The 72,089-nt window shown below is 32.9% G+C and overlaps 4 protein-coding genes across 12 annotated transcripts in view; 2 read left to right on the plus strand and 2 right to left on the minus strand.

The window, feature by feature from the left end:
- Positions 1 to 12,580: 12,580 nt before the first annotated feature.
- On the minus strand, positions 12,581 to 13,069 carry LOC129291412 (mitochondrial import receptor subunit TOM7-1). Its single transcript, XM_054928738.1, has one exon. The coding sequence runs from the start codon at positions 13,005 to 13,007 to the stop codon at positions 12,789 to 12,791; it is 219 nt and encodes a 72-aa protein (XP_054784713.1). The 5' UTR covers positions 13,008 to 13,069; the 3' UTR covers positions 12,581 to 12,788.
- Positions 13,070 to 16,471: 3,402 nt separating this feature from the next.
- Positions 16,472 to 24,079, minus strand: LOC129313789 (ABC transporter I family member 6, chloroplastic). Of its 4 annotated transcripts, none has more exons than XM_054957190.1 (7): positions 23,614 to 24,078; positions 23,352 to 23,402; positions 22,758 to 22,979; positions 22,003 to 22,125; positions 21,738 to 21,914; positions 18,840 to 18,911; positions 16,472 to 16,879 (listed from the first exon to the last, which is right to left on the minus strand). In XM_054957190.1, exons 1-7 carry the CDS (start codon positions 23,995 to 23,997, stop codon positions 16,826 to 16,828), a joined length of 1,083 nt encoding a protein of 360 aa, XP_054813165.1. In that variant the 5' UTR covers positions 23,998 to 24,078; the 3' UTR covers positions 16,472 to 16,825. The 4 variants fall into 4 exon arrangements, with proteins under 4 accessions (XP_054813165.1, XP_054813172.1, XP_054813180.1 ...); XM_054957197.1 differs by having other exon boundaries at positions 18,810 to 18,911; positions 23,614 to 24,077; XM_054957205.1 differs by lacking the exons at positions 16,472 to 16,879; positions 18,840 to 18,911 and adding exons at positions 18,928 to 20,213; positions 23,116 to 23,209 and having other exon boundaries at positions 23,614 to 23,683.
- Positions 24,080 to 24,977: 898 nt separating this feature from the next.
- Positions 24,978 to 26,352, plus strand: LOC129285812 (F-box protein At5g07610-like). The gene has a single exon (XM_054921728.1). It carries the CDS (start codon positions 25,010 to 25,012, stop codon positions 26,267 to 26,269), a length of 1,260 nt encoding a protein of 419 aa, XP_054777703.1. The 5' UTR covers positions 24,978 to 25,009; the 3' UTR covers positions 26,270 to 26,352.
- A 40,961-nt stretch (positions 26,353 to 67,313) lies between these two features.
- Positions 67,314 to 72,089, plus strand: part of LOC129312003 (ethanolamine-phosphate cytidylyltransferase-like) — a 6,280-nt gene continuing 1,504 nt past the window's right edge. The window contains exons 1-8 of one of the 6 annotated variants that reach the window (XM_054954564.1): positions 67,322 to 67,421; positions 67,667 to 67,705; positions 67,971 to 68,403; positions 69,026 to 69,261; positions 69,608 to 69,759; positions 71,636 to 71,707; positions 71,860 to 71,927; positions 72,020 to 72,089. The exon at positions 72,020 to 72,089 is cut by the window's right edge and continues 51 nt beyond it. In XM_054954564.1, the coding sequence (XP_054810539.1) occupies positions 68,051 to 68,403; positions 69,026 to 69,261; positions 69,608 to 69,759; positions 71,636 to 71,707; positions 71,860 to 71,927; positions 72,020 to 72,089 (951 nt within the window). In that variant the 5' untranslated portion in view covers positions 67,322 to 67,421; positions 67,667 to 67,705; positions 67,971 to 68,050. Of the gene's footprint in view, positions 67,422 to 67,453; positions 67,712 to 67,970; positions 68,404 to 69,025; positions 69,262 to 69,607; positions 69,760 to 70,176; positions 70,835 to 70,881; positions 70,926 to 71,635; positions 71,708 to 71,859; positions 71,928 to 72,019 lie in introns of those variants that run through there. The other 5 variants (XM_054954572.1, XM_054954559.1, XM_054954550.1 and 2 more) reach the window with 5 other exon arrangements.

Raw genomic sequence — 72,089 nt, forward strand, 5'->3', positions numbered from 1 at the left:
TGCTTAATTTGAGTTAATATGATATGAGTCTATTTTAGGTAATGATGCTTCATGTAATAAAATCCTCACAAGCATCTTACTTCTTTAAATTAGCTCATATAGATTCCAATTCCATAAACATCATGAAACTTTAGAAAATGTTTATGGCTACTGTCATAGTAGCTTTTCTTTACATAGAATCATTGACATCCATCTTCTGATTACTAATTGGCATCCAGCAAGGTATTTAATTATGTGGCCATAGCCATTGTGCTTTAAAATTGATAAATTTATTCATTACAAATCTGAACTAATATATCAAGGACCATATGAGTCTAAGCTATTCTCTTAAACCAATGCCAGAGCTTGTTGTTTTCTCATTTCATCATTTAGAGCTTAGGTAAAATTGTCTTGCTAGAAACAATGTCAAGTTTAGTTTCTATGAAATTGAAATGGACTAGTAATGAATATGTTTGATAGAGGCTAGTTTTATCATCGTAGCAAGTTGTCCATGGGGAACACTGTCTCCACCACGATAGATGGAAGAGAAAAAGAACAATAGGGATGTCAAATGTGTGAGAATTGAAGAGATTTTATGTTTGGTTTCTCAACAAGGTGCGCACGATTGTGATCTTCATCATTCCATGAGAATGCTTGTAATAGAGAAAAAGTTCTCTATAAGGTGGTGCTAGTTGGGTCCAAGTAAGTGAACAATCTCCTAGATTTCCTCTGTTAAAGTCATCTGTCATAGTTGTGCTCAACATTCCCTTGTCGACTATAGTCTCCTTGGTTCTCAAATTAGTGATTGTCATGAATGGAGGGGCACAACCAAAGGGTAACACAATGGCAACAAAGTAAGAGGATGCAAACATGATGAACAATGAGAAAGTGGCTAGGCTAAAGGTAGAAGAAAACTTTAATCCATTCATGCAATCCTTTTTTTATTATGTTAATGCACTTAGTTCTTCAATTTTCTTTGGTCCTTGAGAACAATTTCCCTTTCAAGGCGAGATTTTCTAACAATTTTCCCTATAAAGAATTAAATGACATTTTTGCTTTCAAACTATTCTTATAGGAGTTTGGCCAAAAAAAAACTACTATTATAGGAACACTAGGTATTTTAAACTTCTAACTAAGTGGTACTGTGTCTCCCTTACACTTGAAAAAAGTTTCAATTTACACCCTATTGATAACAGAGAGTAAACATTTATTAAATGAGTGGACTAGAGCCCACAATCATCCTAGAGTGTTATCCTACATGAAGGTGCTCCGTGTTACTAGATATATGTATAAATCTAAATTGCCCTTGCAGGGAGAAAATATCCAACCTACCTAAATTTATCTTGTTATTAACCACTAAGCATAGCATCGCTAGCTAAGAATATCAAGATATCCAACAAGAAGTTCATAAGCATTTTCACATATGTCCAACAAGAATTTCAAACCAAATTTAGTCTTACAACAAATAATTTCATAATTTCAAAACAATCATTGATATAAAGCAAGAAGAACATAAGCACTTAGAAGAGAAAACTCATTGACTAGGAGATAACATTTTAGAGCATCAACACCATAACCACCATAAGCCACTAGGACCCCCATTGTAGAAATAAAAATTTATAGAGATTAAAGTTAAAAATAAAGTATCCTAAGACAAAAATTAAAGGTAAAGTACCACCATTAAAAATAATTGTTTAGACTAAAAATATTCTATTAGGCGAGACTGAACATGGTGAATCCTAAAACAAATAGATGTGAGTGCAGATCTAGTGCAATAGGCCTTTAAAGGAATGGATCTCAAAGACTTTAAGTAGAATGCCATGTGAGGTGAAACAAGAAAGAGGAGAGGGAGAAAAGAGAGAAGAGAAAGACAAGGGAGAGAGAAAGGATGGAGAAGGCTAAAACTTTTGAAAACTCTTGTTCAATAATACTTAAAAGCTGAATACAAATGAAAAACCTAACTCTATTTATAGAGCTCTAAAAATAATAAACTTAAATTTAAATTCCAAATCCTAAATCTAGATATAATATTAAAGATGCTAATATCTAAGATAGCAATAAAATAAATAATAAATCATGATCCTATTGGATAAATATCCTTATTTAAATATTTCTAATGAATAATCATTATATCTTAGATAAATTCTAATTATCCTAATTAACCATTATCCCTTATTTCACCATTTCTCCCTCACTTAAATAACTCATCCTAATCTCCTAACAAGTTAAAATTAAGGCATAAATTATTTAGGAAAGGATGGGTAGGATAAAATTTCATCCATGTGCATAGATCTGAAAATCTTTTCCGACAAGTGAGGTAGCGACGAACTGCATCATATAAAGGACAATATTGATTATTTAGAATCTTTGGAAAACCTTTCTAGTGGACATGATAATGTTGAAGGTTCTTGTTAAGTGACAGGACATTCTTAGTAGGTGCAGCTTGTAGATGAGGTGAATCTATAGTAAGACAAGTTGGATTTAGCTAGTCACAACTTGGAAAGGTGCCATTTGTACAAGAAGTAGAGGAGCCTTTAGTGGAGTTTTTAATGTAGCCTATAATGATAAAGGTGCCGAAATAGACAGACCACTCTTATGATTAAGCTCCACAAGGGTTATTATAGATTCCTCTAAATTTAATGTAGGAGTTTCAACCTCTTTCTGCTTGATTGCTTCTTTCTGCTGATTTAGCAATTCTAAAATTTTTTAGAAACTCTTCTTTATTTTTTCAGTTAAATGTGTATCTTCTTGAATTTGATATCTTAATTCAAGATTGGATTCAACATTGTGGCATTTGACCTTAGCCATTCACCTTTCAAATTTAGCATTAAAACTTCATCCTTAACAATTTGTTATGCATGTTCAACCCTACGACGTGCTTCATAATCATACCATTGGTCATATGCATACCAATATTGTCATCGTTCTTCAATTAATTTTCTTTAGTAGCCTTCGTTATATTGTGGATGCCCAACATGTCAAGGTAGGATGCCACAATAATAATGGCACTCCTTATATGGGCATTCATGATAATATCTCATATAAAATCATGAATATATGGAAAGAAAATTACCCTTCAAATATTTTATATGATAATATGTGGCTTTTGTAATGTCCGCCTTGATATTAACAATATTCACTACAATTATCACAATAAATAATGATAATTAGGAGCGATGGATTTACTCTTAATCTCAAAGGAAATACAAAAGGCTAAAACTAATAATCCTTTAAAAATAATTTTAAATATTTGGGATCCCATAAAAACCCTTCAAATAAGTAGTTTGAGTTTAAATTTAATTATTTACAAAGATATAGGAAGCATGGTGTTGTTCACCGCAAGTATACGGGTTGTAGCAAATAATATAAAATGAGTAGAGTATTGTTCCCTCGAGGATTTGTTTAAAAACTATAATCAAGCAAAAAACTAAGCAAATTTAATCAAGTTGAGCTACACATAGTTAGGTGAAATAATTTGCAAATGAAACTAACACTAAAAAATAAAGAAAATTGAGTAACTCACAAACTTCAAACACAATTTAGGATCTAGGATTATTTATCCCCCTTGCTTTTCATAACATCAAAATTACCTCCTCTCATAAATGCTTTTAATGAAAATAAGTTCTAACCTAGGGTTCTAAAAATACTTTAACAAGCTCTCTTAAGTCATGAACAAGTGTTTAGCTAAATTAATTACACAATCTCTTGTTACAATTAATAAAACTTAATTTTAAAAACCAACCCTAGTGTGGCTATGTAAGGCTAGCAAGTATATCTCTATCTTACTAGCAAAACCATCCATTCAACATGCAAATATCAAGTTCTTGCACAATATTACCCAAGTTCTACACTCAACCTTGCCCTCTCAAGCATCAATTAAGTAAATCCAACATCTAAATGGTGGCCAATCACTTAGAAGCATTAAGAAAAGAGTAAAATAAACACATATATATCATTAATTATAAAAAGAGAGAAGGAACATAGTGTTAATCTATACAAGGGTTTCAAATAATCCTAGAACAAAGGTTTAGCTACTCATAATCATCGACAAGTTACAAATATACAAAATAAGTAGACCCATTTTAGATTACAAGATAGGAAAGGGAAGAAGAATAGAAAAACCAAAGAAGAAGAGCTCTAAATGTCTTCAAAGCTTCAATCTCTTGAGCCCAACACTTCCAATGCCCAAACCCTAGCACAACCAAGCTCTAAATGTGTTTAAAAGTCTGAAAAATATGTTCTGGGTCGAGCTCTCAGCTTATATGTGTCTTAGCCAACTAATTTCTAATAAATGAAATGTAACATTTTTCTGACAGCGACAAAAGTTGCGAACGAAAGTCACGACTTTGAGACGATTTTGGCAGTTTTGCACTGTTTTTGCAGCTAACGAAAATCATTCATTTTGTGCTTGTTTTTTTCATCTAACAGCCTTCCAAAAATATTCACAAAACTCTAGAAATGCTTCTAATCAAAATTTCAACCAAAATAACATAAAATTAGGCTAAAAATATCAAATCAAAGCTAAGAATACAAACCCAAAACAAAATGCACATTTTTCTAATTTGGGCAATAAAAACATATTCAATTGAACCAAAATGGATTAGAATTTAAGGAAAATGTGATGAAATAACATGAACTTCTAAATGTTAACACACCTCCAAACTTATATTTTTACTCATCCTCGAGTAAAACAAGCAATAAAACAACTAAATTGACTAATTATTCATCTACTAAGCATGTATGAAAATATCCTCACTAGTTGCTCCAAATATATATGAAAGAGGATAGCAGTGAAATATAAAGAAATGCCCGATTCACAAATTAAAATCATGCTTTCTAACAATTTAGAAATGTGTGTGTGTGAGATCAGAGAATGATTTTCTTGCAACTATCAAGTCAAGATGTAACAACTCAATATGCATGAAACAAGCTCAATATCAAGACTTTATATGCCTAAACTCTTCTTCTCTCTACACTAAAAGATCGCTTCACATAATTCAAAATCAATGGGACTTTGTAAGCTTGTAGCGTGGCCAAAGGTTTTGGGCTAATTGAAATGAAAGGATAAATGGAATTCAAAGAACTTGAGATAAATGACAATGAGAAGCCAACCATTCCATCCTTGCTAGCCAAATACTTTCCCCTAAACTTATGTCAAATACCATTCCTTGTATTTCAAATTTATTGATATTGAAACTCTCTTTTTTTTCATTGTATTTTTTTTCATGTATATTTCTATTTTTTTATACTTTTTTTAGGAGCACAATTAGTAGAATTTCAAACTTCATTTCCATTCCTCACACCCAAATTTACAACAACAACACCTTTAACAACTAAACCAATCTTCAACGCTAGCACATAGTTTTTTTTATTATCACTTATCTCAAGAGTAAGGTAGTTCATGGTTTTTTAAGTTGTAAAGGCTAGGGTCTAATGTAGGTTTCAAAAAGAAAATATATAAGATTTTCAATTCCAAGCTCAAAAATAGGTTCAAGTGGAAATGATGCAATAGGTAGGCTTGAAAGGCTCAAACGCATTTGAAAGAATGCCCAAATCATATTTTAATATCATGCGAAGTGATTAAAATGCCTTAAGAGATTCCAAGATAGGTTCTAGAGCTTCTCAATTGAGAAAGAAAATGCACATAAACTTGCCACAGAATTTCCTAATAGAGGCATTCAAATTATTGTTTGATTCAAAAGTGCAAAACAAAATTTCACAAATTATCAAAAAGCAAGCCTTAACCCTGCAAATCAAGCATGCCAAAATATTGGTCACAACTTCCTATAAAACATACAGTTTAAGCAACATTCTATCATTGGATCACGTATTCTATTCAACAAATAATTTATCAATCTAGTTCAAATTTTAGAAAAGAGGAACAATAAATAGCTAAGTTTTAAAATTGAAGTTCATGTCAAGTCAACCAAAATAATACCCTCACCCCCAAACTTAAATTGAACAGTGTCCACACTGTTAAAAGGGTAAAATGAGGACCCTCTCTCATGCAACTTAACAACCAAAAAGAAGGTGTATGAGAGGCATAAAAAAATTAGAAACCTGTAACAGTATAATTGATATATATCCACAGGCAGTTTAAAAATACAACTAACTACACCATCTTGTGAGTTATCATAGAATAATTAGTTGCAAGGGATTAGTCAAGGTATCACATATTAGCTACAAAAAGATCAAAGTTAGCCCTGCATAAAAGATATCAAAAGATCACGGCTAACCATAGTTACCCAAAAAGAACTAATCAACAGCTAATTAGAATTAAAAACAAAAATAAAAGGTAGTAAAGTAAAGAAGGATGAAGCTAGTCAGCGTGAGTGTCTAAGTCTTGGCAAACATCAGTATTGGCCTCCTCTTCTTCCTCTGACAAGTCCATTTGAAATCTCTGATGCAAGAACAGCTGAATGTGATGGAGCCTAAAGTCAATCCGACCTAGCTAGCTCTGGAGGGTCTCATGCATATTCTAAATGAGTGCTATGAGGTTGCTCAGTGTAGGCTCAATATGAGGTGGATTAATATGCCTCCTACCATCTGTAGCTTGATCTGGCACATCTCTTGGTCCCTCAGCACATCAAATTTCTCTATAATTGAATTTTGGCAAAGGAAGGAGCATAAGATCCTTCGAATAAGTAGGAACCTTATTTTCTAAGCACAATTAAGTAATCAAGTGTAGGAATCCAAATGCCTACTTACGATATCTGCTTCTGGAAAACTTTCGCATGTACTCAAACATAATTTTTGGAAAGTCAACAGGTTGCCTCATTATCAAGGTATATAAAAGGACAGCTTGATCAACAGTCACATCACTTATATGGGTCACTGGGATAACATTAGATGTCAAGAAGTGCCACCATATATAAGTTGTTCTATTCAAATTATAGTGTAGAATGCTCTTAGGATTGCCATGAGTATCATGCTGCCAGATATTTTTGTCGGAAAGGCATAGCACTCGAACTACATCATCAAATGGTGATTGATTTCTATCATTCTTGTAAATGGTATATTGGCACTCTTCTATTGGAAAAAGGTTGTACACCTTTCGAAATGTGTCCTCAGTGATCTCTACCCATTTACCCCGTACCTTACATCGTAATATATCCTTGCAAGCAGCGTAGGCATAGTAAGCTTCAACAAGCGGTTGAGAGGCATGGCTCCGTTCATGAATGAGGCTAGTGGCATGATAGACATCATGCAAATCATTTTCATAGGCAATTAAAAGAGTACAAGGTGCTGGACCAACCCACTATGAGAAAGCTGCATGGTACAAGTCATAAGCTTATCTCATATGTAACTATATCTTAAGCCTTTTAACCTGAGATCATGGATTCCTACATGATGACCACTGAACTTTGACCTAATCAAAAGTCATCTTTGATCGGGTGATCATAAAGGTTATGATTGAGTTTAATGATATCCATGCAGAGGAATATGAGTGGTCAAGATGGAATTTATCCCTCACATTAAGTGAGAGATATTACTGGGTCCCTCGATAAGTAAGACTGAGAAAACGTATGGTCATACTACAATGGAAAGGTTTTTTTTTCATTGCTACTGTCAATCTACTCAAAGATCGAGAAAGTAACGGTCAAGTAAAGAAAAATGACAATTTCATGTCTCGTACTTGACTGAAATATCATATGACAAAAGGGATGTGATATGGTTGCATGATAGGTTACATTGGATCATCAATCCTTATATGAATTGAGTAATTACAATGTCTTGCTAAAGGCTACTTGTGACTTGTGGGCTAATAGTGTAATTACCCTACTGTCAATTTCATATGGGCCTACAGGATCGCACACAACAACAGCCCAACTCGAGCTATAGCGTCCAAGTTCATTGAATTTGAAATATGTCTAGATTCAATGAATGTAATGTAGGGTGAATGAATTACATATATATATATATATATATATTTAAATATTTATTTGATAAACATATATATATATTTATATTTATATTTTATGAAATATAAAATTTAAAATATAATTTTATATATATATATTATATGTATATGATATATAAAATTAAATATAGATAATATATATATATATATATATGTGTGTGTGTGTGTGTGTGTGTGTGTGTGTGTGTGTGTATTTTCAAAATATATATGTATATATATTCGTGTGTGTGTATAATATGTATATATTATATATATTATATTATGTTATATTATGTTAGTTTTAAATTTAATTTTATATGATAGATTAAATTTAATAATTAACATGATAAAAGAGAATATCATGTCAGTTGTATAATTTAAATTTATAAGATAAATTTAAATTAGATATGATATTATGGATTAAATTTATGAGATAAATTTAATTAAATTTTTCGTGAGCTTTTAAGCGGAAGAAGAAAACCCTTATCTATATACTATATATAGATAGGGACGTTCTTATGAAACATGAGAGAGTTAAAAAAGTTCTGACAGCAAAAATATTTGAAAGTCACGAAACATCCTATAGAAAAAAAAAATTAATGTTTAAAGAAGAGCAAACACTGAGAGCCCTAGCACGCTGTTCGAGTTAGAGAGCTGTTTGTGTAGATATCAATAGAGGGAGCAGATCTATGTTATCAACTTCTAAGATCCAAATGTGCGCCAATTTCAAAAAATTAAAAGGTAACTCTTCTATCCACCTTGACTTAAACCACTTCGTTCGGTCCATATCATGATAGGAGTTTTAAAATTTTAATCTTTCGCTACACCTTCCTATCCAACAGGTAGAACTAAGCTGTGATACCAAATTGATCTAAAGCAAGAAAGAAGAGAGGGAGAAAAGAGAGAAGAGAAAGGTGATGGAGAGAGAAAGGAGGAGGGGGAAGGTTGAACCTCTTGAAAACTTTTATTCAATAATCTCAAAAGCTAAATACAAATGAAAAACGTAACTCTATTTGTAAAGCTTTAAAAATAATAAAATAATAAAAATTTAAATTTAAGTCTCAAATCCTAAATCTAATTATAATCTTAAAGATGCTAATATCTATGATAGCGATAAATTAAATAATAAATCATGATTCTAATGATTAAATATCCTGATATAAATATTCTTAATGGATATTCATAATATCTTAAATAAATTCTAATTATTATAATTAACTATTATTCCATATTCTGTCAATTTGGTATAAGAGTCTAATTCCACCTTCTTTAGATTAATTATGGGTACTATTATTTTGGGATTAAATAACATGAAGGCTTTTTTTTTTTTTTTTATCAACGAGGTCTTGCGTGTTTGTATGTCCGTAAATCAAGGAAGTACATTTGTACCCAAAAAGAAACCAAAGAGTTTATTTAAAACAAAATGGGGATTCAAATGCCTTGTGCTTGGCGTATCTGGAAGCCGGGGAGATAAAATTGGGTCGGATTGACAATGGAATTGTGAAGTGAGTTCTAAGTCCTGTTTGTTTTCTATTTTTTTAATTTTTTTATTTTTAAAAATAAAAAAATTAAAAATCTGTTTGCATAAGTGTTTTTCATTTAATTATTTTTAAAATTATTTTTATTTTTAAAAAAAACAAAAAATATAAACAACTTCAAGTTGTTTTTATTTTATTTTTCTTATTTTTAAAATACACTGCATTTGATTATTGAAAATTATAATTTTTCTTGATCAATTTTTATTATTAACCATCACCATTAACTGTTTATAATCATCAATATCAGTTTATTTTTTAATTTTAAAATTATTTTTTAATTAATATAACCAAATAAATTTTCATTTTATTTTATTTTAAAAATAATTGTAAAATTTATATTACAAAATAATTTTTAAAAATAAAAAATGTTAACAGAAACCAAAAAAGATAGTAGCTGCCTTTTCATTGGGAAGAGGTATACCACGGACTTTATCAAGCTAGTTCTCCCTTTTCTTTTTTCCTTTCTTTGTCATAAGAAAAGAAGCGAAGCTATGTCATTAAAATTAATGTCTATTACAGGAAACTTCAAACTCCAAAGAAAAATACAATTATCAGCCTCTCTAATTTTATTAAATTTTACTTTTAGCTTTGTAATTTTTTTTAATATTTTTAATTCTTATAATTTTTATAAAATTGGGTGACGTTTGTTATTTAGATTTTTATAATTTCTATATTTTTTATGCTTTCAATTCCTATAATTTTTTTTTTGACCAAAATCACAGGAAAATAACTTTAAAAACTAAAAGCAAAGTTGGATAAAATTATATAAATCAATTATTATGTTTTCCACACTCTAAAATAGACGAAAGACCCAAAGGGGGGGCGTCCCATGGTGTGAAGTCCCAGCCAAGCATCAAGCGCCTGATGAGCCAAGAAATCCGCAGCTCTGTTTGCCGTACGAGGGATGTGCTTAACAATAACTTTCCACTGGCGCCGGATTATACTTCTGATCTCCATGATTAAACTGACGTCTGGGTGCCTAGAAACATCACCATCCACCACAATATTACAAACAACTGCACAATCGGATTCTAGAACTAGTCTCCTCAATCCCAAGTCCCAACCTGTACGTAATCCAAAGCGGGCAGCCCACAGTTCAGCAGAAAGGTGATCTCCTTCATGCAGGTTGCAAAAGAAACCAGCCTGAAACTTGCCCTCAGAATCACGAAGTGCCCCGCCGCATCCTCGTTTATTATGACTGACAGAATAAGTCCCATCCACATTCATATTTACCCACCCAATCTCTGGTATATTTTGCCAACTTCTCTGTTTTTTTTTGTTTTTTTTGTTTTAACTCCTGTATACTATATGTATAATTGTATATAGTATATACCCTCTATTGTCCGTCTGGCTTTACCATTTCGGTTCTATTTAGTTCTTTTTCGGATTGTGAACTGTTTCTTAAGTTCGGAGGCCGAGGTGATCAGACCAAGCCCAAAGCTATAGGGCTGATAAATATGCCCTCGGGAAGACACGGGACTCGTTCTAAAAGTGCAATGGATAAAATCCAGATGCGTTCATATCCCTCAAGCACTTCATTTCCCTAGCTAAGCACATAAAATCTTGGTTCGCCGTTCACAAAGACTAACGATTGGTGATCCATCATTTTCAGTACTTGATGGTACAGAAACAGAGAAAGCTGAGTGCTGAGGACAAACCATAAACTAGCAAGGCCGCACCCAGTGAAATTTTGTCAAAATTCACTATTTTTTGAAATCTCTTCTAAGTATTTTCTTCACACTTTTTTCTCATCATCGAAACCAAGCCTAAGAATTTTGAAGAGATGGGGAGAGAAGGTAAGAGATTTTGTTCCCTTTCCCTCAGTTAATTTACCAAAATGAAAGGAATGGGAAGGAAAATTTTAACAAATCTTCCCTCTCTTAAATTGGGGAGTTTTGGAGGGAAATGGAACCATATTTTATTATGAACCCTGTGAAATTTTAATATTCCTATATTATCCTTTGTCTTAAAGAGGACAAAGACTCGACACCTCTGGCTCTCATAATTCCTTAACTTCTCGTCTCTACCAAGTCTAGTCTGCACCCAGCACGCTTCCCTCCCCTCACCACCTTTCTATTGAAATCCTTTCCCCATACTTCCCTGTGTTGAACTAAACACATCGCAAGACTTGAATTTATTTGTCATAGGAAAAAAAAAAAAAAAAACACCTCAAGTACATCACAGCACCATTGACAAGTCATCAGTACTAGTCTATTGATATCTAAAACAACAGATCTAAAAAAACCCCGAAAGCATATCATTCTTAAATTATCCCCCAACGATCATCGTACTCAAGCTGAACTTGACATTGTGGGACAACTTTAAGTCTTGGACTGGGAAAACTCGAAAACGCGGAACTGCCTAAAGCCGAAAGCAATTAATCGTAGTGATTAATTGAGAAGCAAAAGCATTCTACATAATTCTCCTTTTAACAAAACCAGCTTGAAAACTATAACCTTGGGAATCAAATACATCCACGACCCTTTTTTTTTTTTTTTGTTATCTCCAGATCATCAGAGGCTGCAATGAAGCAAGTGGATGAAAATATCCACTTATAAAGCAAGTCAGGCATGATTGAAAAGTTCACTTTTATATTTTCCCAAATCTGCAAAATGCATACCCAACTGAGCATTGAAACAACCAGCAGAATCAATCCGTGTCTAAGCCACAAGAAGCTGATTCAAATGTTGTAGTTATCTTTTATTATGCATATAGTGGGATAATAAAATGTGTTTTGTTTATATTGTTATATTTAGTTGAATTATTTCATATTAAAATATAGAAAATGACAAAAAGAAAAATGAAATCTACCATGGTTTTCCTCAGCTTCACAAGTTAAAAAACAGAAGACAGTTAAAAGATTACAATTTTAAAAACCAAGTAAAATCATGCTCCATCTCCGAAGTGACCATCACAAAGTCGTCAGAAAATGGGAGTTCCAATAATACCCTCAACCTATGCAGGATAGAAAAGGATGGACCCCAGCAATTCTAAACTTCCCTCAGCACCGCACAGAATATGAAAGTAAGTCTAAAACGGCGATTAAACTGGCATAAGAAGAAATCCCAAAACGTACCAGTCTTCTACTTTGATCAAACCAGTACCTCTTCATCCGTCCAGATGAACAATAATGGGAAACATAAAGTGGTATGAATCGCGTCAATAAACTAAGCATGGAGACAATACTATATATATATATATATATATATCTCCATTATTCTTTTACATCTTCATCACATCACATGACCTACTTAAAATATTCAAAAACACACAATGCGGAAAGAAAAGTACATGAAACAAGGTTCGAAATCAATTCGACCACTAGCCAGGAAAAAAGGGCTAACGCCCATAGTTAAGCTGACAAAATCTGATCAGACCGGGCTAAGAAGCTGTGAGAGATGGGGCTTCGGTTCTGAGTTCATACCGATGATGATCACCAAGGGGATGAAGCCATAGTGAGTGATGACCTTGGCTTTCTTCATTGCCCAAGTGCTCCACTCTTTCAGGCACTGAGACGCCGATCGCTCCTCCGATGCCTTGGAGCTCTTGGAATTCTTGCCTTTCGCTTTCAGAGAAACCCTTGACGCCATCGATACGTCCTCACGCTTCAGGCTCTTCGCTCTCCGCGCATAGGCCTAAAACCCAACATCGCGAACCCTAATTATATTTATAGGGAACTGAACCAAGATCGCCTTAGGTCCAAAGTGCAAACATGATTTTCTTTGATTTTCTTTGTTGTTTTTGTTTTGGGTTTTTTTTAAAAAGGGTAATATGAGCAATTTTAATTTTAATGTGAACATTTTTTTTACTTTTATGAAAAATAATAGAAAGTTGGTCAAACTTTAGAATATTTCGTTATTCAATTTTAGTCTTTGTTAAAAAAAAAAGTAGTCATTTTTTAATCTTAACTTGTTACTAATTTTTAGTTAGACTTTGATAATAAATAAAATTATAGAGAGTAATATTTTAAAAATAGAACTAAATGTTAAATTAAAAAATTCAACAAGCTTTGGTTTCTATGATTCAATCAATTAGAACACTGATCAAATTAATGACATATTAATTAAATAAAAATAATATTAAACATATGTGTGTGTGTATAATATGTGTGTATAATAAATTCACAATACATATAGTTGTTATAAAATAAAACAATATGACCATACATAAACTATTACAAATCATAATTTTAAAACTAGTCAAATATATGTGAATTTGATTAAATCAAATATAAGTATACTCAAATATCTATATTGACTCTTATAACTATCAACATCTTTCTAAAAAAATGTTTCCAAAATTATATTATACACATGCAAAGGGTCTAAAAAAAAATAATCTTTTAGTAGTCCTAATTTTTTAATTTTCCTTTTTTATAAAAATAGAATTTTTTATATTATGTTTAAAATCTGATTTTCTAAAAATTATTCCGGTTTTCAACTCAACTTAAAATTTTGATTCATTATCAGTTCAATTACAGTCCAACCCAACTCAATTATGAAAAAAAAATTTTTGTCCAAATCGAGTCATTACTGATTCTGGTCAACGATCGAATCAATTTGACCATCCAATTTAGTCCAATTCTGAAAACAATGATAGAGAGGCACTTGTCATCTGCCATTTTGCTGCAGACATTTTCTTAAACAAAAAAGTCAGTTTACAATCTTAAAAGTTAATTGATTTATGAGAGTTGGGGGGTAAATATGTCATTTTACAAGAATTAAAATGCCAAACAAGTCCCAAGGGACTACACAATTATTATCACAACAATTACAATGGATGAGGGCTTGGTGATCAAAGTAAAATTTATTTGTATTATTTTTCCCACAGGGCACTGATGTATAATGTTTGTGTAACATCTAAAATTTGAAATTTCAAATTTAAGGACTAAACTAAGGTTAATTATGTGAATTTATGTGCTAATTAATTTGAGGATGGTTGGAAAAGATTGATGGGCCTATCGGGTTTGTTTAAAGCCTTGGGATCAGGTCGAAAAGGGAATTGGGTTATTGGGACCCAATTAGAGGACAAAAATTCAGACAAGTCTCTCTATACCATTTATTACATTGGCAAAGACAAAAGAAAAAAAGGGATAAATAGAAGAGCAATGAAGGGCAGCAACAAGGCTGTTAGGGCTTTGATTTTTGAACCCTTAAGAGCTTTATTTTAAGCTTGCAAATACCTAGAGTATGTGTATTCTATAACATCATAGAAAATTAAATCCGATTAATTAAGCTTAATAAAAGTAATTAATTTTATTGATGTAGTGTATGGCTAGAAAGGTTTAATTTATGTAATTAATCATAATTTTAATCCTAAATACGGGTTTAAAGTGAAGTCGGGCCATACAGGCATCAAAAGGTGAGAAAGAATTGAAAAAAAATTCTTTGTGCCACATGCCGTAGCATGAGGAACATTTGCCGTGATGCATAAAGGCAACCAACAAAGGATAGGCCTCTCTAAATCATGTGCCATGGCGTAGGCTATATGCACCATGGCACACGATAAAAATTCTGGTTAAACTAGTTTGTGTCTATTTAAAAAATTAGAAGAAAAAAGAGAGAGAAACAAAGAGCACATCTATTGTTCTGTTAAGGCAAGAACTTCAGGATCATTGAAGATATTTTGGAACTTCCTAGCACACAAAGAAAGTACATTAAGCCTTTCTCTTCCCTTTTTTTTTTTTCCAATTTTCATGAAGGTTAATGTTAGGGTTTAAGTTGGGAGAGTAATTTTCAATTTATATGAGCTATGGGTCCAAACTCACTAACTAAAATAAATATAATGAATTGTTTAAAGTATTTCAACCCCACATTTATAGTTTTATGAGTTGTTGGTTGTTAAGGACCATTTAAGGTTGTTAGAAGTGTTTGATAGCTATTAATGATGGTTTAATAGTTCATTGATGATAATATGAGTTGTTGGGACCTAGTAAACTCATTAAGTATGATTGAGAGTGAGTTTATGATGTTGATAAAATGAGAATGTGGAATTAAATGTGAAAAAATTACTCAAAGAGGGATATTAATCAATTAAAAGTTGAGATTAATTAGCAAGATGTTCAATATATCATTTTCAAATATTAAAAAAAGAAATTACACAACATATAGATTTTGAATACCATATACTCATAAATGAATAATTGAGAGATAAAAATATTTTTTAACCCTTCAATGTTTTTGTAAGTAAGAAATGTAAAAGAAAATGCCAGAAGAAGGCTTGGTGATCAAATCAATATCTAACAACCACCTCCAAGTTTCAAATAAAGGATCAACAATTCTCTGTCATTGGATTGCAAAATGAAGACGTGTCGCTGTTCCATCAATCAATTTTTTTTATTTTATAAAATATCATCTCAATTATTTAATACTATCATTATTTGTGTCATCAATTAAAAAATGTCAATATTACAATTTAAAATACTAAAAAATTATCAAATGTTAATATATTTCATTTAATTTAAAAAATTTAAAATACTTGGATAAAAGATTATCATTTAAGAATTCTGTTAGTATTTGAAATTTCAGTGTCATCATTTTCTGTTAACAAAATTAACTATCTTAAGATTAAAAAAATGGATAAACATTTTATAAATTTAAGAAATCAAAGTAAAATTTTGTTTGAAGTTAGTGAATTGAAAGTACAATTTTACTAAAATTGTGATGTTTTACAAATTTTCTAATAGAGATATTTTTCTTTATTTTTCAGCTTATAATTTATAAATGAATGTATATTATTTCCTAAGAAAATGATGTTTTTAAAAATTAGCAACTACTCCCTCGGCTCATGTTTGTAGAACACCAAGAAATAATGTAATCCAAAATATAAACCACTTTATAATAATTAAATTATTTTTTTAATTTTATTTTTCTCCATTAACGTGAAAATATTTAATATAATTAGATCATAATATAAAAAAGGTAAAAATAAAAGTATATCTTTTTTTCATAATATCCAATAAAAAACTAACTTTCTTTAAAATACATAAAAAAATTGGAGAGCATATGAATTTGAATTGTTCAAATCTCATAAAAGAACAACTAAGATGGGCACATTCTTAAAATGAGCACTGAATATAGAATTAAGGCCCTTTAAATAAACTAATAAAATAATTGTGCAAATACATCCTTTTATATATGCAAAACAAAATTATCATTTTGCATCGACACACACATCTTGATGGTTAAAAGCCACCCAAAAAGCCTTAAGAAATAATACTAAAGGGTAATTTTCCCTCAAACATAAATGGCGCGGCGAAAATTACCATGAAGGACGCCCAGAAAGAAGCTACTCGATAATGCACAGAAAACTTGGATGGTGATCAATTTAACACTGAACATGAAGCTGAGCTTAGAACTCTGCATTGATGTACACTTCCGCTGACTATCTCCAGAGGTAGCATTGAGATTTATGTTGATGAAATGAGATTCAAGTATTCATCCTTCGAAGACATTTCTATCATCTACCAAATAACCAAGAGAAATACGTCTGTAAGCAACTTCATTATTCATTTATCAACTTTGTTGAATATATATATATATATATATATTATATGCTAGCAGGTTGCTAAAGCCTAGATGTCTCTACCAACCAAGATTTTCATTGATGGTAAAAGACACCTTATACAAATTGCTAGGGTCTGTAACAAATGCAAGCCTAGAATGACAATGTCTGTAACAAATGTAAAAGACACCTTTCATGCTTTTTATTATTGGTATAATAAAGAGCGCATGAAAGTAATGGATCAAGCAGTTGTTGTCATGAATGTCTAGAATGACAATGGCAACAAGGAGCGAGATAAGTATAGGATCCTAAACTATAAACTTAGGAGCAATTTAAATCTTGAATTCATATCTAATACATTTAGAATCCTGAACAATTAAACTTCAGACATTCCTGCTCTTACCTTTAATTTGAGCTAAACAATTTTACCTTAAGTGGGCCCCACTCTCTCTCCCTTCATGTCTCCCCCTTCGTCCTCCTTCTCGCGTTTCTCCATCTAAATCACCCCAAGGTATTATATTTACTCGCCCCAAGGTTCTATGACCAGGACACCAAAAAAAAATAAAAAAAAAGGCCCAATAATTGATTTGACGGCACGGGGAAGGGACAGCCGAGGGAATTCCATTACAAATCGACAACTCACCATCTTGCGCCAAAAACACCTCTGCTAAAGAGTTGATTTAGAAGTGACATGATGATGACGGTAGGACGAAGCCTTTGCAAGGAAATCTATAAAATGGATGGGAAGAAATGGAGAAGCTAGACGCAAGCGTACATAGATAAGATCAGGCCACCGTACCTTAGAGTCACCAATAGGTGCAGAGGTAAGAGAAGGTAAAGAAAGTATAGCATTTGTTTGGTATTAAATAATTGAGGTCATTCCACATTCAATACAGAGAGCAGATATAATACTCCCTTGTGGAGCGTTTCTCCGTTACACAATCAAGTCCGTGTTATTCGTTTTATATGCCCCAAGGTTCCGCACAAGTTTCTCAATGATCTTTGGCAGCAGATGACCTAGATCACGAAACCACCAAGCTTTTGTTAGCAGCATTGACCAGATGGTTTCTGGGGTAGTTTTGGTTGAAGAGAATCCCTTGGAAGAACTGCATTCTGGAAAAGATGAGGAGGAAGACAAATAGCGAGACGCGTGGTGGGGAGGGGGAGGAGGGGAAGGGTTCCACACTTAAAGTAATGGCATTTAGCTCAAATTAACAGTGGAGGAGAGAGTGCCCCACGTTTAATTGTTTTGCGTTTGAAATATGTCAAATACAAGTTTAAAGTTCAAATTGCCTCTAGACTTACAATTCAAGGTCCAAATTACTATTTAACCCTAACTATAATATGGATATTAATTGTATAGTAGGGATTTATCACAATGGATTTATGATATGTAAGGCGTAAGTTTGGCCAAAAAAGATCTGTACAGTGTGATGGACAATAATAAAACTATTCATAGGCCTTGTACTTCAAAACTTCAGTTTATGTTTTAAGTGAACCTTGCCTTAATGTAAAAAGCCCCTATAAACAAGTTATCATAAGTTAAACCCCTTTACCCCAAAATTATTCTAATTAAGTGAAATTCTAGTATAAGGTAGGTGAACGTGGATCCTGGAAATTAGCCCAGTGCAATTCTCTGGTGTCTAACATTGGAGCAGGCACATGATATGGAATCATAACATAGCAAGGTTTCAAATCAAAGTAAAAACATAAGACAAATGACACCTCAGATGAGTAAACCCTATAAAGCCTAAGTTTTCAACCATGCAAGATTAGAAAAGAGAAGTCATAGAAAAAGGTCTTGTAAATATTTACAATATGAAGTGGATTCAAGTCAAAACAAGAGACATAACATCATCCCAAGTGCGAGAGAGAGAGAGAGAGGTTACCAAACTAGTTGGATGAAATTAGGTGGATACTGTTTCATATCCCTCTGCCTCAATAACTTCAACCATGGATAAGTCACCTGTCCTTGCAATCTTCCCCTTGTCCTGAAATTTTTAAAAGAAAAATAAAAAAAGAAATGATAGGATCCAAAATAGGTAGAAAGAAAAATCTCTATTAAATTATAAAATTAGAATCTAACTTCATAAATTAATGAATATAAAGGAAAATCTTTAGTATAAGATGAGCAAGACTCTAAACTCACACAAGTAATAAAGCCAAGGAGAATCTCCACAAATATAAACTAATACTGATTTTATTTTCCAGATGATTTTTACACGATATAAAGCTCTAAATTTATAGATAGAAAAATAACTAATAATTCTTAAAAATACTCCTATTAATCCATAACTCAGATAATAGGGGATAACTACCAAAATAATAACAATAAAATTACTTACTTAATCTACAAGCGTATGCCCCACTACTCCTAAACTGGAAGATCACTCAACAAACAGAAAAATAATCTAAATTACATTATTAAATAAAAAATTCTCAAAATGACGTAAAATAATATTCACTCCTAATATTTCTCTAGCTTCCCAATTCACTCATTATCCCACACTAATTGGAGCTCTATCAATAATTCCCCCTTGGAAAGTCACCTCGACCTCAAGACAAGACAGGAGGTTCAGACGGAAGTAATAGGTAAATTGTAGCATCTCCGATTTGGGTTCCAGAAGAGGCTGCACGGAAACTTCAAGTATGACATTGCAATTATACCCACTATTCACCAAGTTCAGAATCTTGCGTTCAAAGAAGCTCCTTTGAAGCTTTATTGCAGATACATTGGTACTACCCAGAATAGCGTTAAGGGAAATGTCAACTCCACCAGGTTCCATCTCTTTGGTTTCGTCACATTCAAGGGAAGGAACAATTTCTTTGCCCTCCTTTGTGATTTCCAGCAGTGAAAACAATCCCTTGCAGCGGTGCCCAAGTCTAAAAGTCTCACTGCAGTGGAAACAAAGCCCCTGCTATTCAGCGTCCATGGAAGTCATTCTGGTATAAGTCACAAATGCTGGCTTGGGAGAAAACAAGGTTGAAGTTGCTGGCTGAAGGGAGGTTGAAGTTGATGCTGATGTTCCTTTGAAGTCATGTGCTGTTTGATAATGGGCAAAAGGAAATAAGGGCGTATTTTGGTTCTGCTGAACAGTTTTGGGCCCACAAGAGTTTTGGGCTTTTAACTCATATTCAAGGGCCAAACTGGTGGTCCTGTAAACTGACATTGGTTTATAAATCCTCACATTAGATTTCAGCTCCTCCTTAAGGCCTTTAATGAAAACTCCCGAGAGGCAATGTTTCAGCCAGTTCTTGACACGAGCAGAGCACCTCGCAAATTCCAAATAGTCCTACACATAACCAGTTTGCTTGATGCTACACAAGAACTCATCTAAGTTTTGATATTCTAAAGGCCCATAATTTTCTTGTAACACCTATACTAATTCTTCCCAATAGAGAATTGTATGCTCCATGTTAATACAAGTGAAGAAATCACAAGCATCTCCCTCTAAATACCTCAATGCAATATCAACTTTGAAGTCTTTGGAAGTGTGATGATAGTGAAAATATTTTTCAGCCTTCAAAATCCATGGCTACAAGTCTCCACCACCATATTTGGGAAAATTTATTCTATAAGATGGATGATAACAAGATGAGATGAAGGGTGGAAATGGGGTTTGTTAAGAAGGTTTGCAAAATGAGTGGGCACCATCTTTGGATCGGACAACACTAATATCAAATGACAGAATCCAAAATAGGTAGAAAGAATTAAGGAAGAAAAATTTCTATTAAATTATGAAATCAGAATCTAACTTCATAGATTAATAAAAATAAGGAAAATCTTTAGGAGATGAGCAAGAATCTTAAACTCATACAACTAATAAAGCCAAGGAGAATCTACACAAATATAAACTCATAGATTTTATTTTCCAAATCATTCATCCCATAAAGTTCTAAATTTATAGATAGAAAAAGGGTTAAAAGTTATTTTTATCCCAGAACTATACATGAAAACAAATGCTCCTAAACTCAATTAAAGATCAATTATATCCCTTAATTTTAAAGATTCCCTTCCTCATCACCCTGCCGTTTTCTCACTGTTAGTTGACTGTTAATAGGCCTCACATTATATTTTTTTAATATTCTTTTATCGTAAAATATTTGAATTGAGGAGCAAAAATGACCCTTCTAATAGAAGTTGAGAGTCAAAAATGACCCTTAACCTAATAAAAAATATTTAAAAAATAATGGGATACACTAATGACTAACCGACATTAAGTGTTTTTAACGTCAGAATGACGAGGAAGGGAATCTTTAAAGTTAAAGAACAAAATTGACCCTTTGTCAAGTTTGGGAATATTTGTGACCTTTTATTTATAGTTTAGGGATAAAAATGATCCTTATCTCATAGAAAAATAACAAATAATTCCTAAAAATACTCCCATTAATTTATAATGGAAAACTACCAAAATAATAAATAAAATAAAATTACTTAATCTACAAGGATAGGCACCACTACACCTATACTTGAGGATCACTCAACAAATAGGAAAATAATCTAAATAATATTATTAAATAAAAAATATCTCAAAATAAATTAAAATAATATTTACTCCTAATATTTCTCTAGCTTCCCAATTCACCCATTAAGAAAGGTTCTTATTCAAGTTATTGTGTGGCATAAATTAAGTGCGGTTGGAATAATCTACATGAATCTTAACTATCGAAGGTTCTTTTGCCCAGTAATTCTTGGAGTACCATATGCAAACAAATGCTATGACATGAAGGAGACAAGCAACATGCTCTCTCTTCATCTTGTGCCATTCCCTTCTAGTCCAAAGCTCTCATTATAACATTCAAGACCAACAACTTACCATTATGTGAACATGTGCAGGATTTAGGAGATCCAAAATTCGTCGATAATGAGTTATCATCAACAGAGAATTTTTTGGGGTCAGAATCTGATTCACTGCATTTGCTACATCTCTCAGTGCATCTACATCCAATCCAGAATCTATTTCATCCATAATAGCCAAGTCTGCTCCCATAACCTGCATCACAGAGGATAGTATCTGTAAATAACTAGTGAAAATCTGAAAGTTAGAACATTAAAAGAAAATGTCAACAAGAATAGGATACCGCAAGCTGCAGGATTTCATTGCGCTTCCGTTCGCCACCACTAAATCCCTCATTAACATTTCTATCCAAAAAGTCTTCCTTCATGTTTACAAGATTGACTTTCTCCATTAGGTAAGGCAGGAACTGCAAGACAAATTTGTTAAAAAGGTCAATAGGGCTTCAATTATTCAACTAAAAAATTAATAGGGGGCAACAATCAACATAGCAATTGGCATTATATGAAAAATACAGATGAAGAAGTGGACAAGAAACTGGTCACTTAAACAGGTACCACTCATGAATGATCAAATGCTAAGGAATCAGCAAATAAAACACTAAAACACCTAAAACTCAGCATCTCCAATATGAGTTCACAGGAAAGTTACAAGAGAACACAATCATATAACTCTATGGTTGGAAAGCATGTCTTCACATGCAATGCTATAATGAACAGTTAAAGTCCAAATGAAGTCATCAGTAAAATTCCTGGCTTATGTAGCATTGTTTTCTTAGCAAAGATGTGCGTGAATGCAAAGGGTGGCAGTTGTCATGACCTACAAATGTACTTTCCAAATCAACTATGCATGACTGCTTACAATGATAAAGAGAAGTTGAAGTATTCAAACTACTTGGCATACAAAGCATGAATCCTTAACCTTAACCATAAATGTCAATTAATAATGAGAAGTAGTCCGAGTCAAAGTACAAAGCAATCAGCTGATTCCATGTGATGGCCACGGGGCTGAGAATTCAGGTGTAATCAGTTCATCATATACCTCAAGTGGACCGAGTTCAGGCTGACCAAGTTTTCTTCGTCGAGCATTATGAGCCATAACCAGAAAATCATAATTAGAAACACCAGGGATCTCAACAGGGGACTGGAAGCTCATAAAAAGGCCAGCAAGTGCCCTTTCCTCAGGTTCCATGTCAAGCAGATTTTTCCCTTTGAACAGAACACTGCCTCCAGTGACTTCATAATCCGGATGGCCAACAAGAACCTACCAAAAAAAAAAAAATCCGCTTATGAAAGGGGTGGCCAAACCTCATCACATTAGCATGTTCATATTTCATCTGTATTCCATGGACAAAAAGAGATTACCAAGTCTTAATTTTCACTTAACTGAAATGACTTACACAAGACCGTTGGTTCATGCAAAACTACATAATGTTGGCAACGGATGTTTCAGGCATTAAATGGCAAGCACCACCGCCAATAACATAACCAAACCTGTACAATATAACTTTCTCACCATTGCCAGTAGAAGTGAAAAACATGACAATACACCGTCCGGTTTCTTTCGTCTGAAAAGCTATCGAAAGACATCTAAGACATAAATTTGAAGTTATGGATTAAGATAGAACGTACTGACCTTTGCAAAAGTGCTCTTTCCAGAACCATTCTTTCCCATGATCGCATGAACCTACAATACAAAACCAAAAGTCAAAATAGATACAAGATAACCACAGAGCTTCACTTGAATAACGTATGTTCAGAGGCATGTTTATCTACAGATTATGAAGACAACAGCGGCTCTGGAACATGGTAGTTGAGAAACAGAGAATCCAATGACAACTACTTACGCGAGCTACAAATGAAAGAAATGAATAGCTACAAACAAAGGGAATAAAAACCTCTCCTTCATTGACGATGAGGTTGACCCCACGAAGAATTTCTACATCGGATTCAACTATCTTGGCTCTCAAATCATTGACTTGAAGCAGCACCTTCTTATCACGTGTAGTAGCAGGGGTGGACAAAGCATCAGAGGTGGAGAAGGTGGCCGTCACGAAGGGGTAAGATCGCCTGATGTCGACGCGGAGGGAGCGGAGAACAGGTCTTGAACATAAGAAACATTTAGGAGGCGAAAATCGAAGTGCAGCGAAGGAAAGAGGTGGGGAGAGTGGAGATAAAAGGGTCGAGCCTGGGCAACGGACTGCTACTGGGAGAGCCATGAAATTGATACACCCGCCGAACTCCAGTCCTCGCTTTTCTTTCCTTCGTTGACGATAAGGCATCCCCCATGAACAGGTGACATGATATCGCCGATCGGGACTTTTTCCCCACTAGAGCCAGTACTTGGTTAGGGCTGAAAAAACGGGCGGGTCCAGCTATAAAGACCCAGCTCTTAGAAGGCTGAATTTAAAGTCCGATTTTTTATTTTTAATTTTATTTTTTAAATCTAATTTTATGTGAAGAGTTCAAAGTAGGACAGATCCGCAAGTTTTATTTTAAAAAATAAAAAATTAAAATTAAATTAAATATTATAAATTAATTAAAATATTTTAAAATTAAGAAAATTAAAATTCTCATAATTTTTAAAAATTAAATAACATATCTAAAATAAAATTTAAATTTTAATTAAAAATAATTTAATTTTTATAAATACTCAAACACAATAATTATATAAAAATAAAAATTTTATACTATACACTAATATTTATTAAGTTATATTAAATTAATTTTAAAATAAATTAAAAATAATAATAATATAATATGTATATAAATAGATGAATAGGTTATTAATTTCAAACACGTATTTTATAAAAAAAAATATAATAGAGTTTAAAGGACAGCTCAAGCTTAAATTCTTTTCTACAGGACTTATTAAAATCAAGCCTTAAAATTTAATTACTTCAAAAAATTATTTTTAAAATTTAAATTTTTATTTAAACAGGATCTTTAAAATCGAACTTTATTTTTGACTCTATAATTGGGCAGCATGGGGCCATTTTATTTATTTATTTTTTTTTTTGAATGAAGAATTAGGGCATCTGGATCCATTAATCTGGCCGGCCCGTTTCTACTTTTTTTATAATAATTTTAGAAAAATAAGAATTAAATTAAAGTTACTACTGAAAATTATTATCACATAAATACAAATTATCGAATTCGAGTTGCTGTCTATATAAAAAATGAAGACGACATTAGTCCTCGTGGGTTTATCTGAATAATAATAATAATATTTATTATTATTGTTGCTGTTGTTATTATTGTTGTTATTGCGGGGGCTATTATGGCCTCAGCCACATGGCTGGCTGGTGCTATTCTGGGAAATGCGAAATGAATCCGGAAGCTAAGATACAGCAAATGAGCGACGCCGACGCCGACAGCTATCGGGTGCTAAGTGCCGAAGTCATCGGAGAGAACGACGATCTGCTCACTGAAATCCTCATTCGTGTTCCTGCAAAACCCCTGATTCGATTCAAGTGCGTCTCCAAGCGCTGGCTCTCCCTTATTTCTCACCCAGCTTTTTGTCGCCGCCACGCCGTCCGTCACCCCTCTTCCAAGGTCTCTGGCATCTTTCTCCGCCGCACTCCGGGTGACTCCCAATCTGACTTCCGATTTGTCTCTCTCACTTCCAACTACCCCGTTTCTCCCCTCACTTCCCTCCATTTCTCCCCCGACCCCAACGGCGTAAGGATTCTGCAATCCTGCAACGGCCTCTTATTGTGCTCGTCTCTGGGGAAATTCGGGACTCCTCGAAGGTATTCTGTTTATAACCCCACTACCAAACAATTCTCTGTTCTTCCTCAATCTTATCCTCTTGCCCAACAATCAATCGCCATCTTTGGGGTTAATCTAGCTTTTGATCCGACCAGATCGCCTCATTACACCGTGATCTGCGTTAGTGCCACTGTCGAGTCCTGCTACTTTTATCAGATAATGATATACTCGTCTGAAAGTGAAACTGGAAATTGGAGGTTATCCGGTTCCCCCTTTAATGCTCCCTACGATATGGCTTTCGGGGACGGAGTGTATTGGAATGGCGCAATTCACTGGACTAGCCCAAAAGGCTCGTCGCTTTATTTTGATATCACTCAAGAGTGCCTCGGAAGAATGCCTAACTTGCCACATTTAGGCGGTAGCTATTATCTGGTTGCAGCTTGCGGCCGTTTAAATCTGATACAAATTTGTGGGCCTCGTTCTTCTCAGATCCAGGTCTCTCAGATGGAGAGGGACTACTCTAAGTGGTCGCTTAAGTACCAAGTGGATCTTGCGGAGCTTAAACCTGCATTTCCAGACATGATCCGTTTTCCGGATGGTCATCTCCCTTGTTGTTTGCGTTCTTCTTCCTCGCATAACTTCATTGTACTTTCTCTTATCCCGGATGAGAATGAGGAGCACCCTTCTCTTTTACTGCATATACCTGGTAAGCTCATTATTTACCGCTTCAAAGATGAAACATTTATGACTATTTGTGACTTAATGCTCTCCCCAACCAACCATTCGTTACAATTCGGATGGCGGGATGCATATCAGTTTATTGAAACCTTGGCTTGTGTGTAATGTGAAATCCGACCTTTATGGTTCTGTGTAATACGTAAGAACTTGTTCCTCATACTTCTGTAATTCATCTTAGTTACTGCTTATTGTGCCGCGTTGCCACTATACCTGCTATGTTTAACAAAGGAATTGGTGTCGTTGCTCGTCAGTGAAGACCCCATAAAAGAGAATACGTCGCCAAACAGACGATTCCGAGCAATACTTTGCGAGAGCCATGTTCTACGTGTTTCCGTAATCTTGATATGAGCTGGTGTTATTAATAGTTAACCTTCCATGGGACGGTTTGTTGATTAACATTCTGGTTTAATTTGACCCTAGCTCCCCACTGTTTCTTTTTGGCAACGGATTAAGGGTCAATTTTCTCATGAATTTTAACATTAAAAGTTATAAATGATCTTTAAACTTAATTATAAATTAATTTTATTCTTTAATTTTAAATATTTCCTTCCTCTTCGCTCTTTGTTGTTTTCTCATTGATTGTGGGTCCTGCATTATATTTTTAATAATTTTTTATTTTAAAATATGTGAGTTAAAGGCAAAAATGACCTAGAAGTTAAGAGATGAGATTGATCTTTAACTTGATAAAAAAATATTAAAAATAGGAAGACTCATTGATAACTAAGTGATAATGGAAGAAATTTTTAAAATTTAAAGACAGAATTAATTCATAATTAAGTTTAGGAGTATTTGTGACTTTTTATATATAATTTAAAGATAAAAATAATTTTTAATCCATTAACAAATAAATCCTAAACTTTCACAAATGACTTGGGGTTCGTTTGGATTTTAATTATGTATAATTATTATAAAAAATTAATTAATATAATTAATTTTAATTATATTATAACGTGATTTGATTAGATATTATTTTTTTGAAATTAATTTTGATAGAATTAAATTAAAAATGTTTGGATGATTCAGTGAACTTTAATTTTAGATGTGGTATTAATAAAAATTTATATGATATTATTAATTTTGCTTTGATTTATTTATTAAATAATATAAATATTTATAAAATAGTCATATATTTAAAACTTATATAATTACTTAACACACAAATATATATTGATTATATATTAAAAATTTAAATTACATTACATTATAATGTAATACTGGTAACTTAATAAGTTATATTATATTATAACATAATATAATTGAGAGTAGAAGATGGAGAACCAAGCAAATGCGAGGAAGAGGCAGGAGAGAGGCGCACAGGTGAGAAGCGCATCTGACACCAAATAAAATCAACTAGCAAGGAGAATTGGAATTCATAAGCAACTCTTCTTTGCTTCCCACAAAACGTGATTAATGGCAAGATAATTGACTAGATCAAAATGAGGGGCATGTTTGGATATTCATTGAGAATCAATTTTGGAATTAAAATTATGATTTTGCAAAAATTTATCCAAACATCCTCATTTTATAAAACTCTATCTAGTTTGGGAAACTTCATTTTAGAGAAATTGAAATTTTTTCTATTTGCAAAACTTCATTTGATTTCTGTTCTCTGTGTTCGTAAAAAAATAATAATTAAAGCATGGTGTCACGAGGCATGCCAGAGACGTAGAGTCTCAAGAGGATGGAAGAACATGACTTATAATCAAACGCAAGAAACTCGAGCTCCCTTACCATAATTCACCCGGATGTGAGAATGTGAAGTGAAGAACACTAATGTAGATGCAGAAAAGTAGAAATGCATTAGTTAAAGAAAAAGGGTGGCGGGCTATGTCGGTCGTACAACGAAAAATAAAGACAAAAGCTACATGATAAAAAGAAAAATGAAGTAACAGATGCAAAGTTTGAGACTAGTAGTTTGTTGATTGCTGATGATGATTGTTGAGAGAGAGCTCCTTTATTTATAGATGATCTTGGCTTGCTGCCCAAGCCTCATGATTGCCACTTTCCTTAAGTTTAGGAAGTACTTCTTCCATCATGTTCACTCATCATAGGTGATGGTCTTGACTTAATGGTTAAGACTTCATAAATATTTTTTTTTCATATAATTATTTTAAAGCCAATTAAGTTGAGTTGGGCTAGGGCCTCTATGTTCACAATTTAGGTGCAAATAATACCCCCCACATACAAATTGGCCAGAGTCTTTGTAGGCCAATTTTGAATGGATACATCTTAAAAGATTGACTCATTCTCGTTCTGATTGATGATTGATTTGGTACTTTTTTTGAAAGTCACCCCTGTGATTGAGGATTAAGGACAATGTGATCCAGCTTAGGATCAAGTTTCTCAAAGTTTAGAACCTCAAGAGCTGGTTTTAGAATTGACCCTTTGAGTTTTTAGACTTTAAGGATTGATTCTGTAAAATCTAGCTGTTGTGAGGCCCTTGTGGAGAGAACCTTTTAGGAGAGAGCTCTCATGAAAAGGGCACTTGCAAAACTTGTCTTTCTGACTTTGGCACCTGCGGTGCCGACCTTTATGGCTGCGGCCCCTATGGTTGTAGCCCCTGTGATTTTAGCCCCCTTAATTTTGGCCCTTGTGGTTGCGGCCCCCATGACTTCAGCCCTTGTGGCTTCGACCCCTCTGATGCTGGCCCTAATGACTTTGACTCCGATGACTTCGGCCCTTGTGGCTCCGGCCTCTCTGGTGGTGGCCCCAATGGCTTCAGCCCCGATGGTGCCGGCCCCAATGACTTCTGTCCTTGTGGCTCCGGCCCCTCTGGTGGTGGCCTTAATGGCTTCGGCCCTTGTGGCTCCAGCCCCTCTGGTGCTAGCCCCAATAACTTCGGCCTCGATGGTACTGGCCCCGATAACTTCAACCCTTGTGGCTTCGGCCCCTTTAGTGTTGGCTCCAATTGCTTCGGCTCCGATGGTACTGGTCCTGATAACTTTGACCCTTGTAGCTAAACAGGCCTGCTATTGAATTAGACCTGCCATTTATCTTCTGAGGGATGTTATAATGGTCATCGTTATTGATCTTTTGGTCGAAGAGCACTTTGGGAGACTACCCCTCGAGTCCATATGTTATCTAAAGGTGCGAGCCAATTGGAGCTTACTCCTATGACGATCTAGACAGCATAGCAGAGATGTTTCCTAGCCTCTCCTTTAGAGTTTGCAACAAAGCTCTTTACCTCTCGTTAGCTTGTACTTCACGTTCTGCGTGTGCAGCCACGTTCTCTGAGTCATAAGACTCAGGTCGATTCTTTTTAACAACATATTGATCCTTATGTGTCTTAGACATTTCTTTAACACGAGTTCTATCGGTTGTGCTAAAAATTGTTCGTAAAAAAACAAACAATTAAGGCGTGGTGTCGCGAGGCAGGCCAGAAACACGAAGTCTCAAGAGGATGGAAGAACCTGACTTCTAATCAAACATAGCTCCCTTACCATAGTTCACTCGGATGTGAGAATGTGAAGTGAAGAACACTAATGTAGATGCAACAAAGTAGAGATGCATTAATTAAAGAAAAAGGATGGCAGGCTATGCCGGCCATACAACAAAAAATAAAGACTAAAGCTACATAATAAAAAGAAAAATGAAGTAACAGACGCAAATTTTGAGACTAATAGTTTGTTGATGCTGATGATGAGTATTGAGAGAAAGCTCTTCTATTTATAGATGATCTTGACTTGATACCCAAGCCCCATAATTGCCACTTTCTTTGAATTTAGGAAGTCTTGACTTAATGGTTAAGATTTCATAAATATTCTTTTTTCATATAATTATTTTAAAGTCAATTAAGTTGAGTTGGGTCAGGACCTGCATGTTTACAATTTGGGTGCAAACACTTTGTACTATCTATTTGCACATTTAAAATTAATTTTCAAGCAATCATTCAAACATATTCAATTTATTAAAATTAATTTTTAGAAATTTATTCAAACATCATCATGTTATAATAATCAATTTTTTTATCATTAATTTTTTTCAATTGAAATTCAAACACGCCTGAGGTGTTTGGGTATTTGTTTCCAAAACATGATTTTTTGTAAGTATGATCGATTCTCATGGCATATTTAAACAGGCATATTTGTTAACTTTATTTTTCCCTCTGGGACCAATTGCTCAATTCCATTATGCTCAACAGCCAAATACAACAATATCAAATCAAAATGGAAGTCCGAAGCTCAAGTCTAAAATCCTACAACAGCACAAATAACAATGAAAGACCATTCATCTGAAACTTTCTAGGGAACCTACCCCGGGAATATCCCCATTTTAACATAATAACTGGATATTCAGGCTTTTGTTTGCTTTCCCTTTCAAGCAAACAACGCCAATTTTAATTGGTAAATTGACCTCAATATTATGGAAATAAAATATTTACTCATATACTACACTTTCAGCAAAAAAAAAAAATCCCTGAAATACTATAAATTTGAAACTGTGTCAGACCAAATCCAATTTTTTGTAGTCTCTATCAAATTGAGTTTGATACATATAATTTTTCTTAAAAAAATTAATCTTTTAATTCTTGAAATATTGACTCACTTTAAATTCAATTGTAACTAAATACTTAAACTATTGACTCATTTCAAATTCAATCATTATTCTTTCTACTTTCTATAAGTTGATTTTTTTTTCTTCATAACTCATTGTTGAGTAATCAATTAATGTCACCAGTGCCATTAAATGAAGATGATTTAGCCGCCATGTAGAATTCTGATTGAAAGAAAAGGTAAAGGGAAAAAAAAAGGACTTTGTGAGAAAATTGTGACTAGGAAGATCACAAAGAAAATTGCGACTCTATGAGAAGGTGGAGAAGAGATAAGACATAGCAAGTTGCGATCGCTCTGTGGGAAGAAGGAGACAGCAAAGAGACATACAAGTTTGGGTTTGTAAAGGCGTGAAAAAGGTCAAAGAGCTAATTTGCTGTGTGTTTTTTTTTTTTAATATTGAATTCTAAATTTTATGTTTAATTAAATTGAGTCAGCCTTTAAGTGAGAGGGGGAGAATGAATGAAGGAGAGAGAGGGAAAGCGGGAAGGAGCGATGGGAGAGAAGGAGACGGGGAGAGGGGGAGGGAGGGAGGGAGGGAGGGAGAGAGAGAGACGACAGGAGTAAGGAGAGAGGAGATAAGGGTATTTTTTAAAATTATAAAAAAATATAAAAATGGTGGGATCTATTACAAAAATATTTAAAAATTTAAATATGGAATTCACATAATGGCAGAATTGGGAGAGTTAAGGTTGGGCGTACGAAAATAATGAATCTTTGAAGTTAAAAGATAAAATTAATTTTAAATTAAATTTAGAATTATCTTTGCATTTTTGTAATCAATTTAGAGATAAAAACAACCCTTAACTCTAAAATTTATGTGCGGCAAACATGGGCACTTGGGCATTTAAATTGGTAGGATTTTTTGCTATACTTTCACCTCTTAGATTTAAATGGGTCAATCTTTTTTTTTTTAAGTATTTTAACTTTCTAAGTTTTCATTTTACAATATCTTTAAATGCCATTCATTCACCCTAGTAGAGCTTAATCGCTAACCGCACATAGAAGTCGTCACCTTGGGTGTCTCTTCTTCCCATGCTAGTGTATAAAGACTTTTGTGTTGTTGAAATTAATTCATAAATTGCTTAAGCAATGTATTATTATCATCTAAGACAAAAATAGGCAAAGTATATCAACACTTTGTTTTCCTCTGCTATTTGTTACTGATAACAAAGACGTATATATGACGATTGGGATATAAATATTAATTTCATTGCAATTTATGATTTGCATTAAATAAGTTAGAAAAATGAAAAGGTTTGATTCAACTGGAGAAATTAAGTTTTGCGGCAATCGCTTCTTAATTGCAGTTTTGGATAATGATCTTTCCATGGGCCACTGATTCTACAACTAAGTTTTGAACTCCTACTATCGGGTTTCACGGAATTGGCATCTTTTTCCTGTGTGCTTACAAATGTGTCAAAGTTTACAAGCCTCACAGGACAACCATGTTTCTTCAAATTCAAAGCCATTTGTTATTCGCAATCTTCCCAATGGAATGACGATAATGAGGTTGTGGAGCCATTCATTGACTTCATTTGCTTGTTTATAGTTATATCTTTTCCTTTCTTTTGTTTTTTTTTTCTATGCTTAGTCATAATCTGATGTGGCAAAAAATATTTAGTTTCTGATGCACAGTCACTGCCAAATGGAATGAGTTAGGGAGAAAAAGGGCTAACTCATAAACGGTGCAAACATTGGGAAGTGAGTTTTAAGTGAGTCAATAATTTAAGAACTGAGTTCACCGAATTATAGTTGAAGGATTGAATTATAAATAAATTAATATTTTAAAAATTAAAAGATTAATTTTTCTTTTTTCAAAACAAAAAAGCCTAGGCATGCAGGCATTGCTGGCCATGGTAGGAAATCCTCTCACCATCCCAATTTCTTCTTTTCTTCTCCTCATGGCATCTTTGTCATTGGATAAAGAATGAATAATTCAGATTTAATTATTTTATGAAATAATTATCATAATATTACATTAAAAATAAATAAATGAATTTAAATTGTTTAAATTTGACATGTATAGTATATGACTGCAATAAAATAAATAAAAAATTTAATTTATAAAAAAATTAATAAAAATATAAATCAGATTTTAACAGTTTAAATTTATTTATTTATTTTATATATAATATTATAATAATTATTTCATAAAATAATTAAATCTATCATTCATTTTATCATTTAAAGATAAAGATGTGATGAGAAGGTGAAAAAGAAAAAAGGAAAAGGATGTGGAATGAATCTAGACCGCTTGCCATCCTTGTCTCATATAATACCCCTCCCCATTTTCCACTTCTCCCTTCCTACTTAGCTCTATTTTGGCCATGGAATGGAAACTTGAATCAAACCAAATCAGCCAAGTTGATCATTAAACCGACAAATCATTCACCTAGCTAGACCAATCAACAAAACAAACCACCTGACATAGGACAATTCAGGTGACTCAATTGTAACTCAAAAAAAGCCGACCAACTTGACAAGTCAATGGGCTGGCTAGGTTAGGCTTTCCAAAACTAAAACGCAGTGTGAAGATCTGGAAAAAAAAAAAGGAGAGGGTGGGAGAAGGTAAGAGGACATGATTGAAGGAGAAAAAGAAGTGAGGAAGGCAAAAAGATGAGAAATTTTCACACCTTTGTTCACACCTTTGTTCACTTTTTCAGGCTTCTTTTCTTCTATTGATATTTTGATGATGGGAAGGACGAAAGGTGACACGCTTTTTCTAGGGACAAGAGGAGCTTGGGCTTGAAAATGAAGACATAAAATGTTGCCAAAAAACCTCTCTTTGGGACAGAGCAAATAGTTAAGAAAAGACAACAAGGATAGAAAGCAAAAGAAATTGAGAAGCATGTGACATCTATTGCTTTGACTTGAGGAGACATAAATACAAGCTATATTTTTAGTTATTTAAATAAAAATAGTAAAAACTTTAAAGAGAAAGTAAGTATAATCCATGGAATAGAAACCTAAATTAAACCAACAGGTTTGATTGGTAAACTAATGAATTGATCACATAGCTAGTTTGGTCAACAAAATAAGCTAGTGTTTTCCTGACCTGAAATAATTTGGGTGATTTAGTTGTAACTTGAAAAAAGTTTGCCAACTCGATGGGTTAATGGGTTGGCTAAGTTAGACTTTACAAAACTAAAATGCAATGTGAAGATTAGGAAAAAAGAATGAAAAGGATAGGATAAGATAAGAGGACAAGATTGAAGAAGGAAAAGAAGTGAAGAAGGCAAAAAGATGGGAAATTTTTTACCTTTGTTCACTTTTTCAAGCTCCTTTTCTTCCATTGATATCTTGATGATGGGAAGGATGGAAGGTGAAATGATTTTTTTAAGGGAAGAGAGGAGCTTGAGTTTGAAAATGAAGACATAAAAAGTCGCCGGAAAACCTACCTCTAGGAGAGAGCAAATAGTTAAGGAAAGATGATAAAGAAAAAAGGCAAAAGAAACCGAGAAGCACGTAATATTTGTTGCTCTAACTCGATGGGACATAAATACAAGCTATAGCTTTAGTTATTTAAATAAAAATAGTAACAAAAAAAGGGAAAGTAAGTATAATTGGATGAGCAACATTATTAATATATATAATTTACATGCATGGACAGATTTTTTATTTTACATATTTCAACTTTTAAAACTTTATTTTGATTTCATTACTATTTTTCACCTTAATATTGTCACTATTCAAATTTATTTTTCACATTATACTATATATCCTTGTTTTTTATTTTAAATAATTAACATACAATTAAAATACAGCAATGTAATTGCCACCAGTTTGACTCTGTTTTAAATCCTAGTAATTCTCAAATTAATCCCCTAGTCATTTCTTGTCCTCTTCTCAATCAAAAGGAGCCACCTGACCTCGAGTTTAACCATAACATTGTCCCTAAAACTCAATTCAATGAATTCTCCAATATGGAAATTCATGACAATTTTTTGAATTCTAGTGTTATCCAAGAAAATTTCATCCAAAAAGATATTGAAAAGGATATTCTCAACGATGACCTGCTTGATGAAGATTATGATATTCAAGCCCAAAATGATGATGTAGAAGATAATAAATTCAGTGATGATCAACTTGAAGATGCTATATAAATCTCAAAAGCATAATCTTCAATCTAGGTTTATCTTCTCCATTTCTTTTTCTATGGATATAATTTGCTAGAACTGTAGAGGTTCTTGTGCAAAAACCTTTCCTAATCGTATCAAAGAAATCACCAAAATGTATAATACTCAAATTTTTATCTTATTGGAAACTAGAGCCAGTGGTGTCAAGGCTGATAAAATTGTGAGAAAACTCAGTTTTTCTAATTGGATTCGTGTCGAGGCTACTAGTTATGCTGGCGGTATTTGGTTATTATGGAATAATAATATTGTTAATATTGAATATATATATATTCTAATGTCCAATTATTACATTACAGGGTCAACCATTTAGCTTCAAATAATGTCTACATGCTCTCTTGTATTTATGGTGATCCTAACTCTTATAATTGTGATCTCCTCTGGAATTCTATTACTTCTATTGCTCATAATATTGATGAACCTTGGCTCATTGTTGGCGATTTCAACTCGTATCTTTCATGTCAAGATAAATCTGGGGGCGATAGTTTTAATTGGAAGTCTATGAAACAATTTAGACATTGCATAAATTCTTCTAAACTAATTGAGTTAAACTTCCATGGTGACAGATATACTTGAAAAAAAGGCAATATTAAAGAACGTCTCGATTGGGCTTTCTATAACATGAAATGGCGACTCTATTTTCATCAGGCCAACTCCTTCCACCTTTTTAAATATGGCTCTGACCATCGTCCAATCAGAATTCAACTACAAAAGGAAGAACAACAAAAGCATCAAAATAAACCTTTTCGTTGTCATGCTGCTTGGATGCTTGAAGAATCCTTCCATACTATTGTTAAAGATTCTTGGACTATTGATAGCTTGAATGAAGGAGTTTCCAAATTTGCTACCTCTGCCACCCTTTGGAATAATGAACACATCGATAGCATCTTTTCTAAAAAGAAAAGAATTATGTAAGGGCTGGAAGGAATTGAAAAAAACAAGAATCTTAGAGATAATCATTTCCTAAGGAAGTTGGAAAAGACTCTCTGGGATGACTACAACAAAATCCTCATGCAAGAAGAATTGATTTGGTTTCAAAAATCAAGATGTAAATGGCTTAAATGAGGCGATCAGAATATAAAGTTTTTCCATGCTACATCCATCATTAGAAAAAAAGGAATCAGATTTTATCCCTCAAAGTTGATGAGGATACTTGGATCCAAGACCAAACTATCCTTAAAAAGATGGCTGCTTGCTATTTTGAAAAGCTCTTCAAGGAAGAAGATAATGCCAAGCCTATACTTTCCACTGAAAGAAGCTTCCCTACTCTCTCCTATATTCAGTTGCAATCCTTCACAGAGACGTCACTGAAGAAGAAATTAAGAATGCCGCTTTTGACATAGGGGCCTTCAAAGCTCCAGGCCCTGACGGTATTAATGCAGGTTTCATACGCTCTTATTGGGAAGATCTCAAACATAGCATTATTAATCTTATCAAAAAGGTTTTCAGAGATCCCAATTCTATTGGAGAGATAAATGATACTTTCATCACCTTGATTCCTAATATCAACCACCCTACTTGCATAAAAGATTTTCATCCTATTTCTCTTTACAATGTGAGCTATAAAATAATCACCAAGACTATTTCTAATCATTTACATGCTTGTATGAATCATCTTATCAGTGATAATCAATGAAACTTCATCTAGGGTAGACAAAGTAGTGACAATATCATTATTGTCCAAGAAGTCATTCATTCTATGAGAAACAGAACAAGAAAAAAAGGTTTCATGTCTTTGAAGGTTGATCTTGAGAAGGCTTTTGATAGGCTATCATGGAACTTCATTGATGATACTCTTATCTTAGTTGGAATAAATATCCATCTTAGAAAATTAATTCATACTGCTATCTCCTCCACTAAGATGAGAGTTCTTTGGAATGGGGAACCTTTTGAAGAATTCAAACCTTCAAGAGGCATCTGTCAGGGGGATCCTCTTTCTCCCTACTTATTTGCTGTTTGTATTGAACATTTAAGTCATTGCATTCTTTGTAGTATTGATAAGAATGAATGGAAGTCAATTAGATTAACTCCTAATGAGCCTCCTATATCTCACTTATTTTTTGTTGACAATTTGTTACTCTTTGCAGAAGCCTCTCTATCCTAAGCAATGACCATACAATAATGTCTCATTGACTTCTGTAGTGCCTCGGGTCAGAAAATTAATATTGGTAAATCTAGATTATTCTGCTCCAAGAATGTTAACATCAATAGAGCTACTCAGATTAGCGACGAGTTAGGAATTCCTATCACTGAAAATCTTGGAAAATATCTTGGAATTTCTCTTATACATGAAAAATCTTCCAAGCTTACCTTTGCTCCTCTTCTTAATAAAACACATTCCTGTCTGGCTAGCTGGAGAAGTCGCCATCTTAATATTGTCAAAAAATCTGTGTTAATCAAGTCCGTCTTATCCGCTTTGCCTAGCTATGCCATACAAACTATGCTTCTACCTGATAACATCTTGACTGAACTAGAAAAAATATCTAAAAATTTTCTTTGGGACTCTTCAAACGAAAATATTAAGCCTCACCTTTTCTCTTGGGACCGCATTACTTCTGATAAAAAGGAAGGTGGACTTGGCATTAAAAAGCTTAAGAGTCAAAATATAGCTTATATCATGAAACTTTAATGGGGTCTCATCTCAAAACCTAATTGCCTCTGGGTACAAGTATTGCGTGACAAGTATAAATGTAATAAACCTATTATTCCTATGGTAATTAAACCTAGCTCTTATTCTTTTACTTAGATCAGTATATACAAAGTTTGGAATAAGTTTATGTCTCAAGTCGGTTGGAAAGTGGGCAATGGAGATTAAATATCATTTTGGTATGATAAATGATCCCTTTTACCTGACCCTCTTATCAAATATGCTTTCCACAATGCCGACCATATTTTCCACACTTGTGTCTTAGACTTCTGTAATACTGTAGGCGGATGGCATTTTGATCTCCTAAAGCACTATCTTCATCTAGACGTGTTGAGATAGATTGCTCTTGTCCGACCTCCTACACAACAAGATGAAGAAGACACTATAATTTGGAGGGCATCTTCTGATGAAAATTTCTCCATTAAATTCGCCTATAAAGCTCTGGAGATCCAAAATAATGAAAATAAATCTGACATTTGGTCCAAGATTTAGAAGTGGCCCACCTATGAGAAAATTAAATATTTCCTTTGGAAGGTTGCTTGGGATCGTCTTCAATCCAATTACACTCAACAATGGTCATGTCCCTTGGGATGTAACGCTTTTGATTCCTTTATCCACATTCTGTGGGATTGCAAAGAAGCGCAAGAGGTTTGGAAAAGATTAGTTAATCCTTTATATTTTAACACCTTCTTTTCTCATAATGTGCAGGATTGGATAACTTGGAACTCAAAGAATGAAGCTGGCAGTCAAATAACTAGAAGAATCCCCTAGCAGAGACTTTTTGCCCAAGCTTGTTGGAATATATGGAAAGCCAGATGTAGAAAAATCTATTCTAAAGATGATTTTTTGACTAATGACATTGCCTTCTCCAACAACAGATTATAAATGACCTAAAGCTTCAATCCAGGATTAACAAATTAAACAACAATAGCACCAGATATGAAGCCAAATGGAGTCCTCCTGAACTTCGTTGGGTTAGACTCGACATAGACGGCTCTGTCAATATTTATGGTGCTGCTTCATGTGGAGGCATTATTAGAGATGACAAGAGTAAATGGATTAAGGGATTCTTCAAGAACCTTGGTTATTACCCCACTACTACAGCCAAGCTATATGTAATTTTAGAAGGCCTCAACCTCTGCTGGAACAAGAAGCTCACTAAAATTAATGTCTACTTCGACTCTCTGGAAGCTCTATCACTCATTAACAATAGATGTTGTGACTCCCACCCCCCTCCGGGATTGTCAAAAATATTAGAGATCTCTCTATAAGAGATTGGACTGTTACATTTGACCGCGTCTATAGGGAAGCAAATAATTGCGCTAACCTCCTGGCTCACAAGACTCCTTATGAAGATTTTGATACCTTTATCTTTATCAACCCACCTCCTGATTGTATAAGCCTCATAGCTTCTGATATAACTAGATTTTAGTTTTTTTGCACGGTTTTTACTGTGGCCTTGTACTAAAAAAAAATCTTGATTGAATTACTAACCCTTAGCCCTATGTCTTGACTGATTCAATAACTAATTTATTTTTTAATACCTTAGATCCATCCTCACCCCTTGCATGCCAACATATGTGAGTTTATAATATAAATATAATATAAGTTTTATAATTATAATTATTTTAATTATAAAATAATTATTTTTATTATATAATACGTACCAAAATATAATTAAATGACTTTTTATTATAATCTATAATTTTAGATTATAAAATACCCCCACTTGGTGCACAGCTCGATATGAAGTTTAGGCCAACTTTATACTCAAGTATTCATGTCGAATTATGACCAATCAACTTGGACAAATTTTATAAATATTTTTTAATGATATATAAATTTTTTTTTGAAAGAAGTAAAATTATTAACATTTAAAAAATATTTTTTATAAAACTAATATTAATATTAAAAGTAACGTTTTAAAAGGCTTAATAAGCATCTTAAACCCCCAAAATATTACGCAAATAGTGTAATTTTATAATTTTTTATATTGATTTTTCACAAATCTATAGCTCATTATCTCAAAACTAAAGTTATTAACTTACCATGATAGAATAGTATAACATTCAAAAATTGAACTTAAGATTAATTAAACTAATTAAAGACATATGAGTAATTTTAGAAAAATATTTAGAGATAAATAATTTTAGCTAGGGGATTATTATTTGAATTTAATTTAGATAAAATCCTATATTATAATTTTTTTATAAAATAAAAATAATATTAATATTAAAAGAAAAGAAAAAAATAGATATAAATTAATAAAAGAAAAAAGGAAAAAAATAAAAAAAGTCAAGAAAGGGGGGACAGATGAAATCTGTTGGGTGTGTGTGTTTGGTGTAAAAAAACAAAAAAAAAACAAAAGAAGGAATAGAATTTGTGAGGTCCACAATCAATTTAAAATACCACACATATCTTTCCTATACATCTTTCCTTTTTATTTTCCCTTCCCTTTTTCATTTATGTGGGCATGAAAAAAAAAAACACAGACACACACACACACACACACACACATAGAGAGAGAGAGAGAGAGAGAGCAATGCTGGTGACAGGAACTGAATTAGAAGGTGGGGCTCCAAAATAGATTATTTTGGATGAAATTTCAAATATTTTAAAACTATATAAGTGTTCTAAACAATTTTTTCAATTATTTTTATTTTTTAGTTTTTAATTTTGAGATTTTGAAAAATCTAATGCTTGAAAGAGAGATGAATGTTTGATAAATAAATATGATTATTGAAGTTCTTGATAGTATAATAAATATTATAGAGAATTATTTTATTAATAAAATTTAAATTTGAGGTTTTTGGGTTAAACTTTAGACCTGTATAGGTAAATTTTTGATTAAATCTAAAAATATAAATTAATTTATTAATTTTTAAATAATTATTTGGCATGAAAAATAGATTATTATGGTTATATAACGATGATTCTAGCCTTAGGACCAAGTTTGCAATTTTTGAATATTTTTAGGTGCGAATTTTGGAATAAAAATAAAAATTTTGATATTAAAAAATTGTTTGAAGAATGATTTTAGCCAAATTTCAATAAACTATTATGAAAAAAGTTATTAAACTAAGTGGATAGGTTCAATATATGAAATTGACTTTTAGAATTCAAGAGACTAAGACTAAGTGTTGGAATATAAGTAGAAATTGTGTTAATAATATTATTGACATATTGGGATATGATTAATTATATATTAATTTTTTATCTGGCACTATTTAAGTTTTGGAAAGCTTTGAAAATATTGATTTGAGGGGTAACATTTGACTTCTCAAAAGTTGAGGTAATCAAGGAAAATCTAGTTTATACATTTACATATTAATTAATTGTTTATGTTTGTGAAACAAATGAAAATATATATATATATATATATATATTCAAATCTTGAAATTGTTGTTTATAATGTATATGTGGCCTTGTCAAGATCCTATGATTTGTGACAAAGCTAATTGTAGCACATGTAAAGAATTTAAATGTGACAGCCGTATGTGAAGAAAAATAACTGAATATGAAAGCTTGATTGTAATGTGGAATATTATTATTAGTTCATGCTTTCATGGGATAATGTGAAATGATTTGAGTAATGAGATTAAGGATTGATGATGATGCATATGCTCTTAATTATAAATTGTGGATTATATATGGTGGTGAATTATACATAAGCATGTTAAGTTTTTATATGATGCTGATGTGATTTATGTAGTAACATAAAAATTGATGCATGAGGCATGATTGAGATATAATGATTCTTGATGCTTGTTGAGCATGAAAATTAATGAATATATGAGATAATTGTGAATTACACAAATATGAAAGTTACTAAAATGCATTTTCTCATGAGCACGATCATATGGTAGGAGTTCGCTTTAGTGAAGGAGCTAGTGGTTGTGCAAAATTCATGGGGTACTTAGCTATTAACTGTTAATCCTAGGAGTTATAGTTGCTATTGTTATAAGGTATTGTGGCATTGTTTCTATTAAAGGACTTAACCCACTAGCTTACTTGAAGTTTTTGGTAAGACACCCCCATAGTGTGTGATTTGAGGGAAACCAAGTTTATAAGTGAGTAAGATAACCCTGATCCAGTAGCCCCTTATGATATGATTAAGGCCTTAGGAAGTCTCACCACATGGACAATCCCTTTTAGTTGTTGATCCATGAATTTCATGTTATAGAAAATAAGGGAGATGTAATGAAGAGATTGATCATGTATTTCATTATTATTATGTCATTTGAGTGATTGATGGCTATGTTTGAGACTATGATTGTAACTGTGAAAATGAGAACATGTGATAAGTATGTGAAAAATATACATGTAGGCACTTGTGCCAATTTTGTACGAACATTTAGTACTTGTGGGCAAATGTGCTATTTTTGTACTTGACTTTATTCTTGAAATTATTCACATGAGTTAGATGTTAATATGATTAACACAATCTTGATATGATTGTTTACATGGTTATCTTGATGAAATTATTAGCCATTTGCATTCATGATTAATTATCATGTATCTGTATAACTTAGATTTACCTTAATTACTAAATATTTGTACTCATCTCTCTCTTTTAATATATCATAGGAGCTAGCTCATCTAAAACAAACAGAAGAAAGAAGCATTATGCTAAGTGATAATAATCACTTATGTAGGCTTTTCTCTTTTATCTTGATATGTGTATTTAGTTTATGATGTTGTCAATTAGGACAATATATTCTTGATCCACTTGTATTATGGGTTTTGTGTTAGGTGGAAATGTATTTTGGGCTCTTGAAAATGTGGTTTGGTGCTTATATTTATATTAGTGAGCCAAAATATTTGTGTAAGTAAAAATAGTTATTATATACATGATTTGAGAACTTGAATATTACTATGGTCTCCCCTTGTATTTTTAATGTCCAAGGGTGAGAAATTGATACTAACTATATATAATGAAAAGAAAAATTCATACATATGATAAGCTATTAATAAATAGATAATATCTATAGTATGATGATAAGGTGGTTACTATTGTGATAAATTTCACTAAAACCTTTGCCACCCCGCTGCCAGTTATGGAAAGGTTTGAGTGGCCTAGTGTTATGTTAGTGAATATATATAATATGTGGAGTAGAGCACATAGAGAAAATAAGGAGGAAGTTTTTCTCCCATTTTGAGATATGTTTCTTAATACTTAATTAATCTCATGCTTTTGCACAAATTTAATTGAATAATATGAGTTCTTGAATTATCTTAAAGACTTAGGATTCCTTTATTTTAAATAGTTTGTAAAAATACATGTAAAAGATTTGTTAAGGTTAATCCCTTAGAGGATAATCCTTTAGATTAATCCTTAATTATTCATAGTTAGTGTGATGATTTAAGTCCTAATTTAGGGCACTCTTACAATTAGTGTCAACCATAGTAATAAAACATACAATATAATTTTTCCTAAACCTTATCATGGTAAATAAAAGTTAGGAAAAACTTGTATATTTAGGCTTACATACTTACGGTGTTTGTATCCAATTAAATTAAAACAAATGAATCTTAGACATATTATTTTTTCTAGGGTTAAAATACAAATCTATCCTTATAGTTTTTTGGGAGGCATACTTGGTGTCCTAAAGTATTTAATGGTACAATATTGCCTTAATGTTTTTAAGAGTGGTACAAATCTACCTTGCCTTAACAAACCTTAACGTTTGACTATTAATTGACCCATTCTGCTTGCATGGCATGCCTACTTGGCTTTCACCTCTTTCATCTTCCTTATTCATCTTTCTCCTGCCTTCTCTCTCTTTTAAAATTAAACAAAAGTGGGTCCTAGCTTTTTTGTTATTCCCATCTCATTGTCTTCTTCCTCCCCTCATTCATAATCTCACCAATGATCATTTTTGCTGATAATAATGATAGTTCATGAGAGTAAATCAAACTATAAGAAAAGAATCCAATTTCTCTAGCCAAACATCATAAAACCCACTACTCACAAATAATTAATGGTCTAGAACATATAGCAAAGCAATAATCTAGCATGTCTTCAACAAGAACCTAAAGCGAAAATCTAAAATATCACACAATCTTGCACATGTCTTCAATAAAAAAAATATAAACCAATAATTGAAACATTTAACAACCTGGATCCACAATCAATAATTGGCAACCTAAAAAAATTCAAATTGACAATCTTTTAAAATCTCTCATTAGTCTCTTCCTCTAAGCAATAATTGAAATCTTCATAAAAAAAATTCTAGAAACAACAAAAAGATTTCTTGGTTAAATCTCATTAAGCCAAACATAAACTCATCATCAACGCAAAAGTAAGACAATTCAGCCTTAAAGAACATCAAGAACAAAAAGATTATGGAAAGAAAAATTAAAGTATGTGACTCGTCTTCAACCTAGATCGATGATCCTATACATGCCAGCAACTCCATACTCAATCTCTTCCCAAAATAATAAATATAAAACTTGAGCATGGTAGAGAAACCTCAATAGATTCCAAGAAACCCAATCGAGTTTGGAAAATCATCCCCTAAATGGCTGTGTTAGAGTGCCTTACTTATGTCTTCTCAACTATTAAGTCCTCTCTCTCCTCTTCTCTCTTCTCTGTCTTCATTCTTGAAGTTTCCCTTAACCCCTTTTGATTGAGGATTTGAAACTCAAGCTTGCAAGGTTAGATTGAGAACTTCTTGAAACTGATTTAGGTTTTCTTTGGGCTATTTAGGTGAGAAGTCTCTGAGCAATGGCAGCAAGGATGACTTCATGAAGGCCATTAAAGAGTGACTAGGCATCAAGAAGATATTTGGAAGAGATTTCCAATAGATTTGGAATTGTGGTGCTCAAGGAGAGTTTTGATGGAAGAGAAAGGAAGAGGGAGTTCTAATGGAAGAGAAAGTGAGGAAGGGATGATAGTTTGGATGAAAGTGAGAGAGGTAAAGGAGAAAAGTGGAAAATATAGATGTTTACTTGGTTGCCAAATTTAAGTTTAGCATTAAAAAAATTCATTTAATGGTTGACATAACACTTCTCTAATGACAGGATAAATTTTTACACTTTTTAAAAATGTTAGGGCAAAACTACACCATTAAATACTTTAGGATATCAATGCGCCTGTGAAAAAACTTTAGGGGTAGATTTGTACTTTAACCATTTTTTCTATAATAAATTTATGTTATTAATTAAATTAATACATTAAGATCCACATATTATGATTTGATTTGATATAAGTATATTAAGTATATAAGGCTAAATACATAAGTCTTACTCATAAAAGTTTACCATGATAGAAAATAACTTTAGAAAATAATTTCAAATTCTACCATGGTAGAAAAGAGACCACCATGGTAACCATTTATTATAAAAATATCATGGTAGAGAAGTATTTTTCCTACATTAAAACATTTTACAATTTGACTACCATAATAGAAAAAGATCTACTATGACAGAAAGAATCAAACATAGTCAAATAATTCCACCATGATAATTTAAGAAATGTCTAAATTAAAGTGTACCTAGGGGTCCCATTGAAAACAAATAGTAAATTATTGATAAAATCATTTATAAGTGAATAAAGAGTGAAGTAAGGTTCTCGAGGGCTAATTTGTCTAAAACTAAGTTATAAAGGGTAAAAAGGTCAAAAGGAACCATTCTGGATATAAATTTTCAAAGCATGGCATTTATGGGAAATCGAGCCATGTATTGTAGCATGTGTCATGCACTACAGCATTTGGCATAGAGAACATGTTCCTTTCTTAGTGGTGGGCACTGCAGCTCATAAGATATCTACTATAGACCACAGTGAAAAAATTATCACATAATTTGAACTTTTGACATGCATAACTTTTAATACACAACTTCAATTTGAGTTATTCGAGTGTTCCCAAAGCTTATTTAAATATCTAGTCAATAGCTTTAGTTTGGTATCAAAACTTCTCCATATGAAGATTTTGTCTACTAGAATGCAATTTAAGACAAAATACCATTTTTCCAAACATTAAACACTTCTAAACCAAAACCCAAGCCTCAAACAATATGTGGGACACTTTACCAATTCTCATACTATGAAAACAACAATTTAACAATAACAATTGACACATGCATGCGAATTTTCCACAATTAGGTTGCAGGCCACCCAACACATGTATATGTGAGAATTGCAATAATGTAGGCAAAATCATAATATCTTTCGTTTTAAAACTTGGAAATCATGATCCATACATTAAAATCCGTGAATGTCACAAAAATTAACTCATAGCCATTAATTTAAAAATCTTTATCAAAATGAATGAGTCACTTCCTCAATGACAATTTTAATACCCTAAGGTTGGTGAATATACATATTAAACCAAAAAGGGCTGAATAGGCCAAATGGTGTTAACTCACACCAAGCTAAGCTTTTAGTACTTCCCGTGCTAAACTATTATAACATTCCAAATTCTTACTTTAAAAATTAATTACTAATTAAGGTTAAATTAATAAATTAGTAGACTGATTGAATAATTAAAATTTTGGATGGTGAATTGATGTTTTGACATGTTGGGATGTCATATAATTAGGAACAGATGGAATGATGGTGATCTAACATGAAGCATGCGAACAATAGTGAGATTCTTTTCATTGTGCCACAAGCTGCAACATATGCAGCATGCACCGCAACGCATGTCTCAAAAAGTTAATTAATAAGATGAAGATCAGTTCAAGAATTAAAAGGGAAAAGATGGAAAGATACATGGAGGAGAGGAGAAGGATGTGAGTTCTGCTAAGGCAAGGAAGTTTAGAGCCTCGGGAGATGTTTTTGACCTGTCTTTTATTGGGTAAGTTTTGTACCACCCTAAGCTCCTATTCTATACTAATTTATCTTAATTTCAGATATAGAGAAATGAAATTAGGGAGTTTGAAGAGGTTATTTCTTACCCTTTGATAATAAAAAGATTATTATGTATTAAATTAAGATTTTGTGATTGGTTTGAAATTGCATGGTTGAGTTATGAGGATATAAGCTCAATCTAACCTAAAATATGAAGTTTAGAAGGGTGAAAATGTTTGTGCCAACTGTATGAAAGCTAATAGAAGTGATAGAAGGCCTGAAAGGAATGCTTAAGACCTAAGGTAGTTATATAGAAGTGATTAATTGTGATTAATTGTAATAATTAATGCTTAAAGTCAATTAGTAATTGATATATAATGCTAATTTATATAAATTGGTGAGGGTTATGTGCAGAATCAAGTTAAAAGAAGCTAACAGTGTGGAAAGTATCATAAGTAATCCTTTCTAGTAATAAAAGGGTTGAGATAACTGAATAATTTATTATGTTTGTTAGTTAGTTTAACTGCTTATAAGTAAATTGTACATGATGTGTGTGATTTTGAACATTAGAATGAATTATAAGCTCACATGATTGTATTGAAAAGGAATTTATTTACAAGGTGAATTTTTTGTGAAAATATGTTTAAAAGTAAATTATTGATCTCTCTCTCTCTCTCTATATATATATATATAAAATGATATGCATCATTTGCATTAGAGAGGGTGGGAGTTCACCCTATAATGAATAGATATGTATAAAAATCCATATGGATTAGCTGACATCAGGAGACCCACGATGCAACCATATTAGAGGATTGTACCATGAAAAATTCAAGTAGTTTGGTAACTCTCTAGTACTCATGAGGGTATAGTTAGAAGTTAATGACACCCTAGTTATGTAAAATTAGGGGAAATCATAGTCCCAAAGTGGGATGGAACACTTTGATCTGGTAGTTCACCTACAAAAGGTTGGGTAATGACTATATCTATTGAGATGGTCAAGGTTACCTATAATTTCAGTTAGGGATGTACGAAGGATGAGTGGATTAGGATCATATGTGTGATAATGATTTTGATAGAATCTGAATTTATACAAATATATATATGTACTTTCAAAAGTTGAGAAACAAGATTTTAATGACTTGCTTATGGTTATCCTTATTAATAGATAGTTCTAAATTATTTTAGCTATTGATATGTTTATCTCACCCTGTGATCAATATTTTACAATCTTGAGACTGGTAATAGCAGAGGGAAAGAGTTGGGCTAAGGGTGGTAAGACTATAATCACCTCGAAGTTTTGTGTAATGAATTAGTTATGTTGTAAAATATATTTATGTTTGTAAACTACCATAGGAATATATGCATATGTGGTTGGATGCACTTATGTGAATGTTCGTCTTAGCCCTGAGGTGTGAAATATGCTAAGTGGATGATTGTGAAGTTTGGCCATGTATGTATATTTATGTAAATGAGAAAATAGCCCTAATGTGCGTGAAGGACATGATTGCGGCCAAATTTCAATATGAGTGTGAAATCATATGAATTAAGGGTAGATGGCTAAAATACTAGTGTAAGTGCATTATTATATATTTGGAATGTTTGTATGTTGAGAATTTGGCCATAGGGATAAAAATGAAATATGAGGAAAAAGGGCCCTATTGTGTAGTAAAGGGCATATGGGTAGTTAAATTTGACTTTGCTTGTGTTTTTTGTGTGAAAGTTGTTCATTTGAGTGATAAATGTTCCATCGAACATTGTCAAGTCCTTAAAAGTGGCTAATGACATTATCTTTGGTTTTGGGATGCTCGGGTAGGTGAAAATGACATAAAGTAGTCATTTTTCACTCAAGTGTTCAATTTTTGAATGAAAAGTAAGATAATAGTGAAACTAATGTTATTAGTTAGATTTTGAAAAAAGCTTCGTGTGAACTTATGAACTACCCTAATCGAACATTGTATGTAAAAATGGCATATGTCAGAAATTCATGTTAGCAAATTATCATGATAGTAGAAAACAATCATGTGCGCCAAGGCTCATGGTAACATATTGTGGCGCATGACACATAAAAATAACTCATGGCTCTATACCAAATACTGTGTGTAACCTCCCAAAGGTTAAATCACACTTAACTCCAAATTATAGTAATATAGGGCCTAACTCACAAGAATTATCAAACTATAGGGTTTATAAAAAAATTTCTCAAAATCTAGTTCAAGGAATCCCAATTTTCAACCTTTCAAATCTCAAATATAATTTAAGGACTCTAAATTAGAGTTTTGAAAACAAAGTGGAAGCTTAAAAATCAATTGGGACCCAAAAATGAGTTTTAGAACTTAAATCAAATTTTCACACAGATTTTGACATGTGCACTGCGGCTTACGATTCATGCATCGCGGTGTGTCTCCTCTGTGCCATGTGCCGTGGCGCATTGCACGAAATTTGATAGATTAATGCTATCATTTAATAGCATAGGGAGTAAACTTCCGACGCGTCCCAAATCTTCATTTAACGTCCAATTGAGGTGGTTTTGGTGTTTACATGGAGCTTTCTCCTAGCTCTAGCTAATGGCACCGGTTTCACACTCAAATTCATTTCTATCAACAGTTAGACACCATAACCTATTTTGACACATTTTCACAAAAATTTTTAAATATGGTGTTCCAACTCAACCACACGTGGCAATAGCCTACACTAACTCTCCGACCATACTCAATAGACTCTTGCAGACTCATGCAACACACCATACGCAGCCAAAAACACTTGTTTCACAAAATCACCTCTCAACCTTAATTTTCACAAAATATAGAGGGAGAGGAAAAGTTACACAAAATCAACCATTTCATTCATATTTCTCAAAAATAAATATGCTCCTACTTGCACAAGTATTTTGGCCCTATCCTTGGGTTTACAACAAAAACTCACTGACCTAGGGCACAAAATACACTAATTGAACACAAAATCATGCAAATAGTACACTAATCATGACAATTGTTTGCTAGTTGGCAAATACATTAACAATTACACATGTAAACAACTAAAGAGAGACATAAAGAGGATTTACTCCACAAATCTCAAGTCCCTGTGTGTTTTTCTTGACTTAGATCTGATGAGCTAGTCTCTAAAAATATTGAGAATTAAGGGGTGAGTACAACCACTCAGTAACCAAGTTTCACTTAACCCTTTACAGTTACATATTAATTGTAAATATATGCAAATAGGCACATAACACATATATCATATAGTATTGGGCCATGGTTCACAAAACTAACAACTATGTAAATGGGCTTGCCATAAAATGCTATATCATGTTGTTTTCAAAAACATAACTCAAGATTGCAAAAATAACAACCATGCGCCCTTACCACGTGTCGGACTACAATACTAATAACCAAATGGCTAGACTTATATGCATGATCATGTGCCAACCTTATATCCTCCTGTTATCTCTGACACGAAACCGGTGGCTATCATGAGGTTATGTCCTTCACTGACTAATCCAGCCTTCCACCTGTGAGGAGCTACCGGGCCAGGGTTAATTCGCTCACTTATGTAATTCGGTTTCCCTCAATACTGACAACCATGAGGTATTGTACCCCTAATCTAGCCTCTTCATAAATCGGTGGAGACTAGTTAGATTCGAGTCTCTCATAGAACAAGTGAGACAGTCCCGAATTAACTATAGGACAAGGGCTACCTCTCGGTTCCAATAGTGGTTGCCAAGGCTAGTTCTCGATTCTAATGGTCACTGCCAATACCACGTGGATTTCAATTAATCTACTCCTCTCCTTAGGCGAACTCCTGCCAATGATCATGCTATGCACATTTTACACATAATATGCATTTCAACATTCATTACTCAACACGTGAACTTACATAACACGTATATTCCACATTTTAACACATAATTCATCACAATTCTCCACCCATAGTAATAAATCACAATTAATTTCATAAAACATCAAGGGTAGTAGAATCAAGGTTTTCTTTCTCAAAACCATTTCATACTCAAACATTTGCTAATATGCATCATCAAATTAACTCACAAATCATATTTTACAACACAATTAACATTTAACTATAAAAATTAAGTTTCCCCCGGTTACCTCAAACCTTTAAGAGGTCAAAGGTTTACCTCTAATTATAGCAACTTTCCCAAGCTTCAACAAGCTCAAAAGGTGCCAAAACGAACTGCTTTACAACCAAATCATAAGGACATCATCACCATCTAGCTCTTTAAGCTCTATCAATATAAAAACTCCTTATACACTATTTTGCCAACTTATAACCATTACCCATTTATACCCAATGAGCTCATTAGATTCCATTAATGCACATTAACCTCTCTTAACTACCTTATAAATATCAATTTTTAGATATTAAATGCTCCTATAGACCAACCACTTCTAAAATCATCAATGTGGTGTTCCAATGTATTAAATCACTCCCATTAATCTCATTTTAACCAATAGAATCGGACCCATACTCCTATGGACTGAAAATCTATCTCCCAACTTAAACCCTACCATAACTAATCATAAATAAGAGAGGGAAGGGAAGAAGGAAGCACCATAATCTTACTTTGGGTATTTGGGAGGAGCCAAATATTATGCCCTAGCAAAGCCAAAACCAAGCTTTTTGGTTTCCTCCTCTTTCTCTCTTCTGTTTTCACGCAGCTTATGTGCTGATTTATCAAATTTCTAGTTGTGTGCCACGACGCACTCAGCCTTCCACCGTAGCGCATGGCACAAAAGAGCTCATTATGTTCAAATTGTGTTAATACGTCACGGTGTGTGGCACAGAACATAACTTTTCATTTTTTCATCCTCTTTCCTTGCCCAAGTGGCCTGCCATTAATCCGAACCCACTTTTAGGTTTAAAATCACAACAATTATGCTAAGTTAAGCCCCTCTAGCCACACACCTCATTAACTTACTAACTACCTTAATTAAGTTAATAAATTAAGGTTAAAATTTTTCCTGATGTTATACTGTGGTATATGGTCCTTTTAGGTGACAATCACTATTTTGCCCCTGTTTTTAAGCGTGTAGTATTTAAGCATTTCTATATGCTTTTATTGTGCATTAATATATATTTTTGAATGGTTTAAATAGTTTTTAAAAGATATTTGGGAACCCTACTTTCTAGAGAGTCAATTTCTATATTTTTAATATTTGTAATTAATTAGTAGTTCAAAAGCTAAAGGACTTCTAATTACCTAAGTTTGGTTTGTGTGTATAAGTTTAGAAATTTTTTGGGGAAGGGCATTACAACTATTCCCTGTAAAAACATTAATCATGGAGAGGGAGATTTAAAAGCCTTAATAACTAAAATTAACATGCAACTATACATGCAATGCAACTTATTATGCAATTACTAAGTAGGGCATACAAGATAACTCCAAACAATAGGTATTCGAACAAAAATTAAACAAATCATATTTCAGCATGACAACATCTTATATCCTTCCTAACTTCGTGCTTAGAACCAAATTACTTGGCCAAAGGTGAGTTGGTCCAAACTAATAATCACTTATTGGGTCTAATGAGGACTTACCACATAATGGAATAATAACTCCAAACAAAATATCCAAACAACACATTTTCCAAACAACCAAACACGTCATGCATTCAAACAACCATACAAAAATATAACTAAACAATCATATATTTCTGAACAATATTCATATCTGAAAAAAAATACACATATTTCAATAAGTAATAATCATCTTGTGACTCAAATTTTTTGTTTCAAACAATTAACTCAACTATGATAGAAAAGAGTCTATTATGATAAATAGAAGTCAACTAATATTTTTTTTAAACAATTATGTAACTTGAAATGCTACCATGATAAAAAAAGGCTTCCATGGTAGAAAAAGATAAAACATAGTTTAAAAAAATATTTCACTTTTAAAATAATTACCGTGGTAGAAAATAAGTTCTACTATGGTAGAAAGAATTAAGCTAAATAAGTTAGTCTATCATAGTAAATAAAATTAAACTCCTTAAATTGTCATTTCTAAATTTGGTATCCAAGCATTTACAAGAAAAATAAGTGTAAAAGGTCCTAAAGATCTCGTTGATAATTAAAACATGATAAAGAAAATAGAATAGAAAAAGTAAAAATAGTTATGTATTTTAAAGTCTTATAACCGTGTTTGAACCTTTTCAAATAAAACAATAATTTTTTTGATACTACTAATACACATTTACAATCATAATTGGGTTATAGCCATTCAATATAATTTATATCAATAAATTTAATATATACATATCTAATAATTAGCTTAGGCTTGCACAATTCAAAATTTCAGATAAATTTTAACCTCTTACATGTAACTCCTCTGGATTAGACTAGTAAGGTTACCCTTATTAATTCTCCCCAAACACCCATTAATCAGTGTGATTAACAAATATGGAAAAGGTTTCACATGTGAGGTCAACCAAGTTTAATAATTCACAAATGACACCTCAATATTTCAATAATTAAGATCCCATACACTTTTATCTTCAAATCAAAGTTTTCAAAGCAGTAAAAAAGCATGGGAAATCAATAAAAACAAGGCATTTGCATAAAACTCAAACCAATGAAAACAGTGTAAAAATGTCACATGCGTCGCGGCTGAGTGCATATGTGTTGTGGCTCATTAGCCTCTATGCCATGTGTCATGATGTGAGGCACCATGTATCCCGATGCATTACATGATATTTGATAGCAAACTTCTGTTGTCACATGATAGCATTGGGAGAGAACTTCTGACTTGTTCTAAAACTCCATCCCGATGTCCGATTGAAGTGATTTTAGTGTTTACACAGAACTTTCTCCTAGCTTTAACTAATGGCACAAGTTTCATACTCAAATTCATTTTCTACAAAGAGTTAGACACCCAAACCTAATTTCACCACTTTTTTCACAAAAATTCACAAAGGTGTCCAAATCCACACATAAGTGCCATAAGCCTACACCGACCATCTAACTATACTCAATGGACCCTATAGGACTCATGCAACACACACTTAACCGAATACACATATAATACAAAATTTATTACTCAACCTTAAATTTCATAAAACACAAAGGGAAGGAAATCTTGCACCAATTACTAATTTTCATTTCAAAACATCACAAAATACATATAACACTACTTACACAAGTATTTTGGCCCTATATAAGGTTTACAACTAAAAACTCACTAACTCAGGGTATAAAATACACAAGTTGTACACAATCATAATGCAAGTAGCACAAAAATAATCATGTGATTTCTAGTTGGCAAATTAACAACATTAATACACATAAACAACACAATGAGGCATACTAAAAGGATTTACTCTAAAATCCTAAGTCTCAGCATATTTTTCCCAATTTAGATCCGATAAGCTAGGCCCTAAAAATATTGAAGATTGAAGGGTGAATACAATCACTCAGTAATCAAGTTACACCTAATCTATATAATTACATATCAATTAAAAATAGATATAATTGGCAATAAATGCATATATATATATATAGCACATGTGATAAATATAGCCATAGTCTACAACACTAACAACTATGTGACCGGGCCTAAAGTACATATAATCATATTTAGTAACAATGCACATCATAGGGTCATAAAAATATCAACCATGTGCCCCTAACACACGCCGGACCATAATAATAACAACCATGTAGCTAGATCTAAATGCATGATTAAATGCCAACCTCATACCCTCCTGCTATCTCCGATATGAAATCGGTGGATATTTAGTGGCTACATCTCTCATAGACTAACCTAGCCTTTTACTTGTGAAGAGCTATCAGGTCAGGGTTAACTCATTCACTTGTGTACTATGGTTTCTTCGAATACTAACAGCCATGAGGTGTCATACCCATAATCTAACCTCTTCATGAATCGATGGAGACTAATTAGATTTGAATCCCTCATAGAACAAGTGGGATAGTCTCGAATTATCCATGGGTACAAGGGCTACCTCCCAATTCTAATGGTTGGTACCAAGGCAAGCTTTCAATTCCGACGATAAGCTATCAATACTAAGTGGGTTTATTAATCTACTTCTCTTCCTAAGCAAACTCCTGCCAATGCTCATACTATGCACACATTACACATATTATGTAATTCTGACAAAATTCACAATCATATATCATATTGACATCAATTACTCACTCTTAACAAACTTTACATCATGTATATCGTATAGAGTATATTTTCGCAATATCACATCATCAATTATTATCATTAAACACATATATGCATCATACATAAAATTCTTCATTTTCCCAAAGAAAATTCATGCATTATACAACCCATTGCCAAAAATTGCATCATTAACTTTCTAAGCATCAAACAAATTCAAACAATCAATTTCAACAATTATCAAATTGATATACAACTATCTAAATTATATTTCCCCCAATTACCTCAAACCTTTAAGAGGTCGAGACTTACCCCTCACAATAACCACTTCCAAAGCTTCTCTCCAAGCTTGAATGGTGCCAATTGAATCACACTTCAATCATTTCATAAGGATAACATCATTATCCCATTTTATGCAATTACTAACATCAAACTCCACATATTCCTTTTTCATAAAAATCATAAAATCACACCCAATATATTTACTATGCTCCATTGACCCACATGATCACTAATGAGTCATTAAACCATTTTTAACGAGTATCATATACTCTCAACAACCTCATTTATTACAAAATTCAGATATTAATGGCTTCCAACTACTAATCACTCATAAAATCAATAATGTTGGGTTTAAATACCTTAAACAACTCCCATGATATCTATTTTAACTAATGGTTCAGACTCATAGCTCATATGAACTAAAAATCACCCTTAACACTTAAACCCTAACTCAACTTTTCATAATAATGAAGGTAGGGAGAAGAGAGAAGAACATTACACTTACCATGGGTATTAGAAGGCTTCAAGTTAGCATTAATGGTCTCTAATGTTGTGCCTTAGGAGAGCAATGGACGTGCCTCATAATTCTTTTCTCTCTTTTCTTTTGGTTTCGCATGCAGACATGTACTAATTCATTCAGGATTTAGGCCGTGTGCCATGGCACAGGCAATCTCCTCCATGGCATGTGGCTCTAATTCAGGTTGATCTGCCTTTATGCATCACTATAGATCATCCACACATCGTGTTATGTGGCATAGAGAACTTTCCTTCCAATTTTCCTCTTCTTTCTTTGCCTAGATGGCCCGACTTCACTTCTGACTTGCATCTTGGGTCAAAATCAAAGTCAAATACACTTATTAGACCCCTTTAGGCACACACCTGATCAACTTACTAATTATCCCCATTAAACTCAATTAATTGAGTTTAGATTTTTAGAATGTTACACTATATGCCATTAGGCCAAAATTATATTTTTCCTAACCTTACACTCCTAATAAGTGCAAATCATAACCAATAACTCAATCAACTTCTAAAACAAGCTAATTATATGACCTCATAATCATACCATTTCAAACCATATAAAATAAACTAGACTTTAGGGTTATAGTCATTTAAAGTGTACCAAAAGTAGAAATAGTTTGAAGGGTCACATCATTACATTTACATAATTGTTAATAAACAAAAAGCCCTAACATTGAAAATATAACATCATTAAAATCATAAACCAAAATACCTAAAAAAGACAATGGACTCATGCTACTACTAAACCTTAGGGGTTCCTCTACATGCCACACTTAGCTACTCTCCTAAAAATTATTAATCACATAATAAGACTCAAAAATCTTGGTAACTAATGTCAACTTATAATAATATATGCAAACAATTATATGTGAGCTTGTTAAGTGGGGAGACAACAATTATATAATTCCAATAAAAATACAAGAGATATTGTAATGCATGACAAATAATCATCATTATCTCCCTCTATTAACCTCTACTGATGCTAGATCACCCTACTAAAGCTAAACTAGCCCAAGTCCTTACAGGCCACATATTGGGCCTCCAATAGGGGCGTACCATGTGGCACAAAGTACAATAATAATAAGTCTCCCAACACTTCTCACAGAAGTTAAGAAATTACATATCAATAATGTACAAATATATAACATTACAATCTTCACAATTTTCTCATTTTCAACAATATTATAACATAACATCCAACTTGGCAAAAAAATTTAAGAATACATATTCACAATTTCACAATTTTTTCATAAACATAATAAAATAATTTTTCAACAACAATTCAAAAATTTTCTCAATAATCACACAAATAACAGAAGGCAACACTAATCACAAATTAAAATATGGTTCACTTATAGTGTTTTTAATAAATTATCCCTTACAACTTCTTTGCTACCATAACATTCACCAACAATACAATCTATACATAATATATTATTTATAAATATTAGTTTCAATTATTGAGATTAATAAAACAACTCTAATCATAGAGTTAGAGAGTATAATATAATTTTTAATCCCATTATCAATACTAGCTTAGGGTGAGTACTGTAAAATCCTCCAAATAACTAGTAGTAAGATTCCCCTAACTAATCTATAATTAATTAAAACCTTAGGCAATCATTAGACTAATCTTATTAGATTACCAAGTTTGTAATTTGTAAAAATGGAATTCCAAGTTTTCATTGTTCAAAACTTACTTAAATGTCATTTAACAAACCTCTAATCAGAGTAAAATATTGTTTTGAAAGTATGGGATACCTTATAGGAGTGCAAAGACTTAAAATCAGTTTAAAAACATCATGGGCTGAAAAACAAGGGGATGTATCACGGCATGTGCACATGCACCATGACTGTCCTTCTATATGCCACGTGCCGTAGCATAGGTGCCATGCACCATAGCGTCTTGCACATTATCAAATAGCACTTTGCTGTCAAATGACAGCTTTCCAAGGCAACTTTTGATACATCCCATTATCCATCCAATGTCCGAATGAGGTAATCTAGATATTTATGCAAAATCTTTTCATAGACTAGTTAATGGCACAGATTTTATTTTCAAATTATATCACACGATGAAAATGGACACCTAAACACATTTTAATAACTTTACAAACTTTTCACAACTCAATGGTGTCCAACACCTTGCACATGTGCCCAAAGTTACCACTGCCACCTAGAACACACTCAATAGACTTAGAACTACTTGTACAACATACTACATGCATATAATTCAACAATTCCTAATTTTCACTCCTCAAACAGAAGGAAGGGGTTTTAGCATTGCATAAGACAATTAATTTTTTTATATTTATGATCAAATCAACATTCCTATATTTGTATTAGTATTTTGGCCCTATTAATACTTAATCAAACTTATGTATACATTTCAAGGCCCAAAATACATTCCAAAATAATAAAACAACAGTAAAGTACAAGTGTATACAAAATGTATCCTAATTAGCAATTTGCTAATTATTACACAAAATAAATGAAATTAAAAGGCTTTGCGGTAGAAATCCTAGATTCCTAGGCCTTTGGAGCCTTTTCTCCTTCCACAATAGTGCTAGAGCCTATAAAATATTAAAATAAAGAGGTGAATACAACTATTCAGTAATCAACGTATATTTATTCTATAAAATTGTAAATCAATTGATAAAAACACATCAATGGAGTGATATACTTGATTTCATAAAGTCACACATAACACATATACATATCACAATACACCATTAACTTTTTATCAAATTTTTCACATAATCACATCACGAGACACATTGTCACAATACAAACAACGATGTGACAATAGTCTATCAATAATAATGATGTAAACTAACACAACACAGACAACCATGTGATAATAGCACAATCAACTATCACGACTTATCACAAACTTAACAACCATGTGATATGTCAAATAAACATATGCATGATTGATTCTTCCTTATAACCTCCTTATTTCTTTTGATTGAAATTGTGGGCTATAATTTCAATAAGGGCCCCATCCGTGTAACTAGACTACCCAAGCTTACTAATTATGAGAAGTGACCCAGCCAAAGATTATTGTACTCCCTCTCGGATCATGACTTCCCCCATCCTTAAATCTTCGGGGTATCGTATACCCTAAGCTAATATTCTCGACAAATAGATGGAGATAGCTAGATTCTAGTCCCTATACAAACTATGAGATAATCCCTCAACAAACAGTAGGACAAGTATTTTCTTAAAAGGTGGCCAAAAATGCCATGTATATTATATCTACTCCTCTTCCTAGGAAAACTCCTACTAAACAATCATGCAATATTTCATGCTCATACACACGTTTACATATGCTTGTAATTCACTATAATAAGTTTATTATTTACAAATCATTTCATCAATTAGTGCATGTGAGCATCAACAATTATCACTTATCACATATAGTCTCTTCTTAACTCAAATACCAAATTCCTTTACAATACACAATCATCACATCACATATCATGTACTCCTCATTCCACATGTATCAATAGTTTATAAATCTTTTTAATTTCAACTCCATATTTAGTCAAGGTAGGGTTAATAAACTATCACATGATTTATGGCACGCATCTACAATCAAAATTTCAATTATACATGTAAATAAATCCGTTTTTGCATTATATCTCATTTAACAAACAACTATCCAAAATAGATTTTTCCCTATTACTTTAAATCGTTGAGAGGTCAAAGGTTCGCTCCTCAATAACTAGTTTTCAAGCTTGTTTTCCAAGTTACATACAGTGCCCAGATGATTAATCAATAATTAATTAAGTCTAAATTCACCAACATTGCCAAATATACACTTCTAACTCTCATTTTTCATTTCTAAAATATCTAAAGCCCTTTTTTCTTATATTTAGCCTTACTCTTTGGGTTTATTAACTCTCTTTAACTCCTATTAACTTCATTAAATGTTTCTAGGGTCATTAATGTCAACCAACAACTCCAAACATTCACAATTAATGTCTTAATTTTGGACATAAATGTGCCTCACGAACCAAAAGTATGTAAAACCCTTAATCATTGGTTTAAATACTTCAAACAATTCTAATTAACTCTTTTTAAAATAATGGATTAGGGCCCATAGCCTTTATGGATCAAAAATCAACTCTACACTATAAACCTTAGCATCAAACTATTGTAGAGAGAAAAGCAAGGATAAGAAAGGCTTACCTTAGTGATTATAAGATTCAAGTCCTCTTAAATCCTCTCCAATGTCGTGCCCTAGTAGAGGTTTAAGCTTTCCTCTTCGTTTTCTCTTTCTAGCTTCTCTAATTTTCCCTTTAATTCATGTCTTATTTTTGTAAAATTAGATTTGTAAGCCATGACACATGCTCCATCTGTTGCAGCGAATAACAAGAGAGGGACTCCTTCTTCTTGTTGTATAATGCACCACAGTTCACGCAGCACATGCCACAACGCATGGTATAACAAGAGGACCCCTTGAATTTCTGCTCCCTTTAAAGTTTAGTCACCTTAATTTTACTTTGAACTTGATCCTCAAGTTGCAACCATACACCAACAACACCCTTTAGCCCTTTTTAGCCATCCTCTAACTTCATTTAATAAAAGTAAACTTGATTATCTCGCCAATTAACTAAGGATCAAAATTTAGGATGTTATAAGTACCCCCTAAGTCAAATTTTAACTCCTCTTTTAATTGTTAATAAATACCAATAAGCTAAAATCAATTTTTAAACTAATTTTTATTATTAAAATTTTTCTTTTATTTCATAAATTCACATCTAAAAAAATTCAAAAATTGTAAATTTGGTCTTAAGTCTCTAATCATCATTTTATAGCTATAGTAATCAGTTTCTCATTTTACATAATCATTTAAATATCAACAAATCATCTTATATTTTTAGATTAAACAAAAATATATCCATAAAAGTCTTCGGTTTAACTTATAAGTCTCAAATTCAAACTCTATCAATAAAATAATATTCTAGAACATTTATTATACAATTGACAATCTCAACAACCACATTTATTATCATAAATTCATTCTCCTTTCAAATCATAGGTTTGTCACTTCTAAAAAATTAGCAACTAAAATGGACAAGAAGCTAAGAAAAAAATTAGAACTTTTACATAATTTGAAAATATTTGAAATTACACCCAAAAGATTCTATTGGAACCTAACTATTAAAACCTTCACTGTTGTTTCTCTCCCGTCGCAGCTGGGCGGACAGTGTGCAGAGAAGAAGAAGAAACAGAAAGTGAATGGGAAAAGAGAATATGTGCTGTGGACTTAAATAGTCGGTGGTTCTCACACATTTAAACCCCCCCCCCCCTCACTATTTTACACGCACTCTTTTACACACACCCATATTCGGATTTGTCCGTTCCCCCACCCCTTTTTTCTATTTTTCATATATATATATATATATATATATATAACATTTATTATTACTATTACTATTATCTAAAAATCTTAAATCAAAATGATATCCTAAATTAAATTTAATTAACATCTTCTAATTAATTCATTTATCTTTAAATATAGTTTCTAATATTTGTTAACTTTAATTGATTTTTAAATTTAAATTGAGATGTTACGCATTCCACTTGGCAATTGTTTTCAAACGCAATTCATATTTTCTCACATATTGTTTTCCAACAACAAATATGCACACAACAAATCATAAAGCACATACAATCACATATTAATACTGGTTAGCTTGATTCCTTGAAATTAATGCTCCTTGTACAAGAACACCTTCACCTTTCTCAGTATTTCTACCACAATCTACATACTATACAATATTAACTATAACTAACACTAATCATATTTTAATTCTAGGGTTGGGTTGATTAATCTAGTTAATTCAAAGTCGTCACCACCATTTAGAACCTTAAATAAAATCATAATTATCCTCATTATACCTCCTAATAACTTATGTAATCTCTACATCACCCAACTCATCATTAAATCACCCAAATAATTCTATCAACCACCATAAACAACGTTAAAATCACTTTGCCTATGCTTATTTAGCCTCAAAATCATTCTTTTAGTTCAATTTCACAATTAATTAAATATCTAAAAACTTAGGATGTTACAAATAACATCATGGATTCTAAACTTTCGGAATGTGCAAAAACTTTTCTCAACTTCTAAATTCCGAGCATTTGAAATCTCATCATTAAGTTGAAGAAAACGACCATTATTTTTAAGGGTCAAGATGAATGTCACATCAATATGTGGCTGGGCATCACAACTACAAAATGTAACAACCATTTTTTTTCAACTTAATAGCAAGTTTCAGGTGTTCAAAATTCAAAAGTTGAGGAGAGGTTTGCATATTTTTCAAGGGCCAGAATATTATTCACTCAATAGTTTAGGATCTAGGATGCTTATTAACCCTTTTTAAAATTACATATGATAATCAAATGTTAATTATTTTTACATGATATTAAGTTAAAACAAATTTTAAATTTTGAAAGAGATATAAAAAGTTATAATGAAAATAAATATCCAAAATATCATAAAGATAGTATAGACCCAAAAAACTAAATTAATAGGGGCATAATTTATACTTCCTCCATTCAAAAATGTAAAGTATTTTTAACCGAATCTCACCCCCAATAAAATAGTTACCTACTTTCAGACTAATTATATCTTTTCATATTTACCTTTATTAAATACCCTATAATAAATATAAAGTCATTTATCAATAGAGGTACTTTTTGGAAAAAAGCAATGATTACACCTCGAAAGATTAAAAATGCCTTATATTTTTAAAAAAGGGAATGTATAAAATAAATGTCAACATTTTTATAAAAAATAATTTCAAATATCTATTAAATTATATTAAGGGTATAAGTTAACAAAATTAAGTACTAAAAAACAACTCATATAACATACAATTATAATAACATAAAAGACTCTCTCTCTCTCTCTCTCTCTCTCTCTCTCTTATATCTGTTAGAATAATGTATTTTTAATTTTCATTAAATAAAATATGTATACCTCTTTTATAAGGAATAGAATATTTTATGATAATTTTTTGTATATACAATTTTTTTTCTAAATTATCACTTTTCAATTTAAAACTATTAATCCTCCAGATCATAATATAGAGAGTTTTCTATAATTCTACTTAGTCCAAAATATAGGTCATTAGTAGGTTACATATATATATATATATATATATCAATTATACCCTTACTTTATTATATTTCAGTCAAGTAATTAATGATGATGTTTTAGATGAGTCAAATGTTATGTTTATTCTAATAAGAAAGATGTGAAAATTTTCAAAAAATAAGATTTTAATTAATTTTTTTTAGAAACATAACCTAATTAACAATGACGTACATTGTAATTTGGAGGAAGCACTATTTAACGGTATGAAATGAAGAGTAAAATTTTATATGGGGACAAGTGAAATTTTTTGAATTGATGAGGCAAATGAAATTTTTTTAAGGAGGCAACTAAAATTATTGAAGGTCATTCTAGATGATTTTTTCTTTGGATTAAGGTTAATTTTACCTTTGAACTAGTCATGAAAGGTCACAAATGATTTTAAACTCAACTTGAGATCAATTTTTTTTTCACTCTCAAAATTCTTTATTTCTTTAATGTTCGTTTTCTTCTTTATTGGAACTTATAATTGAATTTTTTTATTATTTTTATTATAAAATATTTAAGTAGGTTCCACCAATTGTTTTATAATATTTTTCTCCTTCTCTCTTTCCTCTCGTCTCTCTCCTTTCTCTCCCCCCCACCTTCCTTCAGTGAAAATGCAAAATCCTTGTACCTTTAAAAGCTCCTTCACCAGCTATAGCTTCAGCATTGTCTCCTTCCTCCAGATTTGTAACTTACAACGTTAGAGATTTGTGCAATTTGTGTAGTGTTCAACTTCTAAGAGAATGCACACGGTGTGGCGAAGGTAATAAAGGCAAACTACAATTCTTGCATTGTCTCTTCTTCTTCTTCTTATTATTCACATTTATCATCACTGCAACCTCACTTGTTGTAGAGAATGAATCGTCTGCACAGGAGTCTTGGTTGACGATACTAAGGTAGGATCGAGAAGGAGTTGCTAGAGTTGTTGTTGATGGGAAGAGAGAGAGAGGAAATGAAGGAGAGAGAGGGAATGGAGAAACCATGCAGCTCGTTAAGGCTCATTGGAGATCTTATATCAGGTTCGAGAAGGATGAGGGAGATGGCTGACGATGAAGATTGGAGGAGAATAGAAGATGCTCGACTTGCTGGTCCTTTGGAAGTGTTGAGATGATCGGCAAAAACGCGAACGGGAAGGTACGGGTTGCTCGAGTCGTGCTTGGAAGGACACTGTCCTTAAGAACTATTCCAGCACATCGTCAGACACCGGCAGTTCCCCAGGATTAAACAAGAACTTCCTCAGTGGAACGAGGGAACAGAATAACCGAGACCAAATGCACAAACGAAAATAGATGGAGGAGAGAACACTGAGCAGTCAAGAGACTCCACACCGCTATGCTGCACGCATGGCTATATATAGCCCGAAGGTGGACATGAACGTTGGAGGGTTACCACAGGATTAAAGGCTCGGTTACACTGTTATAAAATCATTTAAAAGCTTGTCTGAAAATAGAGAGGTTATACAAACGTAAATAGCATTTAACCTCCTGTCTGGAAACGTTGGGAAGGCAAAACGTTCAGAAAATTAATTTGGTTGATGATCAAAAAATGTTTTTGGTTTGGTTTCGAACTTCAGACAGCCAAAATTTGAGTTTCTCCGGCAAGGTAAAAAATAATTATTTATTTTGTAAAAATAATTCGGTAAAAGGAACCTATTATCTCTTGAACTCGCGCGTAGGGGGGTGAATCTGCTGATTCCAACTGCGATTGCCCTGAGTTGGCCTGTCTCATGTGTGCGAGGCCACTTTTCCTCTAAGCCCATTTTACTAGCCTACTTCATTCCTTAGTATATATACACTAGAAGATTCCTTCCTTTAGTCAATGTGGGACTTTGACACACACACATTTTTGACACACATACAACAGGAAGCTCTGCACAATCACTTTCTCTCACCTCCATTCACTTCCTCTCTCCTTTACTCCTTTGTAAACCAGTTCTCTCCCTCTCTCTCTCACGTTCACGACCAGTTCAAGGACTCAACTCGTTAACTTCTATGTCGATTCCAGAAGTTAACAAGAATGTTGCCTCAATCTCCGTTTATGTTGCTGCCACGTATGCTATGTTATTTTACTCTTATCTCTAGTATTCCACTACGCTGTCATCTTCCTGTCTTTGAAGAATGTGAAACCTTGACTGCTCCTTTATGCTGATCCCACATATGCTATGCTGTGATTTCTTTCAACATATGCTATGCTGTGATTTCTTTCTTCAAGGTCACTTTTAGGAGGGTCATAAGGAAGAAAAGATCAGAGGAGTTCTCGTGCATCCCCTATATCATCGGGCTATTAAACTATCTCCTCTTTATTGGTATGCTTCATCTTCATAGGGTTCAGTCACTAAGGAAACGATAATGGGTTTAGTTACTAAAGAAGGAGAGACAGACGCATAGTGAGATGAATAGAGGAAAGAGAGAGATTTTTATATTATAATATATATATATATACACACAATGGTGGGACCTACTATATAATATTTTATGACAAAAATATTTAAAAAATTTTAAATGTGAGACCCATATAACAGAAAAAGTGTACAGCTTAATATCAAGGGCACAAGCAGCAAATACTTTAAAGTTGAGGGATGAAATTGACCTCAAATTAAGTTTATGATTATTTGTGAGCTTTCATAACCAGTTCAGGTATAAAATTGACTCTTAACCCTTTTTCTTTTGGGTTGTGGGGGCAATTACCCCATTATGGTGATTGTGGTACATCCCTAATGATAACTATGATTGTTTAAGCATAGGATCTCACATTTATTTATAATTTATAAAATCATAGATTATAGTTTAAGTACGAGATCATATTCAAGTCCTCCAGAAGCAAGAAAATTACATACAAGATCCATTGTTACTTGAAATATTTTGAGAGTTCAAATACATCATTTGCAATTATATTTTTTTAATGAAATAACTCAATTGCCCTCCCATAATCATCTATTTAATGACTGTCTTCTTCCTCACTCTTTCTTCTCTCTCTATCCTCGTCTTGTGTAGATCACAAGTGGGGCTGACAGTGACAAAAGCAAGGACGTGCAAATCTCATATCACCATTATTCTTCCTCACTCTTCCTTCTCTAGCTTTATATTCAATCTTAGGAGAGAGCATGATTCAACCCAAAATCATGAAGATGGTGAAGCAAGGGTATCTAGGCAGGACTTTGCTTTGGTGCCTATGGATATGTGGTTGTAGGAACTCAAATGATGAGTGATTTAAACTTACTTTCCCCATATTTCCTCCGTCTCTCTCCCTCTCCCTCTTGCACATGCATGTTGGGAGATGGTTGCATTAAAACTGTGTGAGATTGTAAGTAGAAAGTCAACTGGAGCAAGTATTTCACTAAGCCTTTGGCTTGGGTTTTATTAGTTTATGAATTGAATTTGCAATTTGCCTTGTGCACATAGTAAAAGTTAAATTTTTTTTATTTGAAATTGCCCATGAATCCAAATGGATTTTGTGATGTGGAAACTATAATATGTATTGTGAAAATATAAAAGTATATGTGTGTACATATACATACGTATATACATGTATATGTATATATACATATGACGTGTATGCATGTCTATATATTCACATATGTATATACATGTATATTCACGTACATATGTATATAGATACATATACATATATGTGTATATAGATATGCACGCGTGCATGTAATGATGGGATTGTTCTTTGGACTTTGTAGTTGTAATTTGATTATTGATATAATCTGATTTGGTTATTGATATAATTTAATTTGCTTGTTGAATTCTAAATTGGTAATAGATGTTTTTGTAGAAGATTATTTATTGTGAAATTATGATAGTTCTTTTGTTTATATGGGATATTCAGATGTGAATTGGGGAATTGATGATCTCTCCATTATCATGAAAATCTTTATCCAAAGCACTAGTTTATGTGTTGTGAAAATATGAATATTATTTTGTTTATATTGAATATTTAGTTATAAAAAAATAAAAGTTGGGTTTTTGTATATTGACATTTTCTTATATCACTTCTTGTATTTTTTTTTTAATTTATTGAAAAGCTAATACGCTATTGGGTTTCTATTTTCGCAACATAATCGTGCATTCTTTATGTAGACGGGGCTTTTCTAGTTTTTTTTTTTGAACAAACGGGGCTTTTCTAGTTAAGAATGTTCGTTGTGATAAACAAATATTTTTTATATTTAAGATAAACAAATATTTATCATCAATAATAAGCTATTTATCCAAAGAAGAAAAGGTCCAGAAAAAGGTTGAAATCGGGGAAGAAAAGTATTATCATGCGAAACCATTCAAATCAAATTAAATTGCAGGGTCTCCTAGTGGCTCGTGCGAACGTTTCATATTCCAACGCAATGTCACAATGACTTACTATTTCACACCAAGGGCTTGTTTGGATGCTCATTCCAAATTAATTTTAAGATCAAAATCATGATTTTGCAAACATCTATCCAAACATTCTCATTTTATAAAACTTTATTTGACTTGAGAAATTTCATTTTAAAGAAGTCAAAATTTTCTCCATTTATAAATCTCCATTTGATTCCTTTTTTTATATAATTTATTTGCATATTCAAAATTTATTCTTAAGAAATCATCAAACATATTTAATTTATTAAAATTAATTTTTAAAAATTTATTCAAATATTATCACATTTTAATAATCAATTTTTTCTATAATTAATTTTTTCTAATTCAAATCCAAACGCACCCCAAGAGCCCATACCCCTAAAAATGAAAGAATCAAATCAAGACGGCATTGATTGAGAATTTGAGATCACATGATGCAATAATGATAAATAATATAAAAATCAGAAAAAATAATAATACTTAATATAAAAAAGATATTATGCGGTCATACTTACGCTATTTGTTTCCATCAAAAATATTAATTAATAATTAATTTGCATGCATTTTTTTTGGTTGTTCAACAAAGTAGCATCTATTTTAGACAGCTCTTCCTTGCAAAGCTTGACAAGACGTTTCTTCCATTGGAATCCAGCGGAGAAAGAGGGAGCAGAGCACAGACAAACGGAAACGGAAAAGGTAAAAATTCGATCCCACACCCGACCCATCCTTTTCAGTTTTCAGGGCGCATGGCCAATGCTCAAAGCATGAAACCTCTATGTTATTCTCGATTCCTTCCCGAGTTTTCATCCTTTTTCATTTTTTCTCTGCCTACCATAAAATTGTTTGTCTTCCAGAAATTTACGTATTTTCCTTTTCGTTTCCTCGAAGTATCTTTCGATTTTTATTGACGCATGCTTCCAAATTTACTTGCTCTGTATCAGGAAGAGTTGTCTTCGGAATTTTCTACCAAGGCGGAAAGTGTATGAGTTAGATTCAGAATTCCTTGATCTGAAGTCTAATTTTTTGTTATTTGATATATATATATATATATGTATGGCACCAATCAACATTTGACTTGCAATTGTGCCTCTCATGAGTCGGGAAGGATTTGCATTGGCGCCTTCTTCGTGAATCTTCTCCCTGATGGCTGATACTCTCAAATGAATTAGAGTTCTCTCGTTATGTTTATCCTTTGTTTGCTTTGAATGAGGTTGCAAATGTGTAATCATGATAGCTTTTTCGCAGGTCCGTCATCTGTGTCTCATCCCACAAATCGATTTTATTTTCTGAGGTGCGCCGAATTGGCGATAGAGATAGAGGCAATCATGGATTATGAAGGTAACGGTTGGATTTGGGACGGGGTGTCCTGCAGCCCACATCTATTTGGTGGACTAATGCTCACAGCTGCCTTGCTGGGACTTTCATCTAGTTATTTTGGAGGGATTGGGGTTCCTTCTTTGCCATACTCCTGGTCTGGCTTAGGAGTTTTCCGCAAAAAGAGAAGTGGGAAAAAGTGCGTTCGGGTTTATATGGATGGGTGTTTTGATCTGATGCATTATGGCCATGCTAATGCTCTCAGACAAGCAAAAGCTCTTGGGGATGAATTAATTGTAGGTCTTGTTAGTGATGAGGAGATCTTGGCCAATAAAGGTCCGCCTGTTCTGTCTATGGAGGAGAGGTATATTATTTCGTTTTATTAATTTTTGTGCATACTTTAGGTTTTTGTTCCCTGTTGGGTGATCCTTTTTCATCTATTACCCCTTGTTTTTCCCAACTCTTAGGCAAGATCACGAAGGAGTTTAATCATAAGAATCGATGTTTGCATCATCTTCTCTTTTTCTTTCGTTAGCTGTTTCTTTTTATGGGCATACTTTTGATTTACAAGCTACCAGAATTGCTTACCTATTTGGCGTCTCAAGTTTACCTCTGAAATATGCAAAATTATGTAGGTAAGTGTTTCACTCGTAGTTGCTCCTGGCCCATATATTAAGCATGATTGGGGCTGAGATTTGGCTGTTGTAACTTGTAAGTTCTTTGAGATTTTGAATCCACCAATTTGCTCTAGTCACTTCTATTATAAATCCATTATATAGCGCATGACAATGAAAGAAAATTGAACTGCATCAGAGACATTAGTGCTAATCAAGCTCGTAAAAGCCTCCTGAAGTTTAGAGGAACATTATATGATTAGTCCCTGAAAATTGATTTTAACCTTACTCAATGTAAACGATATTTTAGTGAATTTTAAATCTGCAATATGGAAGTGCGCTTCCAATTTGAAAATGTGTTTAATCTTCCAGGCTGGCCCTTGTGAGTGGATTGAAGTGGGTGGATGAAGTTATAACTGATGCTCCCTATGCAATCACTGAGCAATTCATGAATCGTCTCTTTCATGAGTACAAAGTGGACTATATCATACACGGTGATGATCCTTGCTTACTTCCAGATGGAACAGATGCTTATGCCTTGGCAAAGAAAGCTGGCCGTTATAAGCAAATTAAACGTACCGAAGGAGTTTCCAGCACAGATATCGTAGGTACTGAGTTTGTCTATATATATTTGTAAAATGTCAGAAGTACTGAAAATGGTGATTATTTCTATTGAGTTCCTGATGACTAAGCTTAGACTTTTCTCTTTGCAATCTCTTGTTAAAGCAACTATTGGTTGGCAAGGAAAAAGGAAAGGAAAAAATCTGTGCGTTTGTATCTGTGCACACACAAGTGTGACAATTAGGTTATTTTAGCTCAAAAGCTTATTTAAGGTTCTCTCTAATTTGTACAGCATGTTAATTGATGCGATTCTCTTGTACCCAGCTAATCTCAGCAGACCATTTTTGTGCTCATCATGTGCATTTCTGCTAATATTGTTTCTTTGATTTGCAGGAAGAATACTTTCTTCTCTGGGAGATGCTAAAGTCTGCAAGGATCACAATGGCACTGACGCAAGGCTTGAAGAAGAAAGTCAGATGAAGGGTGCTCACTTAGCCCATTTCTTACCAACTTCCCGACGCATTGTCCAGTTTTCAAATGGCAAGGTATATGTTGCTTGTGTGGCCTATGCCCAACTGTGTTTGTCTGTAATTATACTAGTCAAACAATATTTATTTCATCGTTGAATTTTAGTCTCTTCTTATATTTTGTACAGTTCCTGTTCTGATGTCATATACCTATCTTATTATGTATATGTGGATTGATCTAATCCAACATATGTCAATTATTTATGCCCCATTTGGTATGTTAGATTTGAGACTACAGAAGTGAAAGTGGAAATGGAATTTTGAAATTTGCTTGTTTGGTGTGCATGAACCCAATTCTCCAAAGAACCCACTTCCACTAAAAATGACGGAACTCGCTTCCATCATACCCCCTTAAGAATTCAGTTCCATCGTTCCCACTTCCATCTTTGCCCTTCAAGCCTCTTTCATGACCCACCTCCTTTGCCTCTACTTCAGTGCCAGATCACATCCTTCTCTGATGGCTCTCCCCTGCGACAACAACTGAGAGGGAGATGATGGTGATAAGCTTCGGCGGCGGCAACTGGACTCATCAGTAAAGGTAGCAAGTTCCTGAACTCATCGAAGTGAGTGACTTCAACTATGGCAGAGAGGGGTGAGATATCTGTTTCGTCACTTGGTGGCAAGTGCTTGTCCCTCTCGTCCTCTTGCTAGCAGCCGTGCTATGTGGTTTAAAGAAAAGAGACAAACTAGCTTTTCGTTATGGAGATCTTATCCCACCACCAATATTCACATGAATTTTGATCCAAGAAATTAGACCCTTCAAACATACATATGAGATCTTATTCTTTTTGAACTCATTCTTGGTGTCGATGAGATCTGTGCTTGTGCTTCAATTTTTTTTTTTAATTTTATGGGTATTCTGGTCTTTTCAAATGTAAATATATTTATTAAATAAAATTTTTATCTCACTTTCATTTACATACCAAATATACTTTTTTATCTTACTTCCGCTTCCACTTCTACTTTTATTTCTACTTCCACTTCCACTTCCATCAAAAGCTCTTCCTTGCTACCAAACAAGCCATTACCTTTTGGCCTTGATGGTCTTTACATTTTGTTATTGTCTTTTCCATGGGCAGTAGGTCTTTGCAATATAGTACTGTCCTTGTCATTCAATAAATGTTTCTTTTTTCCATTCAGGAACTTTCTACTGTCTTATTCAACTTCAAGTCTTGGAGAATTGGGTAAAATTTTTATTTCTAGCAATGACGGATTCTTTCTTGATTCTCAAATGCCACTGATGGACCTGTAGCTAATGGGTCCACATGTAATGGGCCAATCCCAAGTGTAGAATGTGTGAAGTTTGTGCGAGCAAGGGAGAAAGAGGGCTGTGTGCTGAATGTATTTGGGTAGAACGTTTTAGTGTGGGGTTAAGCAGAGTGAGTATTTGTGAGTAAGAGACTCTAGCCTCTCGAAAGCTAGGGAACCAGTGAGTGCATGTGAGTTTCCTATCGCTTTCTCCCATTTTTTTTCTTGGTAGGTTTTTTCTGGTTGGACCTACACTCTGTGGGATTTCTATCATTTTAATAGGATTCTAAGTGTATCTATTAATACAGCTAATGCAGATCACAACAGAATTTAGTGTGGAATAAAGCTTCATTGAATATTTATTTGTGTCTATTAATACATTCGGAGATATATCAATTGATAAGTACATACAGAATGTGATATAGTGCTTCTATGAATGAATATATATTTACAGAATGTGATATAGTGCTTCTATGAATGAATATATATAAGATATTTGGGACCTTTGTTTAGTAAATCTCTATATCTAGAGCAGAGATGTGCCTTTTGAAATTTGCAGGAGCTCTGTCCTCTTATATTCTAGTTTTGAAGGTTTTTCCCCATTAGAAAATAATTATTGACTCATTCTTCCTTATCTTAATTATAGGGGCCTGGACCAAATGCTCGTATTGTTTATATTGATGGGGCATTTGATCTCTTCCATGCAGGGCACGTTGAGGTAAAGAGATTTATATGGGGGGTTAACTTGGTATTATCGCAGTCAAAAACTAAATGATATCAAGATATAAAATTATATTTTAAAGGCGAAATGTGATCCAATTTCTGTTATATAGTATATGGTTCTCTGATCATTAAATCATTTACTTATAGATTCTTAAGAGGACTCGGGAGCTTGGAGATTTTCTTCTAGTTGGTGTCCACACTGATGAGACTGTGAGGTATGCAGTTTGTTATCATGCAGAACTTAAGTATGGGGCTTATTTTGGTGTTATCATGAAGGGTAGATAAGAAATTAACAACTTTCCTGTAGTGAACATCGAGGGAGCCACTATCCAATTATGCAATTACATGAACGTAGTCTCAGTGTGCTGGCTTGTCGT

This window comes from Prosopis cineraria, unplaced genomic scaffold (assembly GCF_029017545.1).
Source record: "Prosopis cineraria cultivar Desert tree isolate PC_DT_omini unplaced genomic scaffold, ASM2901754v1 PC1, whole genome shotgun sequence".
NCBI classification, from domain to species: Eukaryota; Viridiplantae; Streptophyta; class Magnoliopsida; order Fabales; family Fabaceae; genus Prosopis; species Prosopis cineraria.

Bases quoted from the DNA above. Each gene is read 5' to 3' on its own strand.
- LOC129291412 (XM_054928738.1), bottom strand. From the start codon at position 13,007: ATGGCGTCAAGGGTTTCTCTGAAAGCGAAAGGCAAGAATTCCAAGAGC.
- LOC129313789 (XM_054957180.1), bottom strand. From the start codon at position 23,997: ATGCCTTATCGTCAACGAAGGAAAGAAAAGCGAGGACTGGAGTTCGGC. The intron at 23,403-23,613 runs GTTTTTATTCCC...TTTGTATTGTAG, and splicing joins TCATCGTCAATGAAGGAGAG to GTTCATGCGATCATGGGAAA. The intron at 22,126-22,757 runs GTATATGATGAA...TTTGTCTTGCAG, and splicing joins CTGAACTCGGTCCACTTGAG to TTCCTGCCTTACCTAATGGA.
- LOC129285812 (XM_054921728.1), top strand. From the start codon at position 25,010: ATGGCTGGCTGGTGCTATTCTGGGAAATGCGAAATGAATCCGGAAGCT.